Below are 72,089 nucleotides of genomic sequence, written 5' to 3'. Positions count from 1 at the left end.
TTTTCTGACTGAGAAATAGTCCTGTCTCCTGTCAGATTCATGAACCACTGTTTGGAGAAACAATTGATTACATTTTGGGCTTTTTTTTTTATGTTGTCATTACCATATTCTCAATTCTGAGAAGCCATGGGACTATATCTATTCAGTAAACATCTATTGGTAACTCCTGAAGAGTATTATTTGAGAAAACACCAGAACACTGAAGAAAATTCCCTAAGAACTTTACTAAAGACCAAAATATCTGGACTGTGTCAAATGATCTCCATCTTCACTGCCAGCTCCTGTCCAGGGTAGGCACAGCCTTTCCCCTGAACTAAAACAGTAGGCTCCTAACTGGTATCCACTTGTGACCCACGCTAATCTATTCTGCACGTAGCAGCCAAAGCGCTCACCTTAAAGTGTTACTTGTGTACCACTTCCTGTTCAAAGGGGTGTGAACATGGCTTACGATACAAACAGGTTGTCATACAGACTCCTTATCAAGGTCCCAGAGACCCTGTGTGACCGGGCCCCAAGCTACCCCTGCCCTTGGCTCGCTGTGCTCTAGTTACACCAGTCATCTTTCAGCTCCAGCGAGGATCTCCTCAGAGTCAGGACCCTCGCACATGCTACTGCCTCCACCAGATAATAAGTTAGAGCAGCCCATGCAAATTATAACTCGAAATTGTGGAGTCAGCGAAGCCGTTTTTGAGACCCAAAGAGTGAGTAGGTCATCCTGTTTTACTGTCTTATAGCACATCCCCTTTAATATATTAAAGTCACAGTAGTTACATCATTATAACTATTTTTACTCTGCCTCCCTATTCGATTGTAAGCCCCAAGAGGGCAGGGGTATGTCTGTTTTCCCATTAAGGACATCTCCTTTGCTTGGAATCACCCAAATAAATAATTGCCTACTCAATAAATACTTGTTAAAGAATAAATTAATGTTATTTTCTCCTTCTAAAATATGGTCTGTCCCAGAATATTACTTTTTCTTTTTAATCTAGATTCGGTTTTGTTTTGTTTTTTAATGGGAAAGACTGTTTCTGAGAAACAGAAAGCTTTTTCTCAACTCCATTTGTTGCTATAAGAAATAAATCTTTGTTTTTGCACTATGTGTTTTTAGATTGATTCCTCACTCACATAAAACTCGATAGGAGTGTCCTTGGCCTGCAAGTAGCTTTTCTTCTCTAGAAGGACATCCAAGCTCCTGCATCTGGGAAGCAGCCGTGTTCATCTCACAGCTCTGAGGACCGTGCTTCCATTTGCATCAGGATGGGGGAGGAGGAGGACTGTGGAGGACTGGACGTGGGCAGTGGAACGACTGACTTATGCTCACATTCAACCAGATACACTCGGTCACTTGGCCACACCTAACTGCAGGAGAGACTGGGAAATATACTCTAGCCCAAAAGGAAGAAAACATGATTTAGTGCTCAGCTTAAAGACAATTCCAAGCTTATAAAAAAAAAGTATGTTTCAGGAATTCCTCTCTTTAAGCACTTGTTTATTATTTGAAATGCACTTTTTAGAAAATTATTTTATTGAGGTCATATTGGCTTACAACATTGTGTAAATTTCAGGTGTACACTATTATATTTCAGTTTCTGTATAGACTGCATTCTGTTAACCACCAACAGTCCAGTTTTTATCCGTCACCATACACATGTGCCCCTTTACTCCTTTCACCCTCCCCACCCATTCCCCTCTGGTAACTACTAATCTGTTCTCCTTGTCTATGTGTTTGTTTGTTTATCTTCTACATATGAGTGAAATCATAAAGGTTTGTCTTTCTCTGTGTGACTTATTTTTTTTAGCATAATACCCTCAAGGTCCATCCATGTTGTTGCAAATGGGACCGTTTTGTCTTCTTTATGGCTGAGTAGTATTCCATTGTATACATATACCACATCTTCTTTATCCATTCATCTATTGATGGGCACTTGGGCTGCTTCCACATCTTGGCTATTGTGAATAATGCTGCAATGAACATAGCAGTGTTTATGTCTTTTTGAATTACTGATTTCATGTTTTTTGGATAAATACCCAGTAGTGGAATAGCTGGATCATATGATATTTCTATTTTTAATTTTTTGAGGAATCTCCATACTGTTTTCCATAGTGGCTGCACCAATTTGCATTCCCACCAGCAGTGTACGAGGGTTCCCTTCTCTCCACATCCTCTCCAACACTTGTTATTTCTTTTCTTGTTAATTATACCCATTCTGATGGGTGTAAGGTGCTGTCTCATTATAGTTTTCATTTGCATTTCCCTGATAATTGGTGGTGTTGAACATCTTTTCATGTGCGTGTTGCGCATCCGTATATCTTCTTTGGAAAAATGTTTGTTCAGATCCTCTGCCCATTTTTTGATCCGGTTGTTCATTTTGTCATTGTTGAATTGTATAAGTTCTTTATATATTTTGAAAGTTAACCCCCGCTCCCGCCCCTAGATCACCCTGGTGTTGGGTCTTTAAGCCAGTGTACAGGAAATGACAAACCCGTAAGAATCACAGCTGAGCTGACTGCTCCCTCTTTGGCCAATATTCCCACCCTCTCCCCTGCAGACACACATCCCAACATGCAGGACTCGACCAGGTCTTTGGGTCTGGAGCCATCAGGGTTGAGGCAGGGCAGGGTAAAGGGAGACACCCAGGGACTTTGATGGGAGCAGACCCGGGAGTGGAGAGATGTGGAGGAGAAAGGCTAGCAGAAAAACAGCCTTAACCTCTTGTTACACACACAGTTCAGGAGTGGCTCAGCACCCAGGAACCCTTTCCTTCCTGCTCTCGCCACTTGCTTCTCCATTCTCCTCCTTCCCCTTCCAACGTCTGACTGATATACGGCTTGTTTTCCTCTGCTATGTGGGGACATATTTTATTTAAAATTAAATATTTGTGAAAAATTCTTTGAGTCTCAAGGGTCCTGAGCATGCCTTTGAGTTTCCCTTCAAGGACTCTGAAAAAAAGAGGGAGCAGATGTAGACATCTTTTAATTTATTGTCTTCTCTGAGATTGTCTATAGTTTGAAACAAAAGGAACATGCTTGCTCATGGCCATAAAATATAAAATGTTATTCCATAATGGCCCAAAAGTCAGAAATCTTGGTTGGAAGGAATAGGAGCAAGAAAAGACTGAAGTCATCCCCTGGGATCCTGGAAGTGAAATAAAGGCAATGGGCAGGGGAGTGTCCATAAAGGGTACATAGGCCACAGCACCTGCTCCCAAGTCTTAAGAGACAAATTATCCTGGGTCTGGAGGGCTTTTGCCACATGAGTGACACTGGAGGAAGCATGTGTCCTCCTAGTGACGGCTCCATTTCCTTTCTCAGAGGGAAGGAGGGCAAAGGCATTGTGGACAGGTTGAGAAAGTGAACAGACAGCCTATGTGCCTGGCATCCTTGTTCAGGGGCAAATCTAGGACTTTGATCTGCGGAGCATACATTTAATATCTCACCTGCCTAAACTGATCCATTTCTATACTTCAAAAGACTATATAAGAAAGCCATTACCAGTCTTAAGACGATTACATTTTTATTGACATATATTTGACATATAATATCGTGTAAGTTTAGGATGTACAACATATTGATTTGATACACTCATACATTGTAATATGATTGCCATTGTGGTGTTAGCCAGCACCTCTACACTGTCACATAGTAATCATTCCTTTTTTGTGGGGGGGAATAATTAAGATCTAGTCTCTTTGCAGGTTTGATGATTATAATACAATAATGTTGTCTATATTCACTATACTGTGCATTCGATCCCCAAGACTTATTTATCTACTAGTTGCTAGTTTGTCCCCTTAAACAACATCTCCCTGTTTCCCCCAGCCCCAGCCCCTGGTAACCACCACTTTACTCTCTGTTTTGATGAGTTTGGCTTTTTTAGGTTCCACGTGTAAGTGACATCATGCAGTATTTTCTAAGGCCTCGCGCTAGTTTCTATTAGTTGGCTCTGCCTTTTGTCTCTATTATATTAACTCTTTTTGATTAATCTTCTTCCACTTTCCCCTATTTCTCACTTCTTTGGTTCTCCATTGCTTCCATTTCCCTGTCTCCTCTTACAGTGTCAGCCTCAGGGCCTCTCTGATCTCTGAGGATCTAGTCCAGCTAATTTCCTTCTCTTGCTGGGCTGCAGATGCCACACTTCCACCCTCGTTGCGTTCGTGATGAATCAATCCAAAAATATGTAGCAAGGGCTAAGTATGTGCCAAGTACAGAAGTAGACTTGAGAGGCAGAGAGTTTCATTCCCAGGATGTGAGAGAGCTGACAAAACTAGTGAAAATCTTAGGCTGGTATAGGCTTTCGTGTGATCCTGGAACTATCCTTTATTAGCTCTGTGGCTTTAATCAAAGTATTTACCGTCTCCAAGCCTGAGTTTTCTCATCCTAAAAATGGGCATTATAAAGAGGGCCTACATTGGAAGGTGCCAGTGGAGATTAAACGAGGTGGTATATTATAGGAAGCATCTATTACAGAGTGAGCCGGCTGCATAGCCCTAATCCCTGACGCGTACTAAGATCTTATCACTTCCTCGAATTAATGCTGAATTAGCAAAATGACAATACTAATCTGCAGAACTCTTGACGGCTTTTGATCTCATCAGCCATTTTAAGGCTGTTGATGCCCAGAGCTATGACTGCTCCAACCTCCCTCCAATTCTCAGTCCCACAACTCCTGCTGCCATCTGGGTGAGAAAAACATAGGTTATAAGTACGAAGTAGCCAACAAGATGGTCCACGAACCCCACCCGCTAATAGAAAGTCTGTCTAGTTTAAAGCCACAGGGTCAGGGTGGGTACTCCTCTCAGCACCGGCGGGGTGCTTGGGAATTACCACGTGGGCTGGAAGCTTGGACACACAGTGGCGGCAGCAGAACACCTTGCCCCAGTAATCACACAGCCTGTGATGTTATCTAGAGTTTATGATTATTATGGCCAGTGGAAACTTCCTCCCCCAGCAGGGGGACTGAGGATAATGCTCATGTACCACATATTGTTACGCCTCAATTATGATTTTTATGAGAATGATGTCTTCAGAGACAAGCTCTTGGGGAGAGATTGCTCTTTTTTATTGTTTTGCCTGGAAATAGGAAATTCCCTTCCTGCAGTGATGCCAAGCAGTCTTTTGATCTCCCTCCAGAAGCACACATATGCTCTCGAGCTGTGCCTCCAAATCTCTGCAGCTAGGCAAGACTTGCAAAATATACGAGTCACAAGGATTCCAGTTGCTCAGTGATATTAATGAGGATAATGGCTTGAATGATATTTCTAACTTTTCCAAATGTCTTCTTCTAAATTCCTATTTCATTCTCAAGTAAATTTGAGAAGCAAGCCCTGATATTATTGTTGCTTCTCTCATCTGTGATTAAATGGTGGCCCAGAGAAGTCAGCTGGCTTTTGTAAGGTCACAGAACTGGCAGTTGGAGAAAAGTCATACCGGAACTCTGGTCTCCTGATCTCTGGTCACTCGTGTCTACCTTAGATCTCTGGTCACACGTGTCTACCTTAGCTTCTTGGCCCACATCAGTTATGCTTCCTATTCATTCATCTGTGTGTATTCAGTGAACAGCAATCTTACTCAAGCTTTCGCCGTGACATTTCTCTTATTTTCCCTTTCCGTTCTGTTGCTACTGTCACCAGTTAAATCTGGTCTTAAATACTCACAATAGTCCTCATGATTTCTTCATGTCTCATACTTCCCCCTGCTCCAACATGTATCCATTCCTACCACAGTTATCCCTCCTAAAAATAATCTTTGAGACACTATTATCTATAAAATAAAACCACACTCGGGCACAGGAGGTCCCTACCTACTTCTCTAAGCTTACTTCCAGGAAGCATCCTTCCCTACAGTCGGCTCCATGGACCCACTGTTCTCAGAGCGTGCCCTGTGTGCTCTGACCTGAGACCTTGTCCTGCCCCTCCCTTCCCCTGGAGCACCCTTCTGCTCCACCCAACCCCCCTCCCTCGAAGACCAGGGGCGTCCTGGGTGTCCATTAAGCCTTTCTGATCACTCCAGCCAGCAGTGACCTCTCACCCATCAAGTTTGACCTCTCACCTGCCACAGGGCAAATTCCGCCTTCACGTTCCTTAATCGTTATTTTGCTGGTTCACTCTCCCCACAGAACTCCAGGAAACTTGAGTGCACTGCTCTCTCTAGGCTCCAAACCCACGGTATGGTGCTCTGTACATAACAGACAGTGGGCACCTGGGCACTTACTGAGCTACTGAGGAGGATTCTAGAGCACTTGGGAGAAGACGGGCAAAAAGGATACAAAATAACCAGCCAAGAATTTGCAGTATGGACCCCAAATACCCACGGCAATGGCAGCTAAGAAGGCTTCTGTCGTGGATGTGAATAATTTAGTCTCCAAGCGGGTTGAGCCTTTGACGTAAGTAAAGAAAAGGCCATGAAGCCCTCTGAAACTTGAGGAGAGCAGAAGTTCCCCATGGATCCCTTTGAGGGGCGTTTTCCCAAGGCACTCAGTGTGGCTACCAGCTTACAGAGAGGTCTGCTTCAGGAGAGAAAGTCAGGGAGTCTCTATATCTAAATCATTTTTAATGAAAATTTATATTTCCTGTAGCTGGTTACTCTCAAAGACCTTGCTATGCCCTCTGACATACCCCAGGTGAGCTCAGTCATAAACCCAGTAAAAAAGGCAGAACAGCAGCCAGCTGCCTGGTGTCCCCTCATGACTAGATTGGGGTTCTGCATTATTGGGAAGAACAGCACAAAGGTGATGCCCTACTTGGGGTGCCACACCGGGGGTAATGATGTCTCTGTGTGTCACTGATGCTGTTAACCTTGATCGCTTGGCCAGAGTGTGGCCCACGCTGGCCATCTTCTCCCAGTCCAGTGTTTCACTCTCGGTGCTGGATCTTGGAACTTCCCTTTGCACAGCTCCTGGCGGAAATCTACTGTTCACTGTCTGCCTTGGACGTGCCTCTCCTCTGAGTTTTGAGCAAAGCCTGACAACTTGGTTTCTATAATCACTTAACCAGAATTTTCCCAGAATCCATCCAAGCTAAGAGTTTTCTCAGAAAGACAACTGGTCAAGACCAGGTCCAATATTACCTTCCAGTTCAGATTAGGTTACCTGGATGTCACCAGTGGCATTTGACTGACAACCTGACGGTCAATACAGCTCAATTTCTCTTCCAACTAGACCTGAACTATTTTGGAAAAATTAACATTTACAATAGGCAGAAGATACTGGCTAGACGTTGAGTCTGGAGATTCCTCAATAAACCCTAATTATTAATAGCTAATATTTGCAGGCTATTTACTATATGTCTGGCATTTTGTGAGCACTGTCTCTCTGAATCCTCACTACAACCCTGTGAGTTAGGTGTGATTCCCATCTTACAAATGAAGAAACATATCACCTCTCTTTCCCCAAACTTGCTAGTAAACGCCCACCCCCAACCCTCCTATGCTACACCACCCTTTTCAAAAGGATTTCTGTTCTGCAGTGGAAGATAGCTTACAAAACATTGCTTTAACAAATGAGGACTTTGGAGCTTAAGAGGGCTTTTGCTGTCCAGAATCCAAATGTTCCTAAAGGATGAAGCAGGCAATCTGAATTCTAAATTTGACTCAGCCATTAATCTTCAAGATCATTTTAGGGGCCGGCCCCATGGCTTAGCGGTTAAGTACACGTGCTCCGCTACTGGCAGCCCGGGGTTCGGATCCCGGGCGCGCACCGACGCACCGCTTGTCCAGCCATGCTGAGGCCGCGTCCCACGTACAGCAACTAGAAGGATGTGCAACTATGACATACAACTATCTACTGGGGGGCTTTGGGGAAAAAAAAGGAGGAGGATTGGCAATAGATGTTAGCTCAGAGCTGGTCTTCCTCAGCAAAAAAAAGGAGGAGGATTAACATGGATGTTAGCTCAGGGCTGATCTTCCTCACAAAATAAATAAATAAATATTAAAAAAAAAACAAGATCATCTTAGGAAGCCACTAATACATCTGACAAAAGGCAAGTGCAGCCACCACTGGTTAAGACAGTTACATCCTGAATGTCCAGTGTCTTTGAGCTCCAGACACATCACTGTGGGAAATCCAGAGTAGCATAAGACATCATCCCTGCTCTCAAGAAGCTTCAAACAGAGATACGGAAGCACAATTCACTCCTGAGATAATTATAAAATGCTTGAGCGGAAGTGACTGCTAGCTTAGAGTTCACGGGAGACTCAGGGAAGGGCTCATGTAGAAGACAGAATTAGAAGATTGAAGGATGGGGGGTTAGATCTGTGGGGAGAAGAGAGCGACGGACCTTCCTGGCAGGATGAATGGCTGGGGAGAAACGGAACATAGCATTTTAGGGGTGATGGGGAGAGGTGTGTTAGAGCTCTGGGTGAGTTCATGGGACAGGCGGCGGGGAGGGGCTCAGTCGTTGGAGGGTTTAAACTGTAGGGTCACATGATGGAAGGGATGCTCTCCCTGTCAGCCTGCTGGGGAAACTGAACCACCCAGGGGTTTCTGAATGTTCCTTGTCTTGCCTTGAAGCCTCTGTCTAAACAAGGACTGTTGGGTCTCTTCTTAATTTGCGGGTGATTTCCGTGTGATTTATCATTATATTGATTAGTTCTCAGGTGCGCTGATGAGATCATCAAAATGATTCAGCCCAAGACATCCCGTGACACCATCGGTAAGGAACAGCTTGAGAAGAAGGCCTGAAGTCTCCTCTCTGTCTGTGTCCTCGACTTTGCCTCCACAGCTTTTATTACTTTCCTTCTGGTCTCCTCATTCCATTTCTCGTCCTCTCTGTCCTCGACTCCCCTCCCACTCATTGGATTTCTTCTCCTGTTGTCAGGAAGGAACAAAGCTGAGTGGCGCCTCTCCTGTCAGCGCACACTTTACCTCCTTCATAAAGTCTCTCCTGGCTCTCCCACCCATGATGATCTTCCTCAACTCTGAAATTCAAGAGCACTGGAGATTCAGGACCCCTCCCACTGCCCTTAGTGGCAGCAGCAGCAGTCATGTGGAGCACCTACCACGTGTGGAGTACCGTGCAGAGAGGCCTGGGTGATAAACGCATGAAAGATACAGAGCCCACCTGGAGATGCCTGTTACCATCCAGGCTCCTCTCTGAGACCTGGCAGTGAGCTGTCTTTGTGCTTCATGGGGATGGAAATTACAGAAACTAATATACGGCCAGATCCTCCTACTGTCTCATTTCCACACTGTCGGTAGATGCATCTGCCTTCTGGAAGAAGGATCCAATGTTAAAATCCTTTCCCTACTTCGCACTCAGCATAGGGCCGGGGCATCCTGGATCCAGCTGCCTGCAGTTTTCGTTAATCAGCCATCCTTCCTAGTGGTTCATGCTGCAGCCCCAAGAAAGGAGCCCAGGCATCTCCAGGAAGCCTGCTTCCCTTCCTAATGGGGCATTTGCAAAAGGAGAGTCTCCTCAAAGGAAGCAAAGAAAGCTGAACAGGGTTGCCACTCTGGCCCGTGAGGGTTCTGGGGGCACAAGCCTTCACCAAGTCAGATGGAACCCAGAGTTCTTTCTTTGGGTGGCAAGGACTTCCTCTCTTGGGTGGTCCTTTTCTTTCACACCCCTTCCCCTGTCCCTGTTTACCCCCTCATGACCTGATCTCAGGGTGACTTGTGGTCTTGTAGACAAGAAGTGCCTCTTATTGATTCTCATGTTGAGTTCCTCTCTCCAGCAAGTCTAACTTCATCCACCAGTGTTCACTGAGTGGCCCATTGTGCCTAGCACCGGGCTGGGCCTTTAGAGCATTTATAAAATTCAGAAAAATGGGGCGTTTAAACCAGAGGGCTTATGGCATCATCTAATCCAGCCCTCCACTTACAGATGACGAGCACAAAGTCCAGTCTGCTGGGATTGTTTGCTCAGGTTCACACAGGCTTTTAGTGATGAAGCTGAGAAAAGGTACTTCCTCAATTCTCCATATATCTCTGACTCAGATTGGGAAACCCAGTAAGGAAGTTTATTAGAACTGCATCTAAACTGAGACCAAATGAGTGATCTGGTGAAGGTCTGAGAAACTGTTGTGATGAAGCATATGCCCCTGGGGGCAGCTAAAGCAGACGCAGCACACTCAGTCACCTGGATTCTTTAGGATCTCTTCACTGGTTCTGGGCAGGTGGGCCCGCATGATTATCCTGCCCACCTGACGGTCCCGAGATTTCTGTTCGCTGGCCTCGTCCCTCAGTGGAATGCACAGTCTCTTTCTAGGAGTTGTTGAGTGGCATGTAGGTGGCAGGAAGAGTAAATATTTTATGCCTCTCCAGGGGGGAGGCACAGATGAGCTACCTCCCCCGAGAGAGCAGCAGGAAGAGTCAACAGCAGCTTATCCTGTTCCCCACTTTAGAGGAGAGGGAAAGGATGAGCTGCACATCACAAACGCCAAAGCCCCTCTGATCCGCCTGCCTCGGCTCTTGTTACCAATCCAGAAAGGCGTGACAGAGCCCGGGGATTGCAATAAAATTCTCCAGCAGAGGTGTTCATCAATAAGCACCCTGGACACAAATACAGAGGGGGAGATAATCCCTCACAGATCATAATTAGGATAAACAAAAACCCCAGCAAAAAACAAAGCAGAATCACTCGGTGAATAAGTGACAAACTGACAGTATTAATCGAATGTGGAAATCTTCTGCTTTAGGATAACGTGTGGCCTAGATGAAGGCCTGAGTCCTCAGATACGAGAACAGGGTGCTTCCAGATGGCGCAACAGGAAACATGTGACCCACTGGGAGTGGAGATAACAAGATGGTGAGCTCCCACAGGTCCTTGTGGGAAGGTTCGGATTCTCAGAGCTGGAAAGAACCTCAGGGTTTTCCCATTTCAAATTTCAATTAAAAAATTGAATGCAAGTGTTGGCTTTTAGTGACTACTGGCTAATTTTCCAAATACTAACAAGTCATTAATTTGGAAGTTCATATTTTACTTCCCAATAACGTTTCTTTTAATCCTGTTTAATTATTGTGGCTACCATACTGCTGAATGTGCGTATATAGTGCAGGCATGGCTGTGGGTGTGGACATGTTTATGCAATTGCCCTCCAGAGTTTACAGTAAAACAAGGAACATAAAATACTTTGATATTCTTGAAGAGTTTATCATTTCCTCATGAATGACTTCTGGTTTTTGAAAGCCCCTCCTCCTATATAAATAACCAAAATAATATTTTCCCATAGACCTTGGCCCAACTGGAAATCAGGAGAAATTATAAACATTTTTCCAATGCTAAGTCATCACAAATTCCTTTAGATTTCCCTGTATTAAAAAGTCCCAGGGTCGTTCGGCTTCAAAACAGAAGTCTACCTGGCATGGGAGTGCAGAAAGTCTCCTAGAATCATCATTATGGGTTGAAACAAGTCCTGTGTGTTCACTACACGTTCTCTTTAAAAGAAATAGGAATCATGCAGGGAGAAGGCTGGATAAGAAAGTGAGGAATTTGGTTTTGGGGGAAAAAAGAAATGAGTTATGACTAGAAAAATGCAACAAAGGTATTTCCAAGAAGCGATGTCCACAAGAATGAACAGAGAACCCTTCCCCTGCCCCCCCGTCCAGAGACCAAGTGAAGACACTGACAAGAAGCATTCCTAAATGGGGTCAGCCTGACATACAGCGAGGCACACAGAGAAGCAGGACAAAGGAGCAAAACGAATGTTGGAAAACGAGGTGCAGAAGTAAATGATCAACTTGGAGATTATAATGTGAAAATATCTTGGAGACAGAAAGAAGCAAAGAAATAGACTTAGAAAAGATAAAGAATCCTTATAGGTTGCAAATGAAAGGAAAGTCTCATGGGTCAGGAATTCTGAAACTACTTTGCTTTGTGTTCTAGTGTTGAACAAACAAATATATTGTAGATAATGAGAACTAAGTTTCTCACTGTTGGAGAAACAATTTACAAATAGGGAAATGGAGAGGCTAGAAAAAAAGTCTGTGGTGCTGGATTGGAGTTGGAGGTATCAATATGGATTCATGGTTTTATTTTAATATATGTACTGAAATATAGACAGAGGCATAAACACAGACGTGTGTATGCCTGTGTTATATGGATACATACACTCTTAGCTGTATCCACTAAAGGTGGCTAGAAGCAGCAACGACACCCCAGTGTCCATGAGCACAATTATCACCCATTACTTGGTTCCTGAATGCCACTCTCAAAAAAATGAAACAAAAAAAAACAAAAATAGAACCAGGGCTCCTTAGTGAAGTGGTTGATTCCAGGACCAGAAAAAGAAAATACAAGATGAGCCTGGAGCATCTTGTGGAGCTAGAAAACAAGGAAGCACTGAATAAAAATGCACACAAATTGAACAGGGACAGAAACCAACCTGAAAGATCTCCCAGCAGCCAAAGTTAGAACAACTTGAGCAAATAATTAAATGAAACAACTATAGTATTGGAGTGGATTATAACTCAAAGAATAAAATAAATATCCATGAGTTCACACTGATAGAAATAAATAACCGAATAAATAAATCAATGGAAGAAGTGGTGGTTCTTTCTTACAGGAGAATTCCAATTAATAAATGTAAAAAGAGGGAGAGAAATGAGAATTCATCATTAGAACAACTCAGTAATATTGGTGCAGGCAAGATCCGCTGGTAAAAGCTAAAATTAGTGGGTGAAAGTTTAAGCAGAAACAGGACATCTGCATAGTCCCAAAGTATCTTCCCCAAAATATTTAGGAAAAGAAATTAGCTTACAGGGGAGAATCATGGCAGACACTTCAGCCAAGCCATCAAGGCTAACGTCCCCAATACCGCCTATGGACACATTGTCTCATCTGGTAAGATGACCTCAGAAAGACATGTCACCTGGGTGAATCCTTCCTAATAAGGGATAGTCTCAATCTGATCATGAGAAACATCAGACAAACTTAAATACCTATCAGTATTCTTCAAAAGTATCACAGCCATGAAAGTCAAGGAAAGAATGAGGAGCTGCCACAGAGCGGAGGAGACTGCAGAGACATGATGGCTAGGTGGAATGTGGGATCTCAGAACAGAAAAAGGACATTATTGAAAACACTGGTGAAATCCAGATAAGTTCTGTGCTGTATTTAATAGCATTACATGAAGGTTAATTTCCCAGTTTTGACAAATGTTCTATGATTACATAAGATGTTGACTAAAGGGGAAGGTGAGTGAAGAGAGCTCGCTGTACTATTTTTGGAACTCTGCTAGAAGTCTAAAATTATTTCCATATAAAAAGATTAAAAGAAAGGAAAGTCCCTCTGATAAAAATAATACAAAAATGCCAGTAGTTAGTAAATGAATAGCAGATACTAAATTAATTTCTTATACGTGGTAGAAACTATCTGTCCACAGGAAAAAAATGTCTTAATGAAGGACAATGAGAAAGGGCATTGTGTTATTGGCCGGACAGCTTCTTACGCTTAGTTAATCCTCCCTGCCTTGGACTACACTTCACAGCCTTTCCTACATGAGGCTCTACTGCCTGTCCTTCATCCGTGCGCAGGGCTCCATACAGAGTGAATCAGCACTCATGCCAAGTCCCTTCCTCTTCAGTTATTTCCAAAAGAGCAAAAATCAGAACATGGTCTAGTCTGAGGGACTTTCCTGATTCCTAGTTATAACACTATCTGAGCTGAGGCAGTCTCCTGAGGAGAACCCACTAACTCAGCCTGTGGTGAGCTCACACGGCAGATGGTGAGGGACCTTGTTGGGTCCTGAAATGATGGACAAAAGAGGATGATGTTCTCCCTCAAGCCCAGAAGGTGAGCAAGGAGGTGGCTGTCCCATGCTGTTGGCCAACCTCCCGAGTTGGGCTCTGGGCAGAGCAACAGCATCTCGGTTCTCACTCGCAGAGAACTCAAGCCCCACACCTCAGGGCCTTCTGGGGAGATGGACGAGAGAAGTGACAAGTTCTATTCTTTTGCCCGTGCTCCTTTGTCTTCTGCCTGGGAGTCAGAGTGGACATTGAGGCAAGGAGCAAGGACGCTTCTCGTCACGTCAACTCCCGAGCATCTGAGAATGTTAACATTGCTTCATATACTACTGCATGTTGAATACTTCAGAGCATTTTACATCGGTCCTCTGATTGCAGCCTCACAGCAACCCACTTACAGGTGAGGAAGTTGGCATTCATGTGCATAACATACAATTTATGGATTGCCTGCTGTGTGCCCTGTGCCAGGAAATACACATGTCAGTGAACAGCGTAGACCTGGCCTCTACCCTCACTGGTAAGCAGTGAGTGAAGTAGACACCGACCACATACTTACAGTTGTGGGGTTTACAACACCCCTTTGCAGCACTTGCCAACTCTCATTCTCCTTCATGAAGTGTGATGGTACGTGGGCCTGACGTGGATCCGGCAGTCGGAGCTGGTGTTTCAGAGGGTGTGACGTTTGCAGGGCTGGGAAGATGACTAAGAGTTGGCCAGCAGAATAGCAAAAGAGGAAGTGTCCAGGGAGAGGGGTCCTGGGAGGGGCTAAACAAAGCCCAAGATGCTGGAATGTAACCAAGCGAGTGAGTCACACAAGAGGAAACAGAAACAAACAAGCCAATCCACGTAGAGCCTCCAGGGCCACATGAAGGATTTGGGGTTTGAGCACAATGCGCTGGGAAGCTACAGATGGGCTTGTGCAGGAGAAGGACGTGAGCTCAGAGACGTAAGCGGCACCAGGGAAGTAGTGGCTTGAGGCAGATGTGACATTCACGTCATTCCTACCCAGGGTTCCAGGGCAAGGTAGGGAGGCGCTGGGGAGAGAGTCACAGCCTCCTGACATTTAGCCCATCTTCTTGGCCTGTTACCTCTCTCCTTGGCAGTTCAAGAGTTCACGAAACTCCAGGCAAACTTCTGCTGAAACATGTTGGATTGCCGTGTGTTTATTTTGCTCTGCCCCAAAAATGTAACTAAAAGAATAAAGCTGTAATAAATTCCGCGATAAGGGAGAACAGAGGAGGAAACAATAGAGGATAACAAATGGCAAAATAAGAAATTGTGGATAATGAAAAGTGGGTGGAAGAAGGGAGCCAGAGGAAGCCCGAGTGCCCACCGAGAGGAATGCTGAGTGAGAAGCCAAAGAGAAGCAAGCCAACTTCCCTATGGAATCCAGGAACTGCTCAGAAATGGAGATGGAGGCCTCAGGCTAAACAGAGAGGGGCAGTAACACTCTGTGCAAGGAAGAGTTGACCTCTGGGTGCCTTTCCTAGCTGATGTCTCGGCTCTCTGCCACTGGGATAAAAAGGTGCTTTTCCATTTTGTTCAGACAGCACAGTTGTTCCCCTAATTACCCAGTAGGAATAGCAAGGTCCCCTGTGATTCATGAAAGGGGTAGTTTTGTGGCCTAGACCAGAGAAAGACAGAAAATTAACTTAAACTTGCTCCCGTCAGGGTGAGGGTCTCTTTCTACCTCTTGTTCTCACTCACGTTCTTCCTTTTAAATTGGCATTTCATGCGCTCTTTACAATCCTCCAAAAAATGATATAAATGCAGTGGAAGGAATCTCCCCACTGCTGGTAGCACTGCTCACTGGCCCTGACTTTTTCAGCCCGTGAATCTCACCTGTAGTGGTTCCCCTACCTCTGACACTGAAGAGTCATGATTATCTCTTAGCAAATACGACAACCATCTTTTATCTGTGGGAAACCCACTCAATATATTTGTGTTAATTATCTATTCCTGCATGACAAATTGCCCCAAAACTTAGACTTCAACATTTATTATCTCACAGTTTGGCAGAGGTCATGGCACAAGGCCCATCATGAGATTACTGTCAGACATCAGCTGGAACGGTGTCATCTGAAGGCTGGACTGAAGCCAGAATATCCTCTTCCAAGATGGCTCACTCACACCCCTGGCAAGATGGTGCTGACTGTTGGCAAGAGGGCTCAGTTCTTCGCCATGTGGACCTCGCCAAAGGAATTCTTAACTGTCCTCACAATATTGTGGCCTTTTAAGATCCAACTTTGGCAATTACATTCCATCATTTCCACAATATCCTCTTGGTTGCACAGGTCATCTCTATCTATTGTGGCGGGTGGGGAGATGGATATCAGAAGATGAGGATCATTGGGGTCATTTTGGAGGCTAGCTACTCCAACTTTAGAAAAGCAAAATAAGATAAAGCCAGGATTTAGCGGCTCATAAGATACCCTCACTCTCTATTTTCAGCTGACATGTCCTAAGGATTTCATCATCAATCCACAGTAAGACAGTCCTACTTGTACTCCTTACTTTCCCGCCTGCAATGCCATGACAATTTTTCCCCAGCCCCTATCCTTCTCTTTTGCCTATGGTTCAGAGATTACAATCCATTGATTGGGAGCTGATCTTGATTGACAGGTGGGGAGAGACAATGGATGGCATTGTTAACGAAGAATTTGAATCATTGCTAAGTAAATTTCTCTAACCTCCAAATTTCTTCTAATACTCAGGGTGATGGGACCACCTCATCAGATTTTCTGAAAGAGTAACAGAATTCATATGTGATTCACACAAAACAGACTTCAGCTTTGCAGACAAGTTGAAGGCCTCCCACAATTTGATTTGGTGAGTCACTTCAACTCTATTGCCAAGTTCATTCATCTGTTGAACAAGAGTGGAATAGATCAGTGGTTCTTAAATTTGACTGATTAGCTCATTCTTCTGTGTTAAAATCAGATTCTCAAGCCGTATCCATGAATCTTATGAATTAGTGGGTATATGGTGAGGGCCCACAATCTGTATTTTATATAAGCTACTTCAGATGATCCAACGGTTTAGGGATCGTTGAACTAGCTTAGATTTTCTCAACTGGAGATGGCAGACCCTCTTACTATGAGAAGAGAAAAATAGTGAGTTTTTTTTTTTTTTAAAGGGTGTCTGCGTTATTGAGAATGTACTAAATGACTTAGCAGATGGTCTTCTAGCTGTAAATATCTACAATTTATGCTTCCAGGTAAAAAAAAAAAAAGATTGTGTATGGTGGTGCAAAATCTTATTACAGTATATTTGGTCTAGTGTTGACTTATCTGTAAGTTTGTAGCCGTTATCACTTTCCTCTCGGGCAGGAATTCTGGAACTCTAGTGTCAAAAAGAATCACCTGGACCACGTGCTTACCATGTGAGTTCCTGGGCTCCATCTCCAGATTATAAGTCACTAGGTGGGATAGACACTGGACTGAAGGCTATACAATAGCAGCACTGTGGTCCCACAAGTGACCACGAAGAGGGACAGCACTCCCTTAAAAAATAAACACACCTGAATTACACATTACAAGTCTAGTAACTCCTGGTCATGCTTGGGAGCTCCATGGCCCTGTTTCACATTTCTGAATATGAGCCTAGAACCATCCTTCTAGACCAGGGTTTCCACAATTTCCCTGATGATGAGAACTACCCTGTGGTGTTTGTTAAATGCGATACATAGAAACTAGATGTCTTCCCTGATTCTACTTTGGAATATCTAGGTTGTTTTGTAAACAAGTTTTCTATGCAAATTTGGGAGATTCTGTTAAGCTGTAGGTGGAGGGCATCTAGAGATAATATACCCCCTCTTATCCTTGTACACATGAGGTGACAGAGCTTACACAGCTGGCTAACTTCCACTGAACTTCATATTATCTTAAAGGTTTTTTGAATACTGGGTCTTTAGAAGCAGTGTGGGCTTGACAAATTTGGTTTGTCTCATCGGAGACAAATTAAAGCAATAAGATAATGCAACTCAGGAAGAGAAAACTAATTAGCAAATTCATTTTATGCCCTGTCAAAATAAAAAAAGAAAGCCAATAAAAGCTCTAAGAAAGTTGTTATTTAACCCTCTGAAGCACAGAGCCCCTGGAGTCCAGGAACTGACAGTTCCAGTGGTAATTAGGGGAAGACGAATAAGCTCTTCAGATTATAAGTAGGAAACATGTTTTCTAACCACTGGCTACTTTCTCCGTATTATGTCAAGGGTGACCAATTTCAGTAACAATCACAGGAATACCTAAGTTGGAGGAGATCCCAAATGGATTGTAAATTATGGTTTCTTATGACAAGAGAAACAGGCACTCAGTAGATAGTTCCATGGAGACCATAACTACAAAACAAGAAGATATGGAAAAGTGTTTATGATGATCAATCAGGAAATTAGCCCCCTTGATTGTGAACCACTCTAGGGGCTTCATGTCAAGAGGTTGCTAAACCTGGAGCCCCTGCCCAGCCCTGGGAGGCTAACAATCTCCTGGGCTCCGGATTAGAACTGACATTCAGCAGCCTAATGTAAGAATTCCTGGCAGATTTCCTACTACTGAGGCTTCCTCCGTGGGCCGAAGAGGGCCCCATGAGTCTAGAAAACAGTCCAGGCCAGGTAGGAGAAAGTAGACAAACAAACTGCCTTATAGTTTCTTCCTTGGTTTCTGCTGGAGGGCCCGAGGAGCTCAGGTCTGCTACATTTCCTCTACTTGTGCTGCAGCGTTAGCCTCTTGGAAGGGAACATTCCACTCCTCTTCTCACTTTTCTGCCTTCTCTCCAGCCCCTCCCTTAGTTTCCCCAGGGAAGAGAGAGTGGCTAGTGTGTTGGCCAGCACTTGACATTTCCTCAACCATACTTTTAATATAGGTGATGTCATTGTGTTATAAGTCGGTGCTTGTGCACAGAACGCTCCCCTACACTTACACCCTTTCTGTTCCATTGTCTGCCTTCAGGCCAGTGGGCAGCATCCTCTGACCCTCTCCACGGGGTGAGGAAGCAGGAACGCCTTGCTCTGACCACCACTCCCCCCTGTTTTCTCTCGTTTCTGTCTCTTCAAATGAACTAAAGAGTTCCAACTTCATCTCCATGAACCTGATTGAGAAAATGGACTTGGAATTCACTAACCTGGGTTCTCTTTTACCAATTGTTGTAAGCCTAAGTTTGGGTAATTACAGGATTCTTGCTCAGTAGTTCTATTCTCATATGATTTATAAAATTTAGGTATATCCTCCATTGCTCAGAGCCCTGAAGGGCAGAAAGAGCGAGACATTCCTTGAGTCCTTAATAAGTAACAGCACTTATTAAGGACCCATACGGGTTGTGGGCTCTGTAGACAAACCTCCTCGGTTTGAATTTTGACATTGCTCCTTACTGGTGTGTGACCTTGAACACACACATTTCCCTTCCCTGGTCTCAGTTTCCTCATCTGTGTATTAGGGGAAATGATGGTAGCTAACTCAAAAGATTATTGTGACGATTAAGTGAGTTAATACATATGAAGCATAATGTGTAAAGTGTCTGGAACACAGTAAACAAAAATTCTTAATTTTTATTACTATTACTATTACTTAATTTATTCCTATCAAGATAGGAAGCTATCATTTTAAGAATCAACGTTGAAGTTGATGGTGAATCTCTAGGATTTTAAAGGCATAAAGTAGACACATAGGACTTGGTTGACATTAAGCTCACTGTTAATCAACAACCACAAAAGTTAATCTGTCCTTAGATGGCATCAATAGAAGTACATCATCCAGATTGAAGAGCAAGCATCCTAGATTCCTCTCAGTAAGTTGCAGTGTGTCTGACGCAGTGCCTCTCCGTGATGCAACAAAATTAAGGAGCGTTAGCAAATAGGAGCGTGATTGAAGGACAGTACTCAGGATGCTAAACACTAGAGGATAAGATAAAAAAAGTTGGAAAATCTGGACATTTTTAACCCAGAGGAAAAAGCAGAGCAATGGCATATGGTCCAGAGTCACAGGCAGCATGACCTAGGAAAAGACCATTAAACTGTGCCACATCCTGAGTGCTACTTGTGCCTCTTGCTGACACACTGTGTGACCTTGGGTAATTTACTTCATCCAGCTGGCTTTAATTTCTCTCATCACTATAACGACTCTCAATTCCTTCCAGCTTTAATATTCCAGAACGCTGAAAGTAACGTTGGATTTGGATCTCAAATCCTCCCATTCACCAATCTCCGCACCCCACCCCCCCAACCCCAGAGCTTTGGCTGCTAAAATATAAATACAAACAACTGAGCCAAATGGGAAATATGATAGTAGCTAACCTGATGGCTAAGTAGTTTGGAGAACAAAGCTTGGAACTGAATCAAGGGGTGGAACAACTTTTTTGCCCCCTGAATTGAAGCCAAGGTCACAAATCAGAACTGATCTGCTCTACTGACCTATCCACAGGCTGACAAGTTTGAACTGGGAGAGTCCAAGCTTTGTACAAAGGCCCAACAAGATAAAGCAGGGACATTTGTAACTTTCGTCTTAACAGGTTACAAATGAACAGGTGTGTGTTCTCACAAGAAGGAAGACAATCTCCTTCCATTCCCTGGAACATTACTGTCTGACATTTTTTTGAGTCTTTTTGCTGGGATGATGTAATGGTATTTTGACTTTTATTTCTGAGATTCAGCACCACACTTGCCAAAGACTCCATCATTGCTTTATTAACTTCTTGATTATTTCTTGTACACAGTGACGTCAATATGATCAGGTCCAGCGCATTAATTACACAAACTTCATTCATGGGTGCAATGTAATTTGAAGAAATGATATGAAATGATAATTGGAAGGAAATGATAACTGACTAGCCCTCTTCTCTAGAACAGGAAGACTCTGAGAACAACCAAGTGAGTTATCAAACCTTTAAATAGATACTCTTTTCTCTTCCACCTTCTTTATAGAAGCACTTCCTAACTATTTAAAATTCTCCATCCCAGGTAAGTTTATTGTGGTGCAGTAAAAGAAATAAAAATCTTGGAATGAGAAATGAAGAATTATTGATTGCCTACTTATGCTAGGTATTTTAATAGAAGTTCTCCATCAACTCTTCCAACAATCTCACGATGTAAATAGCATTTGTCACATTTACAATTGAAAGAATCAAAGCTCTCCCCTGGCCAGTAAGTCAAAGAGTTACATTTGAACACGGGTCTGTCTGATTCTAAAACCTACATGCCATTTCACCACCATTTCCCTGACTGCATCAACACTTATGTCACCACTCTCAGCATAGACATGAAAGAAAGGTTGCGACTCAGGATAAAAGAATCTGTGATGCACCAGAATATCTCAAAACACACATAAAAAACGCTGCTTTGAAAGTACATCTAAAAGGTAATGTAGCACTGTGGTGCGTGCCGCTCACTGGCTGAGCTGACAGAGGTAACTGATTTGTGCTCCAATCCCCAGCTCTTAACCTAGTGCCTGGCATGCTATAAGTCCTCCAAAAAGAGTTTGCAGGGTAAAATTGTTAGACAGCCTTGATCCCAGCAAGTGTCACTGTGAGCTTCTCACCCTGCCTGCTGCTGTTTCCCATGATCAATCAAAATAAATCTACTTTCCAGAAGAAAAACGGAATCTGGAGATCATTTTGTCAAAATACAAACAAAATGTCTGTATTGTATTACATGACATGATTATCCAATAAATTCAGAAAACTTATAGCACCGTTATAATACCATAAATATGGGTAATCATAAGCCAGTCTGAACAGCCTTGGATGCATCTGTGCACAGATGGTGAAGTCTTCTTGTGAAGTCCTGTGTCTATCCACGATCCAAGCAAGAATTTAAGAGGTCTTCACTACTTTCTCTATTTCAGTTCTGTGTACATGCCCCTGATTCACAGTATCATAAGTGGTAAGAAATTCTGGGCGTGAAGGAGAATTCAAGAGAAAGTGCCAGGGACTTCCTTTCAAATTTTACAGACTTAGAGTCTTCACTGCCTTTTCCATTGCTGATGGGGATTTAGGGTCATTTCCCAAAAGAGTGAGTTTCATCCCTCCTCTTCCCTGCCTCCATGACTTAGTGGAATCCCTTTTCCCTTCATAATAGGAATCAAATTACCCAACCAACACTTTAACTCTCTTTTGTTCCTTTTGCCTAGTGACATGAGGATTCCAAAACTGCCAGGTATTAGTCTCAGGCTCCAAATAAAAGGAATCATTACTTTCTCTTTCGTTGAAAATGTCTCTCTTAGTTTCTAAAACCCCTAATTCAGCAAAGCCCATAGTTAGTGGAGCAGGAAATAAAAACTCATTGCAAATGGGTCTTCAGATGTAATCGTGTCAGGACCCACCCCCAATGTTTACCATTTGCTTCCTAGACCAACGTATTCGGGCTACAAAAGAAAAGTCACTACATAGTGTTCACTGTTCCACTGTATCAGAGTTTATGTGACATTCTGAAGGACAGTACCTCAGATTTATAAGGTAAAATCTCCTTGGCATCATACTTGTCTTTAATGGTCATTCTATTACTATCAAGTCGGCAACTTCTGGATGACAGGGTATTTGATAAGATCAGGGAAACCCATGAGCATCTGCTCATTGCCTTCTTCTGCTATAAAGAAAATCTCTTAATAAAGACCGAAAAGTTTGGAATTTGATGCTAAGTGTATGATATTAGGCTTACGAATGATGGAGGAGGCCAAAATTCCCTTCCTCTCTATTCTTCAGAGAGTTACAAGACCAAAGCAGTCCCCATCTGACTGATGCCAGCATGTTGTGCAGAACCATCCCAAACTGGGCTTTTATCCTTTACAGTCAACGTCCACGAGTAACTCCTCATAGGTTTGGTGGTTGTTGAGGGAGGAATAGCAGTGCATCAGGACCAGACACCTGTCTGTGAGAGAGGTATTCTTGAAGACATCTTCTACCTTTAAGTTCTCCTCCCACAGGTGCCACAGGTACCACAAATGCCACTTCCATTTGATGATGGAAAGCTGTTGGCCAGTTTGTCTAGATGGCTCAGATGTTACTGGGTTCTTGAAGAGCAGCTCCTTACGCATAGGGGCTTGTCACAGGCTCCATACAGCACCCCAAATGTCTCAGACTCTTTAAGTACCATGGCATCAGCCTCCATAATGCTGAAGGCAGAACTCCTTACGCTGCAGCTGGGACTAATTGGAGGACACCCCCACACACACACTTACTCTGGACTCTACTCAAGGTTAATAGCTTTTCCAGTTACCTGTGAAATTAGTTGGACTAGTACATTTCAATTTAACAAATATTTCCTTTTTCTTAGTGATGGAAGGAGCAAAAGATATAACTCTTCATCCTTAATTTTTTGAGATGATCCCAACAAGCATCAGATCAGTAGAATACCACTCAGAGGTCAAGCTCCTGTATTTTCCTAGAAATGATATTCAACTCTGTACTTACATACATACCATGTATCAGAAATATCCATATTTATAGAGTTGTTCAGTTAACATATAAAGAATGTAATTTTCCTTTACATATTCCTGAATTAATAAAATGTATGGACAACATATTAATATGTAACATATTAAACACTCAAACTCATCATCCAGGTGAAGAAATAAAAACTCTTCTCAAATTACCTTTCCCTCCTCTACTTCACCCTGGCATCACCCCAAAGGAAATCACCACCCTGATTTTAGTGCTCCTTTATTCCATGTGGTTCTTCATACAGAACCATATCTGGTTTGTCACTCTATCCCCAGCTTGGTGCTCAGTGACACATTTATTGAATGGCTCAACTCCCTGTGTTTTTCAGAAACTATCTCATAAATTATAACCAGTATTTCGAGGTGGTGGAGGTTTTCCACGTTCAGTTATTCTACCATATTCCCCAAGCACTCACTTTGCTTATATCCAAACCTTGAATTCACTCCCCTGATCCTAATTACAAGTCAAGCCTGCATCACTAAGAATAGATTTCTCAATGGCCCTCATTAATACCATGGGTGACAATCAGATAATGGATCATCAACTCCATTATTTCATTTATCACAATAAAATGAAAGCCACTTACCGTCCTCCTTGTTTTTGATAATTAGCCTCTCAACAAATATTTATTAGAAACATAGTCTTTGCCCAAAACTATATATCGTGCTTTCAGACTGGATGACAAAACTAGCAGTAAGAAAAATAGTACTCCCTGTCTTGTTCACCAAACAGTTTAGAGAAAGAGGAGAATAAAAAGGATGAGTTATTAAGGAAGCTTTCATAGAGGAAGTGAGATTCTAACTGAACTCACAGAAGCTGTAGATTTGAGGACAGACCCTCAAAAGCACCATCCCCAGGCCAGTCAAGTGGAAGAGAGAAAAACAGAAAGCAACCCTAGAAATTATGAGATTGTGTCAGTTTACTCTAGCAAGTGTATGTGGGTATTTTAATTTGGGGGAAATGTTGACTGGGGATTGGGCCCTTCGCTCATTCTGTCTCCGGTGTATTACATTCCCTGTCTTCTGCCAACCTCACACTTTATTGCTCTGCAGCTACAGGGCTTAATGGATTCTGCCAGACCCACACATCAGCCTTCATTTCTTCCATCCTAAGGTTCTTGAACACTGTTCAAAACATCCAAGGAACACCACATAATGTTGGCACAGTCCATCCCATCCCATTCCGAATAATGAAACACACACACAAACAAAAATTAAAACCATCATATCTACAAGCTCGACTAAGGGAACAATGTTTATCTTAACTAGAAAGAGCCTTCTTTCTCCGTATACATTTTATATTTGCAGATCTCAAACACCTGCCACAGACTTCTATCAGAATGCCGGCGTAAGGGCCGGCCCCATGGCTTAGCGGTTAAGTGCGCGCGCTCCGCTACTGGCGGCCCGGGTTCGGATCCTGGGCTCACACCGACGCACCGCTTCTCTGGCCATACTGAGGCCGCGTCCAACATACAGCAACTAGAAGGCTGTGCAGCTATGACATACAACTATCTACTGGGGCTTTGGGGAAAAAAAAAAAGGAGGAGGATTGGCGATAGATGTTAGCTCAGAGCCGGTCTTCCTCAGCAAAAAGAGGAGGATTAGCATGGATGTTAGCTCAGGGCTGATCTCCCTCACAAAAAAATAAATAAATAAATAAATAACTGTTTAAAAAAAAAAAAAGAATGCTGGCATGGAAACTAGCAGAGAGAATTGTTAAAACTACAGAATTTTAGACCCAGCAGGAAAAATCCTCTTTGTTTAGTAGATATGAGGTAATATCCAAGAATCTGGATTTAGATTGTGATGGTCTTTTGATGTGTCACTTAGGTTAGACAACAGTCCTCAGTTAATCAAACATTAATCCAGGTGTTTTCGTGAAGGTATTTTGTAGATGTGGTAAAGTTCATAATAATAATCACTGAGTGCTCAATCTGCTAGCAGCAGAGACCAACACTGAGCCCCTAATATGGCACCATTCCCTTGGGTGAGCAGCCAGCTACCTGCGTTGGACCACTTCCATCACGGAAGAGGTAGCATTTTGTCCTTACTAGAATAAACACTTACTCTAGATACACATTTGCCTTCCTTGTATGCAATGCTTTTGCCAAAACTACCATCTATGGACTTATAGAATGCCTTATCCACTGTCATGGCATTCCATGCAGCATTGCTTCTAGTCAGGGGACTCACTTCATGAAAATGAAGTTCATCAATGGGCCTATGCTGACGGAATTCACTGGTCTTACCATGTTCCCCACCATCCCGAAGCAGCTGGCTTCATAGAATGATGGAATAGCCTTTTTAAAACTCAGTTACAGCACCAAGCAGATGGCAACACCTTGCAGGGCTGGGGCAAGGTTCTCCAGAAGGTTGTATGCATGTGCTCTGAATCACGAGCTAATATATGGCGCTGTTTCTCCCAGAGCCAGGGTTCCATGCCCTGGAATACAGACAAGGAAATGCGAGTGGCTCCACTCATTATTAACAGTGATCCACTAGCAAAATTTTTGCCTCCCATCCTTGTGACCTTAGGCTCTGCTCATCCAGAAATCTTAGTCTCAAATAAAAGATTGCTTTCACCAGGGGAAAAACAATGATTCCACTGAACTAGAAGTTGAGATTGCCACCCAGACAATTTGGGCTCCACATCCCTCTGAATCAACAGGCAAAAAAAGGGTTTACTACACTGAGTGGGGTGATGACCTTGATTACCAAGCGGAAATCCGGTAGATACTACCCAGTGAAGGTAAAAAAGAGTCTATCTCAATACTGGATATCCCGTCATGCCTCTCTTAGTACCACGATGTCCTTTGATTAAAGTCAATGGAAAACCACAGCCATTCAATTCTGGGGGGACTACTAATAGCCCAGATGCTTCAGGAATGAAGATCTGGAATAGTTCACTAGGCAAAGAACCATGACCAGCTGAGGTGCTCAGTGGGGGAAAGGGAATGTGGAATGAGTAGTGGAAGAGGTAGTTATAAACACCAGCTACAACCATGTAGCCAATTGCAGATTGTAATAGTTAGAAGAATTTCCACCTTATTTTGTTGTGAGTATGTTTGTATATGTTGACCACATATTTTCTTTTTTTTCTCTGTCATCCCCATATCATCTAACATAAGATGTATTAATAGTAGTTAACTTTATATCATAGTATTTGTGCTACAGGATATCAAAGGAGAAGAGTGGACTACCCAAGAAGTCTGCATCCTCTTCTGGGGAAAGGTTAGCTTGTTTTGGTTGTGCACAGGATAGTTGTATCATGTTGGGTGGGAGTGGCTTTGTTATGGTCTTTAGTTAGAGATTAAGTATGGTTTAAGGAATTATGTATGGTGCCAAGTCCACAAGGGGGTGAACTGGACTGTGATGGTCTATTGACATCAGCTCAGCCACAGTCCCCAGTTATTCAATCAAACAGTAGTCTATCTAGGTGTTCTTGTGAAGGTATTTTGGCCACATGGCTTTAGCTGATATTTATAACTACCTTCTTCCATTGAAAGAACTTTTTTTCAAAATATTTTTCAAATCACTTTCATATTCATTATTGCACTGACCCTATAGCATAGATAAGTCCTGAGTTATCATCCTCAAATGACAGTAAGTAAACAGGAAGGAAAAATAAGTTTCTCAGAACCATTCAGACCTAGACTTATAAACAATAAATATATCTCTATTATTTTGTTCATTCTGTTTATTGCCAATTTTAGCTAAATTTGAGGGAAATGTGGTGGCTCTTTTTCCCTCTATGACCCCTCCACAACTCCAACAATCTCACCACAACGGGTTGTTTACCTTGACATTAACTATCCTCCAGGAAACATTTTTGGGTATTTAATAACCTTTAATGCTTAAATCTGTTGGCTCTAAAACCAAATGACTGTCATTCGTAACATTTACTCTCATCAATTCTGACCTTCTCTACGGATTTGATTTCTGTAAATGCCTGGTGACACAATGGTATTGGATAGAGAAAATTTATGTAACAAAGCACTCAAGCCTGGGACCATGTTAAAGCTGACAGTTCTAAAGATAAGAATGTGTAAAAACAGCCTACTGATCAAAGAGTAAAATTAAAAGAAAGCCAGTAGAAAGCGAGGAGAGTTGAACAGAAGATGGAGATGACTGGTGAAGAATGATAGTTGATTCCCCTTGGAGGAAAGATATTGACACAGTTATTCAGGAGATGACAGCAAGTCATTTTAAGAAGGTAATACTCATGTAAATGCAGGCTCCTGTGAGAAGAAGAAACTCAAAGTTCAAGCTGGTGCTCTTCCCACTGAAGAGACGGACTGGTGTGACAGCTCATCAACTCCACTCCTTTTGCCTGAGAAAGCTAAGTGAGCACTTAAAGTGCTCCCAGATGTATACTTGCACTTTCAGCCATGCTGAATGACAAGTACCTAATTATCTCCTCATCAAATTAACTAGAAAACAGGACAAATGTATATTAAATAATTTTCAGACTGGACATTGACAGCTCAGGGGTACGATTCCTGAAAAATAAAAAAATAAGATGAGCCCAACAATTATCCTGGGTTACAACAGGAAGCATTTTCCAGTTGACAGCATGGGAATTTAAAGAGAACCCTGATTGTGGTGGTGGTGACACTAATCTACAAAAGGGACACAATTTCATAGAATCATGTGTCTGCCCAAATGAGTGCATGTAAAAACTGGTTAAATCCAAATAAAATCTTTAGTTTAATTAGTAGTATTGTTGTAATGTCACTTTTCTGGTTTTGATAAATGTGCTGTGGTTATGTAAGATGTTGTCATCTTACACAGGGTGGGAAGCTGGGTAAAGGGCATATAAGAATTCTCTGTATTAAATTTGCAACTTCTGTGTGAGTTTAAAATTATCAACTATCAATACATTTAAGAGTAGGAGTCTGCAAGCTATAGCCCATTGACCAAATCTAGCCCACTGCCTGAGTTTGTAATTAAAATTTTTCTGGAACACAGACATGCTCATTGTTTATGTCTTATCCATGGTGCTTCTGTACTACAATGGCAAAGTTGAGTAGTAGCTACAGCAAGTATATACGGCCCCAGAAAACCTAAGCTTTTTACCATCTGGGCTTTTACAAAAAAGGTTTACTGACCCCTGTTCAAGAAGATGGAAATCATAAAGATCAAATTATCGGATAACAGAATTAAACTAGATATCAATAACAGAAGGATACCTGGAAAATCCCCAAATATTTGAAAATTAAATAACACATTTCTATACAATATGTGTGTCAAAAAAGAAATCACACATTAAATTAGAAAATATTTTGAACTGAATGAAAATGAAAATGCAATATATATAAATTTATAAAATGTAGATAAAGCAGTACTTAGAAGTAAATTTATAGCATTAAATGTTTATGTTAGAAAAAAGATCCCAAATCACTGATTCTACCTGAAGTAACTAGAAGACATAAGAAATCCAAAATAAGTGGAAAGAGGGAAATAATAACAAAGAATCAAAGAAATGAAAAACAGGAAAAACAACAGAGAAAATCAATGTAACCAAGAGTTGATTTTTATTGAACAGAAAAATAAAATAAAACTCAGACTCTTCAGAAAAAAGCAAGAAGAAACAAATTTACAAATTGTTTAGAAATGAAAGGGAGGTTGTCCCTATACATCCTACATTCTTTAAAAGGATAATAAAAGAAAGTATTATAAACAATTTTTTAAATAAACTCAAAAACTTAGGTAAAATAGACAAATGTCTTGCATGACCAGCCTTTTAAAGCTGGAGTGGATGTGGAGTGGATGTGGAGCAACTGAAACTCTCAGCGTTGTTGGTGAGGTTACAGAATTATACAACCACTTAGGAAAACCATTTGGCAATTACATAAAATAAATACTTGCTGAATTACACATTTGTCAAGCTCATCAAATTATACACTAAAATTGATTAACTTTATTGCATATATATTATGCCTCAATAAACCTGATTTAAAAAAAAAAGAAACTGCCAGGTGGTGTGGGAGAGAAAGCCTGGGGTGGGACAGCGACCCCAGCATGTGTGGGTCAGTGTATCTGAGTGAGGCTGCTGCCAGGGGCCACAGCCCTGAGGGGGCCCTTCCCCAGGCCAGCAGAGGGGAGGGGACATTGAGTGTTGGTGAGCAGAGGAAGCCACTAGGTTGGCAAGGCTTCATAAGAGAATGGAGGCTATCTTAGATGCATCAGATTTTAAACCCTGCTAGAAAAAGACAATACAATTCAGTTATTGATCAACAAATAAAAATTACAAATAAAGTGATTTTATTGTATCAAGAATATTTCTCCCTTGCGAGGACCTGTTATGTGGGGTCCTGTTTCAGAGACAAATGAGGGCACTTGACCACCCTCAATGCTACCAAACACACAGCATCTACTCTGAATGCAGATGCTCTTCTTAGAAAAACTGAACAGAGATTCTCAGAGGAGGAAGGGGTCAGTGCAGTCCCTTTGGAGGGCTTGTTTTTTTCAGTCTCCCTGAGAATAGCTGTTATGAGAAAGCACTGACACTTACGGGAATTAATCTTCTCCCTCAGCTATGCAAAGAAAAGAAGTGTGGAGAGCCCCTGTCCTACGGTTTGAGGAGTTCACCTCTATACCTTGTTATGTATTCGGTGGTACAAACGTCCAGGCATGTACACGTGGCCTGTGGGTAAAGAGCCAGGAGCTGGATGGTTGACAAAGAATAATTTGAGAGCCTGAGTGCAGCAGTGAAAAATCAAAATAGAAGAAAGAACTGAGGAAGTGAGTGAGCCAGGTGTAGAAGAACTAGGGAATTCCCAACGTGAATCAAAGGAGCCGAGTCACTGGATCGTAAAACCGAGGACCTCCAGAAGCCCCTACTCCAGCTTCCTATCCTCATTCATCTCTTCCTTATTCATCGTTCACCGAGTACTTACTGAGCACATTCCCCACACCAGGCACCGTGCGGAGTGTGGCACTGAGACGGAGAAGAGCAGTGTCCCTCCTCTCAGAGCAGACAGGGAAGGTAAATGCTAAAGAGATGGTCACAGTAGTAAGTCATGATGCTGTGATGGGGCACAGGCTGCCGAGAGCACAGAGCAGGGGTCCCGCCGGAGCCTCCTGGATAGAGGAGCCTCCCTGGAAAAGTGACGTCTAAGCTGAGACCTAAGTGGTGGGCATAGGGTGCTGGGTGAAGGCACACACCGGTGCCTTTGGGATCTGGTCCAGGAGCTGAAGGGCAGTCAGTGCGGCCAGAGCACACAGCATAGGAGAGAGGCAGTAGAGGAGGGGGGAGGGTGTAGGAGGCCTCCTTAACTCTCCAAGGGAGCCTGGATCTCATCCTCAGGAAAACGGGAAGCCCCTGAAGTGGTTCAAGAAATGGAGTGACATGACCACATTTGTAGTTTTCAAAGATTTCCTGAAAGGCTGGGAACTGTGATTAGTCCCATTTTACAGATAGAGCAACTGAGATACAAAACGCAGGTTCACATGGTGAGCGAGTCTTCTAACCCAAACAATGCAATCCACACTCCTAAGGACAAATTATGGCACTAACGGCTATGAGGGTCAACTCACATGTCCACTGCTGGGGTGAGGTGGGGATCACTTTACACAGTTTTCAGAAATAGTCAGAAACAATCACTGGGTTATTGCTATATTTGACAAGAGCATCATCTTGCACAGGAGACTTAGGCAATGCCCCCAGAGAGCGCTTTCTACCTCAGAAAGAGGTTGAGGGCTTCAGAAGATTTGAGGAAAGACATTTCAATCTGAACCTAAGCATCATCTTGAGTACCTTCCAGAATGGACCCTGTGTGTTCTAGAAATGGGTGCTGCAAAGCCAGCCTGCTGTTATGGGAGTGAAGTAAGAGTGCAGGAACCCAGCAGTGTGTGCACCGCTGTGCCACCAGGCCCTGCCAACGGTCGTATGTCACAACACCTGTGGGCCTCGGCACTGTGGCTGCGAGTGGGCACGGCTGACTCCCCATGAGTTCTCCAGGCCAGCCACTGGGTCAGGGACTCGGGATGCAGCAGCAACAAAGCTCCCACCTTGTCCACTTGGAGCTTACCTTCTCGTGGAAAAACGTGCAGTGATCAAGAAAAAGTGAATGAGCAAGATCATCGCAGATTATATAGTAAGTGCTCCGGAGGTTCTCAGAAAGGGTATTATGATTGAGAATAACCAGGAAAACCCAATGATAGGATGGTAGATAGGGTGTGCAGAGCAGACTTCTCCAAAGCGAGGTCTGAAGAGCAGAATAAGGCCCCGAGTGTACACATATCCCAGGCAGAGGCAACACGAGGCCTCTCCTCCATGAGCAGGAACCTTTCCTGCTCTTTCCGGACAGCAGAGCGCAGATTTCCTGTCACCGAGAATGTTGATTTTGCACAAAGTCAAGCTTACCTGGGTTTCAATTTGGCACCTCAGTGCCCATGAAAAGCCCCCTCTACTTCAAGATCCTGCTCAAATTCCAGTTTTTGTAGGAGAGCAGGACTAACAGGCCAAATGCAAGCTCACCTTTCCTTCCTCAAAACTCCAACACTGCAAATATTTGGGTCTACAATGTACTGTGTCCTAGCATCTCAAAAGATGCAGCTCTTTTTTCCGGAAGATCTCTAATCTCTCAGTTTGTGGTGGATGCAGGCCCTACACCGATTAACACAATGTCCCCGGTCAGATGAGGGCGATGCCACGGAGAAGGATGTGCTACCTGTCATTGAGGTACAAATAAAGCCACGTAAGTAATGTGGTCTCTGTTGTTTTTCTCAAACACAGAAATTGTGCTTTATGCCTGGTGGTGCCCACTTTCCAGAGCTTATAACCCAAATAAAAGGTACATAGTACGTAATAGGGACATCAAAAATAGCCTTCATCTGAAGCCATGTCTTTTGAGAAAGGAGGTGGGAGAGGCTTTTCTTTCTAGGGAAAAAAATGTGTAGTGAACAGCTCAAAATGTTTCAGAGAGAAAAGCACTGTGAAGGCCCTCTCTGCAGTCTGCGGTCCTGTTTCCTGTTGGAGGGAAGAACGAAGCTGCAGATATGGGAGATGAGGTGAGGAAGAGAGGTGAGCTGGAGGGAGGGGAGGAAGAGAGGTGAGCTGGAGGGAGCCGGGGCCACTTCATCTCTCCTGGAGCCGGTTTCACAAAGGCTGCTGAGGACTTTGTGTAGTGAACCTGCAGGCCCTGGAAAGTGCCTTTCATGAGCTGGGTGAGTGATGGGGAGCAGCCAGGGGTGACGGTGCTCTCCGCTGACTGTGGTCTTGGGCCACAAGGCCTGGGCTAGCTCAGATGAAGGGAAGTGGTACATACTTCAGTTGGCGCTCAGGGAGCCTCTACCATGTTGGTGTGGAAGCCCGGGCTAAGCCCTGGGAGGGGTGCAGGAGGCAGGAGGGAGTGCCGAAGACAGGAAGCAAGTTTAATGGAAAAGTAATGACGTCTCAACAGCACTTCACAGGTCAAAAGACCCCTTCTGAGTGTCAACCTGTCAAGGTTGCTGTAAAACCACACAAGGTCGTGAATCTTTTCTCCATGTTTCACATGAAAATCCAGAGCTCAGAGAGGTTGTGACTTAACCCAAGGACACACAGTCCAGTGAGAGAGAGACCAGAGTCTCAGTACCGTGCTGCCAAGCAAGGATGCGATTGTGAAAACAACAGAGCTGGACACAGGCTGAGACATGCACAACATACACAGCAAACACACACACAGCAAACACACAGGAAACACCCACAACACACACAGCAGACACACACAACACACACACACACAGGGTCAAGCATCAAGGTTAGATGGAGTGAAATCCCGTGAACAGCAGCCAGCATAGTTCTACAGGAGTTAGGGAAGCCCCGGTCTCTGAGGACAAACTGCCCAGTCAGTTATTTGTTGGAGATTAACTGAGCACCGTGATAGGTACAGGAAACACACAGATGACAACAAGCCTTACACTCCGCCCTCAGGTATGCTGGGTACCTTCCAGGCTCTGTGATAGCTTCTGGGCCTACAAATAGGAGGGGGAGAGACCCACAGACCCTCCTCTCAGGGTCTCCCAGCTTAGTAACACAAACTGTACAGTGCCCGGTGCAATATAATAACTCTGTGAGAGAGGTGGGGGCCAGGTGCCAGGGGGGCCAAGAGAGACTGACTCAGTGGGAGTGGAGGAAGGCGACCAGGAAGAGATGTGCCAGTCTCCTTCAATTTCTTTCAATAACGTCTTACAGTCTTCAGTGTAGAGGTCTCTCACCTCTTTGGTTAAATTTATTCCTAGATATTATAGTCTTTCATTGCGATTGTAACTGGGATTGCATTCTTGAGTTCTCTTTCTGCTAGCTCGTTATTAGTGTATAGAAATGCAACTGATTTTTATAAGTTGACTTTGTACCCTGCAACTTTGCTGTAGTTGTTGATTATTTCTAATAGTTTTCTGATGGAATCTTTAGGCTTCTCTATATATAGAATCATGTCATCTACAAATAGCAAGAGTTTCATATTTGACTTTCCAATTTGGATTCCTTTTATTTCTTTTTCTTGCCTAATTGCTCTGGCCAAAACCTCCAGTACTATGTTGAATAGGAGTGGCGAGAGTGGGCACCCTTGTCTCGTTCCTGTTCTCAGGGATGGTTTTTAGTTTTTCACCATTAAGTATGATGTGGGCTGTGGGTTTGTCATATATGGCCTTTATTATGTTGAGGTACTATCCTTCTATACCCATTTTAATGAGAGTTTTTATCATAAATAGATGTTGGATCTTGTCAAATGCTTTCTCTGTGTCTATTGAGGTGATCACATGGTTTTATTCCTCGTTTTCTTAATGGGGTGTATCACATTGATTGATTTGCGGATGTTGAATCATTCCCTGTGTCCCTGGTATAAATCCCACTTGATCATGGTGTATGATCCTTTTAATGTATTGCTGTATTCGGTTTGTCAATATTTTGTTGAGGGTTTTTGCATCTACGTTCATCAGCGATATTGGCCTGTAATTTTCCTTCTTTGTGTTGTCCTTGTCTGGCTTTGGGATCAGGGTGATGTTGGCCCTGTAAAATGAGTTAGGAAGTGTTCCATCTTCTTCAACTTTTTGGAACAGTTTGAGAAGGATAGGTACTAAATCTTCTTTGAATGTTTAGTAGAATTCTCCAGAGAAGCCATCTGGTCCTGGACTTTTGTTTTTTGGGAGGTTTTTGATTACTGTTTCCATCTCTTTACTTGTGATTGGTCTATGCAGATACTCTATTTCTTCTTGATTCAGTTTGGGGAGGTTGTATGAGTCTAAGAATTTATCCATTTCTTCTAGGTTATCCAATTTGTGGGCATATGGTTTTTCATTGTCTTCTCTTATAATCCTATGTATTTCTGCTGTATCCATTGTAATTTCTCCTCTTTCATTTCTAATTTTATTTATTTGAGCCTTCTCTCTTTTTTTCTTAATGAGTCTTACTAAGGGTTTGCCAATTTTATCTTCTCAAAAAACCAACTCTTAGTTTCATTGATCCTTTCTACAGTTTTTTTAGTCTCTATTTCATTTATTTCTGCTCGAATTTTTATTATTTCCCTCCTTCTGCTGACTTAAGGCTTTGTTTGTTCTTCTTTTTCTAGTTCTGTTAGGTGTAGTTTAAGATTACTTATTTGAGATTTTTCTTGTTTTGTTAAGCTAGGCCTGTATTGTTATGAATTTCCCTCTTATAACCACTTTTGCTGCATTCCATGCGAGTTGGTATGGTGTATATTCATTTTCATTTGTCTCCAAGTATTTTTGATTTCTCCTTTGGTTTCCTCATTGATCCAATGGTTGTTCAGTAGCATATTACTTAGTCTCCACATATTGGTCACTTTCCCAGCTTTCTTCTTGTTATTGATTTCCAGCTTCATAGCATTATGGTCAGAAAAGATGCTTAATATGGTTTCAATCTTCTTAAATTTATTGAGGCTTGCCTTATTTCCCCACATATGGTCTATCTTTAAGAACATTCCATGTGCACTTGAGAAGAATGTGTATTCTGCTGTTTTTGGATAGAATGTTCTATATATATTTATTAAGTCCATCTGATCAAGTGTCTCATTTAAATCCACTATTTCCTTGTTGACTTTCTGTCTGGATGATCTATCCATTGATGTAAGTGGGGTGTTGAGGTCCGCTACTATTACTGTGTTGCTATTAATTTCTCCCTTTAGGTTTGTTAGTAGTTGCTTTATATACTTTGGTGCTCCTGTGTTTGGTGGATACATATTCCACCTCTTGGTGGAATGCACCTTTTATCATTATATACTGCCCTTCTTTTCTCTCATTGTCTTTTTTTATCTTGAAGTCTGCTTTGTCTGATATAAGTATGGCAACACCTGCTTTCTTTCGTTTGCCATTTGCTTGGAGCATCATCTTCCATCCCTTCGCTCTGAGCCTATGTTTGTCTTTAGAGCTGATATGTGTTTTCTGGAGGCAGCATATTGTTAGGTCTTGTTTTTTGATCCATCTAGCTACTCTGTGTCTTTTGATTGAAGAATTAAATCCATTTACATTTAGAGCAATTATTGATACATGAGGGCTTAATTCTGCCATATATCTCTTGTTTTCCTGTTGTTCTATATTTCCATTGTTTCTCTTCCTTCGTATTTCTGACGGTCATTTCATTGTGGTGGTTTTCTGTGGTGGTTTTCTCGGTTTTCTCTTTTTTTATGAATTGTGGCTCTACTCTGATTTTTCACTTAGTGGTTACCAGGAGGTTTGTGTAAAAGATCTCGTAGATGAGATAGTCCTTTTTCTGATAGCCTCTTGTCTCCATTAGCCTAAGCAGGTTCCATCTCTTTCCTCTTACCCTTCTGAGTTATTGTTGTCACAAATTATTCTGTTTTGTGTTGTGAGTTTGTGACTAAGTTGAAGTGTTTATAGTTACTTTTGATGCTTTCCTTCCCTTTATCTTTTAAGTTATATTTATTTATGTGCTACCCTGTTCTGATAGAGAGCTACAGTTTTCTGATTTTGTCTGTCTATTTATCTCCTTGCTCAAAGCTTTGTAGACCTTTGCCTTTTTGTTTCAGGTATGAGGGCATCCTTCATCATTTCTTGTAAGGCAGGTCTTGTGGCAATGAACTCCCTAAGCTTTTGTTTATCTGGGAAAGCTTTTATTTTCTTCTGCCTTGCTGCCCTTAATATTTTTTTCTTTGTTGTCAACTTTTACCAGTCTTACTATTATATGCTTTGGAGAAGATCTTTTAACATTGATGTTATTAGGAGTTCTATTGGATTCATGTATTTGTAAGTCCAGTTCCTTTGCCAGGTTTGAGAAGTTCTCAGCTATTATTTCTTTGAACAAGCTCTCTGCTCCTTTCTCTGTCTCTTGTCCCTCTGGAATACCTATAATCCTTACATTGCTTTTTGTAATTGAGTCAGATATTTCTTGAAGAATTCCTTCATTTTTTTTAAATCTTAATTTTCTCTCCTCCTCCACCTGAAACATTCCTATATTTTTATCCTGTAAATGACTGATTCTTTCCTCCATAATGTCAGCTCTATTTTTTAAGGATTCTAGGTTATTTTTTATCTCATTAATTGTGTTTTTCATATCCAGAATTTCTGCTTGGTTTTTTTTATAGTTTCAATCTCTTTGTTGAAGCATTCCTTCTTCTCATTAATTTTATTCCTGAGCTCATTGAACTGTCTTTCTGAGTTTTCTTGTAACTCATTGAGTTTCTTTATGACAGCTATTTTGAATTCTCTGTCATTTAGATTATAAATTTCTTTGACTTCAGAATTGGTTTCTGGAGACTTGTCATTTTCCTTCTGCTCAGAATTGTAGCTGTAGTTTCTCATGGTGTTTGATGAACTAATCCTTTGCTGGCTCATTTGTGGTAGTATCAGGTCACAGATTCCACCTGCTACTGCTGGGGGAAGCAGGAGCTGTGTTTCTGATCCCACTCTGTCTGCTGGAAGTTGTGGGGGTACAGTGGGAACTCCCACCAGTCAGGAAAGCATTCCCACATGGGCTCATGTCTGCCGCCACCTCTTCCTCAGTCATGCCAGCTGCTGTGCTTGCTGGATGGGGCTTCTTTGTGGGGTCTGAGCCTGGGCCACTCACTGGAACCACAGTGGCATGGTGGGCTCTCCTGCTGGCCAGGAAAGTGTTCACATGCAGGCTCAGGGCTGCCACCGCCTCTTCTTACAGTCACACTGAGGCGCATTCCCACTTGCGGGACCACAGTGGCACGATGGGTGCTCCCACTGGCTGGGAAACCATTCCTGCACATGCAGGGCTGCTGGGGAAGGGTAGGGGAGTGCTCACCTATCTCCACTACTTCCAAGGGGCCCAGTCCTCCCACCTTCAGTTGTATAGCTGTGTGGGTCCCTCAGGCATCCTGTTATGCTGCGTGGATATCCTCCATTGGTCAATGAACATCAACTTTGTTGTAGTTCAAAGGGGCAGAGATAAAGGGAACAGCTCACTCTGCCATGTTGCTGATGTCACCACCACACACTATGCAAATTTTAATAGGAAATATCCAGGACTTCAAACATTTTAAAAGGTTATGAGGTAGAGAGTCAGAGACAGAGAGGGAAGGATTTTAGAGAAGACTGCAGCTTCATTTGTGCATTCAACAAATATTGAGCATTGATGTCATTCATGGTTGTAATTACTTGGTTCTCAGCAGTGAGCAGAACAGACAAGCACGCCTGCCCTTTCATAGCTTCCATTCTGATGGGAGGACATGAATAAGCAACATAAATGTAATAAATCATAAATTCTCTAGTAGGTTAGAAAGTGGAAGTAATAAAGCAGATCATGGGGGAAGGACAGGCGTGGGGCTGGAGTAAGGGAAAGAGTGGTCAGTAGGACTTGCTCAAAGAACAAGGGCAGCAGGAAAGGAATGAACCTTGCATGCCCCTAAGGGAACTGCTTTTCCTGCAGAGGCCCTGAGACCAGAACCTGCAGTGTGCCCAGTGCACCCCGGACAGCCCTGAGGCCAGTGTAGCCAGAGCACAGGGGTGAGAGGGGAAGAGAGTGCTCGCTCGGCTTCAACAGGCAGTCCCAGACCCAGGAGGGAAGGAGGTCTGCTGTTTGATCCAGACCAAGACTTCACAGGACACCTCCTGGCCACCCGAACACTAAAGGCCAGCTGGGGGGCACGCAGAGCCCAGAGTGCCCTTGATGTGGGGACTGCCTATACCCCCCCCAGCTGGCTGACCCAGTGGTGAGTGTTTCCAGTGGGCAGGAGCTAGACTGCAGTCCTCTGGGGTCTGGGCCCCACACTAGATTGTGTGGAGGGCTGAAGGATCTCAGAAGGCCCAGCGTAAGGGGATGAGCAAGAAGGACTCAGTCAGCCTTAAACATCTCCAGTAGGGCCCTCCAGCCTCCTCCTTACACTTCCTCCTCGCCCCCACCCACAGGAGCTCAATACAGCCCATGACTGGAGGAGTGAGGGGGGAGGATCCGTGCTGGTGGTGAGGGTGGATGATCAAAATTTACCTTAATATCTTGGCACACACACTGGAATTTCTGAATCAAGACTGTTGCTATGAAAAATGACGACAGACTTGACTGTTGCCTGAGCTGAGTGGAGAGGGAGTCACGGCCTCCTAGGGCTTTTATTCAGAGCCAGGAAGCGAGCAGACAAGAGAAAGGAGAGTGTTGAGAAAGAGACAAAGAGGCCCAGGAAAGGAGTGAAGATGGAGCATGTAGACTGCGGTCAGTCTCAGGACCGGCCCTGGCCAGAGTGTGTCATGGCCATTATCCCTGCAAGTTTCTATTCTGCAGAGCAACCAGCAGAACACACGCAGACCTCAGTAAACACCATCACACAATACGACAGTGGTTAAACTCCCCTCACAGGGGTGAGGGGATAATGTCACCCAGGCTCACTTCCTTTCCATTTCTAGGGTGCAGAGGTAAACAGCCCTAAAGCCTTGCCTCAGGAGGGTGACACACACGACACCACTTTCTCCCTAAGTGGTATAATATCACGTACGTGGAATCCTGCCATTTGGGGGTGATTTTCGGTGTTGGCATGAATGGGTTTTATAGTTTCTGGAACAAGAATTCAGCCCCAAATGGAAGGAAAAATTGAAGGAAAATGCTCAAACCATAATTCTCCGGATGAAAGGAATGGTCCCAATCAACTATTTCTCATTGTTTGATTGGATTTCTTCTTGAAGAATGAGTGTGTTTTTGTGAGGAGGCAACAACAAGCAAACAATTTTTTTCCCCAAAGCCCCAGAGTCTAGTTGTGTATCCTAGTCGTACGTTGATTGGATTTTAGTAATGGAGGTAGACACTACTGCTACTTGTGGTGGCACAGCTGGACACCTGCCTCATTTTGCTGTGGAAACACCCACACAGAGAGCGGGGACAAGAGGCCCTGAGGACAGGCAAAAGCTCACTGAGTCTCTTCCCCAGACATTTCCCAGACCCAGTGAACTTCACTGGGCTCTGCAGGCAGAGACAGTCGAAACTCTCCTCCAGATGCTTCCATGGGCACAGTCCCCACTCTGAATGACCTTGCCTTCGAGGACCTCTGGCCAGGGGTCTCAATGTCCACCTGATGGCTTCTCGCCACTTCCCTCCGTGCCTTGTGCCCATTTCTCTGCTTCACCTCTCCCTCCACAGTGCCCCCGTCACAGGCACAGACACCGGCCCCGGCCGTCCCGGGCAGCATCCACCTCACAAGTCAGTCAGCGGGTCTCGTATAAACTGGCACTTGTTTTGGCAAAAAGTATCAGCAGCTTTAAAAACATTTATCCTTCTTCGTCCTGTAATGGCACTTACTGAGAATCTGCCCTGAGATTCTAAGGATATTGCCGGGGGTGGGGATGCACGGGGCAGTGTAATTACTAAATATATTTCTTAATAATGGAAAACTTGGAGGTAATTTAAATATACAACAGTAGGGTAGATGTTTTATAAACTATGATTCATCAATTCTATGGACTATTTTGCAGTCATAAAATGATAGGTATAATAATTTTTGCCAAGCTTTAATATTTTGATACATTTCCTTCTCATTATTTCTTCAGGCTTCTTTTTTTTTTTTAAGTAAATATAAAGTTAACTGTAATTAACAATGATTGCTTTTTCTACTTTTCTGTGTTTCCCTAATTTTTATGATTAACATGAATTTCTCCAATGAAGCAATAAACAAGCTCTTTTTTTAGGAGTTGGAACACATAAAGGGGATCTTTGCAACATGCCGCCATATCCTGCCCCCCAACTGAAAGAGAGGGATTTGGGTCAAGATTCAGCCTCTTCTTGGGAGACCCAAACTCATAGTTAATATCTGCGAGTGTTGTTTTGTTTTCAAATATTCCATTCAAGCTCAATCACAAAAAAATAACAAAAAACAGATGCCTATAACATACCTGGTCCTGTGTCAACAGCCTGCTGCAGACTGGGGAAGGGGAAGGAAGGAGGGGCCATGGCACAGAGTGGCTTAAAGATCATTCCGAATGACAGCAAAAAGCATCTTGCTTCATCTCTGTCTAAAGGGAAAATAGGACCCATTGCAGTCAGGAGTTTGGAGGTAAGAGGAGGTAGGTGGCAAGGATGAGCACAGGAGGATCCTGGAGCCCTGGTAGTGAGAACACAGCCAGTCAACACACCAGTGCCTCCCTCCCCGCACCCACAGCCCACATTCTGTAGCCCCTTGACTCCTGAGCTCCAGCCACAGTGGCCTTCTCTCTGTCCCTGAGCCCAGCCAGCTCCATCTCCCCGCCAGGGTTTGCCCCTGTGCTTCCCTGAAGAAACTTTCCCCAGACCTCTCCATCCCTGGGCCCCAAACGTCATGGAGGTCTTGGTTCAAAAGTCACATCCCCAGAAAGGCCTTCCTGAACTATCCTGTGAGACTGACCCAGCCCGTCTCCATATCTTCACCACAATGTATTTTCTCCAGGACATTTACCAGTGTCTTAAATTTTCTAATTTGTTTATTTTGAAACTTTCCCCTAAAACCTTAGTTCCATGAGGACGAGGGCTCTGTGGTGATGGCTGTAGCCATGGTGGGCACTGACCAGTTCTCTCTCTTGTTGGGGGAGTGAATTCCAGCAGCAGGACTTGTGCCCTGAGCCCATGCATCTCATCCAGTCCTTTAACCTCCCCTGTCTCAGTTCTTCCTCACTTTCCGAGAGGAATGAGACCCTCTTACTGCAGTGCAGCAAGATACTTTTCCTGAGAGCGCTTTTGTCTGACTTTAGTGTTATGATACTACACAGAGGCAAGGTGGGCTACGAAGTAGGAGACCTGAGATCTGGTTTTAGTTTTGCTATTTCTCATAAAAATCATGTAATAATTCTGCCTCTGTTTCCACATTTGTCAAACTGGGGGAAAAACACCATCTACTTCAGGAAAAGAAAATAGATCAGAAAACCCTTCCAGACGAAAAGTATCTGACTTCTCATAAGGAGAAGCCCAGGGAAACAGCCCCACCCCACACTGAAGACTGCTTCTATCTGGAGGACTTCCCATCTGAGCCACAAAGGGCATCTCTAGGTTTTGTTCTGTTTCCTAAGGAATCAGGCCCGGTTATTTTTATCCCATCCACTGGCTGGAGCTTACAGCCCATCTACCAGTGCCACCAAGGGACGCCCTTGTGGGAGGTATGCGCACCCCTCCCCCTTGCCGTGGGCTCACCTTTCACTAGCAAGTGGAGGTGGAGTCTGACTTCGCTCAGAAACAGAAGCACAGAACACTGATCTTTGTCCTCCATGATCCCTTGGTCTCTTCCAGGCCACTCCCGCTTGTCTGCACTGAGTCACCAGGCCATGGTTCTGAATCCACAGTGGTGGCCGGGAGGCTGCTGGGTGGTGGGGAGGTGGGGGCAGGAGGCACAAGGTGACAAAGCCGCCCTCCTACCTCTCCTGGGGGACTTGCCTGCCAGGGGCCCTCATAGAGCTCCTGAAAACAGCAGGGGCGGGCCGGCCCCATGGCTTAGCGGTTAAGCACACGCACTCCGCTACTGGTGGCCCGGGTTTGGATCCCGGGCGCGCACCGACACACTACTTCTCCGGCCATGCTGAGGCCGCGTCCCACATACAGCAACTGGAAGGATATGCAACTATGACATACAACTATCTACCGGGGCTTTGGGGGGAAAAAAAGGAGGAAGACTGGCAGTAGATGTTAGCTCAGAGCCGGTCTTCCTCAGCAAAAAGAGGAGGATTAGCATGGATGTTAGCTCAGAGCTGATCTTCCTCACAAAAAAAAAAAGAACAGCAGAGGCTTTAGAACCAGCCTGATTTGCATTCCAATTCTGGTTCTGACACTTGACACGCGACTTACTCACGAGCCTCTGTTTTCTCCTCTGCAAAATGAGACTCATCATATAATCCACATAGTATTATTACAAGAGTTTAAGTGTGCAGTAATTTTCTAGGATAATTTCTGGGACAAAGTAGACAGATGCTCATCAATTCCTACCATCCTCCATTGTGCAAGGAATGAAACTTTGAGGCCAGCCCCACCCCTACCTCCATTCTCTTCCTCCAGGCTCCAGGGGTCAACCCGGATCTTTCCTCCTTTCTTCTGCTGCCTCTTTCTCACAGAGCCATGCTGGATGACTAACCAGCATTACCATGACAAGTGCTATCGTGCCTTCCTACTCTCATGCCATCCTACTAGGATGCCATCCTACTGGAGAAGGTGCGTTTTAACCCAAAGCTCCTAGAGGTGTGATGAATATTTCAAGACAGAATTTCAGGCCCATGTAGAGGATGGTGGGGAGAGAAACCTGAGATAAATCCTGGAATCCAAGGATTGGCTAGAACTACTGTATCTGAATTTGAAGTGATGTTTACTCCAAACAACCCTCCTGTCCTCATCCTCTTACCACCCTTCCCTTTCAATGAAATCTCCTCTCTGAGACTGTTGACACAGATAATCCATAAACAATTTATAAATCAAAATTGGGGTGAGTTTACGATGAGCCAACCCTGAGGACCATATAGCCCGGGAGAGTCCTTTCACAAAGGAATGGAGCACTCCAAAGAAGTGGGGGTGTGCAGAGTGGTTATATACCATTAAAGAGCATGTATCACATATGATTGCAATGTCCCTTTTACAGTTGTCACGAGATTGCTTTGCTGGCACAGCAATTTGGTGAACACAGCAGGTCGGTGGTTGCAAGGTGGGTGGTCACAAGGTGAGTGCAGCAGGTCAGCAATCAATCCTTAGTTTAGGGAGAGATGCTTATCCTGAAGGAAATGCTGACATGGAGGGAGTTACATCCTTATCTTTAAGGGCATTGTTCTTGTCTTTGGGACATAGTAAGTACTTAAAGCAGATATACAATGTGTGCTCAACAGGCCACGTCAGGCCCTTTTGGAAAAACAAGTTCAGGTCAGATTAGTTTTAACCCAAATGGCTTCTGCATATACTCCAATACATCCTATTGCCTGTCATTTATTTATCAAGGTTTAGCAGCTAAGGGTCAACCAAGTTTCCCCCAGCACTTCACCCAGTCAGTGCCCGAGCCCTGTCACCAGTCACTTTTTCCTTTACATCAGCCCTTGTCCACTTTCAGTGCCACCAGGAAGGCCAGGAAAACTCCTGTGGAGGGCTCGCTCAGGGAAAGGCTGGTGAAGACAAGTGGACGGAGTGCGCAGGGCAGAAAGTGCTTCCATTCCAGGGCCAGCAGGATAGATGCCCCAGGTGGGGATACAGGGTGAGGAGGAGCCAGGATTTGTAGGAGAGAAACAAGAAAGGGAATCGAAAAGAGCAAGGACCGGAAGGGAGACACGAGACAAACAGACGAGGCCAGAGGCAGAGTAAGAAATCGCTTTCATGCTGTCAGATGTTCTTCACAAATGCTATGCTCACCCTCCAAAATCAAACAGATGCATCCAAACTTACCTTTGAAATTCAGGAGGGAGCTCATGCTGAGAGAGACAACTGGTCACTTAGTGGAATCGTCCATTAAATCTTAGCATTAACCCAAATGCTACGTTTTAAAAGGTCAAGATTCTCTTTTCTAAATGGTAGATTTAGAATTGTAGATACCTAAATTGTACCTTGGTGCTTCTTTTAATCAGAAATGTGAAAATAATTTTCTTCAGATTACTCTTTTCCTAATAACAGGCTTCAGCACCGGCAGGTAGAGGACGTGCTCTCCTCCTGTTCGGTAAGGGGAAGGCAGAGCCAACGGCATTCTTGAGGAGGGAAACGGACGCTTCGGAAAATTGCCTTAATAGCAGGCTGTGAGTTCAGAGGTGACCTGGCTTTCCTGCTACTACCCCCTGCCCCCACACTCCCCCAGCCCAGCTCCGATTTCACTGCGGCTCACCGCTCCCCAAGTACACCTGCTTCTGCCTGCCTCTTCTCCGGTTGCAGAGGGGGAAGGTCGTGAAGTAGAAGACACATACCCTTTCTCACGCTCCTTCCTCTGCATCTTCCAGGTCCTGTCCCAACTTCTCCGTGAATTTTCCCCAATGAAGGTTGTACATTCTACTTCCTGTTACAGAGGTTTGCGTGTCTGTCTCCTCGGCTAATGCAGTTACCTGAAACTGGGAGAGAACCCTGTCCTAACTCAGCAAAGTCGGGAAAGAATTTCAGATTTCAATTTTCTCTAATGCTGAGACACTCCGGAGTCAAATACATCCTTTGGGGAGGGTTTCTGATCTTAAATCAAAAGACGAAGAGTGATTTTAAAGTAGTGATCCCTTGAAGCTGGAAGAAAATGGAGTTAGTTTAGTCAATAATTTAAGACGATTAAGGAAAATCAGGACACCCGAATTATAACTTCATGCTTTTTCTCCTTTAAATCATGAGGTTTTTTTCAAAATAGTAACTTTTATTTTTCAATGCTTAGTTACTTAAATAGATTACAACACCAGTCAGGGGCCCAGCTGGAAACAGAAGGCACATACGATGGGATTCTGGAGAGGCCTGGCTGTAGGGACCGTGTACAGAGGACTGGGCAGGGTGAAGTGAATTGCTGAGAACATCGAAACCCCCAGAGACTAACTACAGTGGGGCGGGACTACCATTCCCAGACCCAAAGGGAAAGAAGAAACAGTGCATCCTGGTGAGAGCTGGAGCTGTGGAAGGGGGACTGCCCAACAGAGCTGAACTTGTGGAGGGACCAGCCACTGCCAGAACCAGGAGCAAGGTGCGGGGCAGGAGAACAAGCCCCCAGTCTGTCTCCCCCAGCCATGCCTGTGTCTGAACCAAGTGGTATAACCTCAGGGCAAGCAAGTACAGAGATGCATGCACACATCCTACCCAATATGCACACAGAGAAGATCAAGAAGGCAAAAAAATGGATGAGAGTGTCAGGGATGAAGAATAATCAGCACAAATATTTATTATATTTTTAGAAATAATAGGAAAGGAAAAGATAGGAAAGGCTGCTAATCTGCCTCCTGTTCTGTCTCTATCTGCCACACTTATCAGAAATGTAAATTCAGATTAAAGAAAAAAGTCAAATGCACTAATATTTACCTAATTGGAGTCAACACCTATGCCAAGAGCATAGTCAGGGCCAAGCACTGAGGAGAGAGGAAATGAAAGGAAGAGAAAGTACGTGATGGCCACATAGGTATAACCAACAATTTTCTCATGTCTGAACCTCTTTGCTGCAGTTTGCTTGGCAAAGCCCTGAGTTAGCACCAGAACTGTGTTTGAATACCCTCCTATGAGGAAAAAACCAAGTTGCATTTGGTTAAAGCTATTTAAATGAAGCAAGTTAGTTTTTTCTAATCAAAGTTTAAATAAATGCAGCAATTCTGATGATTTCCCCCTGAGAATAATGTAGTCCCAGAAGACTCAAGTCTAATTCCTGCCCTAGAAAGATAACTGCATGATCCTGCTTCACCAGTGTTCCCAGTCAATGGGAAATGAGCTGCGTCTCACAGCAAATCTCTATACAGTCTCCAATCACATTGCATCACACATGCCGGGTGTTGTTGTTGGCCGCCTTCCTCCCATAGAATGTAGGCTGCACTGGGGCAGAGATGTTTGTCTCTTCCATTCCCCACTGTATTCCTACACCTAGAACAGCGCCGGGCACATAGACGCAATTCAAAAACTATCAATTCAGGGAATGATGAAATGAATGAAAGATCAGTGAGACCCCCAGGTCTAACTAAGGCACATTGTTTACAATATGTGCTATAATAGGTGCAGAATCCATTTCCCAGACCTCTAATGTTGACTTACCCAGAATCCCATCTTTTGGTTCATGGTACCAGCAGCCAGTCTCCTCCCCACACAAGTTTGACCTTAGCTCTCCATCAGACGCAGCAAGCACCTAAAGAACCAACAGAATCAGGCAGTTCTGTAGATGGGACTTCCTACCCCACTAGACCGAGGACATATGTAATGTTCTCTACTTCTATACATGCCCATAACTTAGATTTAATAAAGAGGACGTCATGAACGTTTTAGAATAGGAAACATTTATTCAACAGTTATTGAGTATCCACTTCACATAAAGCCCTGTGCCCTCTGCTGTACTGGCTACTGGCCTAACTGGAAAGAAAAGGCAAATGCAAAAATAATTCTAACACAGTAGTGCTAAAAGACTGTGATAAGGATCATAATAGATGTGCAAACAGATTTCTGCAAGTTCTAATCTAATCTCCTGCAGTGCACACATGCACACAACAAGGCAGATTTTTACCCTTCTCCCTTCTAATTTGTTTAATATATTTCCCATCAATGTATCAACAAGAAAATAACGAGACACACCAATATGTTCCTTTGCAAATGTAATTGTGCAATCTGGCAAACAAATGAACTCCTAGCTAATGCAAAATTGGTTTTCAAAATGTTTTTTCTCTTTTTCTGCCTGGAGCAGACTTACAAATAAATATTGAGTGTGCCAGGAAGTTGCTCAATTATTCATGTACTAAACTTTTTAAGCGTAGCAAGGAGAGACAACCTCCTTGAATTTACCTACTTGCCCAAAAGCAATGTGTTATTCATCAGCAAGGAAGAGGTTTCTCCATATTCATTTTATTTACCTGTCAGTAGCATGTCTCCAGGTGAAGTATCTCAAAGTGCATTTTAAAGAACTTAATTTCATCCTAGTTAGTATCCGTCTTTCTTAAGCCCAAATTCAAAGGATTCTGCCCCATCAATTGTTGGAGCAGTGGTCAGAGATACACATTATAAGCATCCATGGGCAGGCATCCATCCATCATTCATTCCACCAGTCATGAGTATGAGGTACAATGAAGAAAGGGCAATGTAGTCAAAGCTGAGAGATCCTGTTTCTTTCTGAGCACTATGAGGCATTAGCTACATGACCGTGGCAATCACTTAACCCATCCGAGGCTCAATTTTCTCATCTTACAACTAAAGCCTTAGAAAAGTAATGTTTGCTCTGCCTGCCTCACAAGGCTGTGATTACATGTATTAAAATTTTATATGTATTTAAGAGATGACTCTACGGAAGCAAGTGCCTATGAAAATACCTACTTTCCCCAAAGTAGGCATTTGCATGCCTCTCCCAGAGATCAAAACAAACAAAAATGGACAAAATAAACATCCTTGACTGAGATGGTTTTCCTAGGATCCAGTCTTATTCTCAGCTGCAGAGCTTATGGGCCATTCCTTTACTAATTATTTTACCAACATTTATTTGAGTGCTCTATGTGGCCAGCTCAGTAAAGGACCCTGGGAATACAAAGATATTTCCTGCTCTCAGTGAGCTCAGAGAACACTGAAGGAGCTGGAAAAGTAAGAAGAGAGGATGGTAAAATGTCAAGTCACAAGCTATTGCAATATTCCAGACCAAAGAAAAAAGAAGAAAAGCCATCATTAAGGTAGTGGAATGGACAATGGAACAGAAAGGAGAATGGAGTCGAGAAGTACCAGCCGCATTTGGTGGTGTTTCTGGTGTGCGTGGGATGACTGGATAGATGGTGGCTCCTGGTGGGGATTATAAGAAAAGGAGCAGATTGAGGTGAAAGAGAAATACAGACCTGAGATCCACGTTTGGTGGTGCACATGCATGGGTTTTATTGAGTATGGAGAGATTACTGTGGTGTGCTTACCCGGAGGACACAACTCCGGATAATCAAAGAAGTCAGGTGGACAAGGAGTTTGTGGAGGAGATTGAACAAGAGCTCAGTTGGGATGGACGACACGTTGTTGCTACCCCCCAAGAATCTTACAATCTAGGATTCCAATGACCTGAGGGCTGTCAGGGAGAGTTGGGGAGGTTCAGCATGAACCCAGCCATGCCTTCCAATGGGTCAGCAGGGAAGCCTCCTCATGAAGCATGAAGGCAACTGTCCAGGGCATAAACTCCCTGGACAGGTTCTCCAGTCATTTTGCTTCCTCAGCTCAGACGATGGTTTGTTACGGTTTTAACCCACCTTTGAGGTTCATTGGGCAAATCCCTAAGAGCCCTCACATATAAAATTTACTTTACCCCATAAGGTCTAAAGTAATAAAAGAAGAAACTTGAACTTCTCATTTATAACCATTTTTTCCTTTCAAAAACGTACATCCATAGCTGTGTCCTGGCATTTTACGTCTATGAGTGATGCTACACATGGGGAGCTAAGGCCCAGACTGAAGAAGTTACTTCTCAAGGACACACAGCTAAGGGTGCAGGGTTGACGTGAAAACCTGGGTTCCGTGCCTCCACCTGTAGCATCTCAGGAAGGGTCTGATGCTTTATTAAATCACTCACTGGACAGCTTCTTGGAAGTTAGACACATGCTAATGCTAGGAGAAAGATCAAGAGGCAGTAGCCTTTATGGAACTCATTTAACTAAACCATTGAACCTCAGATGTTTTCTGGTATCAGCTTCTCGAGGGAGACTTTGTTCTCCATCCCCTGACAGGGGGCATCTAGTCTCTGCTTAAATTCTTAAGATCAGAACTCTCCAGTGTTGGAGATAGCCTATTTCATTACATCAGACTGCTTAAAGAAAGCCGTAATTTGTCTCCATCTCTCTCTCTCCTCACATTTCCCACACTTTACCCAGGCACTTACCTTGGATCCTGGCTCCCTAGTCTCTTCCTTTCTCTCTCTTAGTAATAATCTGAGATCCAGCCTTCCCTGGCAGGTCCCAGGTGGTACCCTCTAACCTCACCTATGAGAAGAGACAACACTGCCTCCTGGTGGCCAACTCGAGGCTCTACAGAGGGGCAAACCAGTCTGTCCCACTCTATCAATTCAGAAAGGGAAAGGACAGACAGTTCCCTCAGTTCTTTGGGAAATAAAGGTGGAGAGGAGAAGGATAAACTGTGAGTGTAGCTGAGATGTCTGCCAAGTTGGCTCTGGTGCCCGGCATCCTTGTTCTGATCCTCACCTCCACGTGGGGATGCTGCCCATCCCCCAGTTAGGGTCTCCCCCCATATACAAACCTTCTCCCAGTGAGGACCTGGAATCCACCACTTCTGGCTTCTATTGAAGCCATAACCCATGTGGTTCACGCCAGGAAAACTCCGTCACAGATATTTTTTAGAACATTGTGCAAACAGGAGGAAAATTAATTGAGGAAGAGTTAACTTCAGTCTTTACTGGCAACTCTCAAATGTTGTTAAAGGTAAACTAACTTCTGATTCTTCATAACGCCTCTCATATGTCTTTTTACCTCCTCCAAAATTCTCCCTCATCCTTTGCCCCCGATACTACTCTCTTTCATTCCACTCCCATGTCCCAAAACCAACAGGATAACACTCCCTCCCACTCTACTCACCCCCTGCCACCTCTCAGTCCTGACCTACCCTGGCCTTCCTCCCTCTCGGGTCTTGTTTGTGAAGATAACCCATTTCCTTCTGTCCTATCTTTCTTATCCCGGCTCCAGTCCTGTCCATCTCTTTCCTCATTCACCTGTGCTCACAGTGCCTAAGGCTCCTGCCTGGCCTGGAAGACACTCTCTGCAGTGTGGGGAGGGGGAAGAGCCCACCCGAAATGTCAGACCCTTTCATGGACTGGTAAGGGGCAAGTCTGGGAATACTCCCACGTGAGATGTTCAATCAAAGCCACATGCACTCCAGTGTGATGTGCGCTCTCTCTGTTGCCTCTCCTGGCCTCCTACATATGTGTGGTCACAGGAATATATAGAAAATTATCTCTGAGCCATGAAAGTGGGACTTGAAACACTTTTACAAGGATGGCTATTCACTGGCCCAAAAGCAAGACAGAGAGCCCTCTGAAAGTTATTAGATTCTGGCTCTGGGCTGATGCTAAGTATCAGATAAGCTAAAAAATGTTCCCCTAGGAGGATTTATGGAGGTCAGGCCATAGATATGCTTATCACGGGAGTCCAGTGGAATAACGGACACATTTTGTGTGTAGTTCCGCAGTCCTGGGAGATGTATCGAGAGTAAGTATGCCTTGTAACTGGCAGAATCCCCACTCTGATCCCCCAACCTACAGCGTGAAGACTATGACTATGACGGTAGCAAAAGCCATATGGTAGAGGAAGCCCCAGAACTGCCTCTCCTCTGCCAAAACAGTAAACCAAGAGCAGTACCACCTGCCCAGGGGAATTTAAGCATCAGAGCACCAGAGCCTGCAGGGTGAAAAAAACTACATCCCCATATGCCTTAGCTGTTTGAACGGTGCAAAAACCAGATGAGTCTTGGAGAATGACTGTAGGTTACCACACAGTTAATGAGGTGGTGACTTCCATCGTAGCTGTGATTCCACACGTGGTATCTTTACTGAAGCAAATCAACATTGCCCCACCACCAAGTACACAGCTGTGGACCAGGCATGTAATTTTCCCCATTTCTGTCAGTAAAGATGATCATAAACAATCTGCCTTCACACAGATGGAGCATCAGCACATCTTCATGATCCCACCTCATGGCTGTGCCAGCTCTCCTGCTTCTGTCATAAGACAGACCAGAGAATTGTGTGTCTTAGTATCTCATCAAGTATCACATTACATTGATGGCATTTTGCTAACTGGATCTGATGAGAGGAGGCAGCAAGCGTGAGAGAAGGTGAAAGGTAAACCTCACAAAAGTTTGGAGACCTACTATATTGGTAAAGTTTCTAGAGATGTAATAGCTGAGTCAGAATATCCCCTCTAAAGTGAGAGATATGTTGTTACACCTTGTAGCACCCATTTCAAAGAAATAGACATAACTCTCAAGGGACTTTTTGCACTTTGGAGGCTAGATATAGGCTATGTAGGCGTGCTCCTATAACACAGTTACTGAGTAACCTTTAAGACGGCCAGTGTGGGGGGTAGAGAGAGTGAAGAGAAAGAAGGTCTACTGCTTAGATCTCCATATCAGGTCCAGTCAGTAGTTCAAGCTGTGGTTACTTAGGGCTGTGCGTCAACATATGCCATGGTATTTCCTGTGTGTAAGACAGATAATATATTTTATAGAGACTCTGACAAATCTCATTGAGAGAATCACTGCATGGTCCCTTGGCTTTTGGAATGAAGCCATGCCCTCTTCTGCCAGCACCTATCCTCAACTTGGTAAGCAGTTTCTGGCCCCCTGTTGACCCTGGTAGAGACTTAATGCTTGACCATAAGCCATCAACTGAGTGATCAAGCCAAATTGCCCATCTTCAACTGCGTTTTTCTGATCTACCATCCCCGTGTGGAGCTGTGCTACATTTGGTTGGTTATGCACGTATTATGCAAATCCATCTGCAAACCAGACCAACCCTTTTTTGTTAACTTTTCATAGGGAACCCCCATGAGGCCACATCTGTGTGTTGAGGGCAAAGCAGTAGACACACCGACAGGGACAGGTACCAGGTGAGCGAACAACCCAGCTACTTGCACAGTTAACTTGTGCCTATTCTGTTATAGACCATTTCCAAGCAGTAATTCAATATTAGTGTTACTATCCGACCTCATGTTTTGGTAGATCAGAAAAAAATGCAGTTGATGGTGGGCAGTTCGGGTTAGCACATATTTTAGTTTTCAGTTATTGACATCACTCCTTAATGAAATGACAGTTCATGGAAGTTTGTTGTCCCCTGTGTTGGGAACACATTTATTTTATCTGAATGACAGATGTATAAGAGAAGGTTCTGAGGGAACAGAAGGAATGAACCGCACTGGACACTTTCATTATAGCATCCAAATCCATTCTCTGTCTTCCTTCCATTTGCCCTGTACCCTGGGAGGCTGAACTGTATGGACTTCATCTAAGGCTCCCTTGCCATCTGGCTTCTGGCTGATTTAGATTAATGGGAAATATTGGCAGGAGATTGAATTGGGGAACAGAGTGAAATCAGGGTTCTTATTCTCTGGATTCCTCCATAATGGGATGCTATAGGTTGAGTAAGTTTCTCTCCCAAGACCGCAGCCCCTCTCAGGAGACTCTCTCCCACAACAACAGCTGAGTTCTGGTCGACTTGCCCTCTTCTTAACCTTCAGTCTTGAGGGTGGTAATTCTTCCCATTGTCACTAGGTTTAGAGTGTCTCCATTGTCCCTTCTTGGTTTCCTGTAACCCCGCTTACACGTTTGTAACTAGCCTCTTCATTAAGCTTTCCTCAATTGCCCACTTGAGTGTGGAATCTGTTTCCTGTTAGGATTGTAACTGATACACGTTCAGATCAGATGTTCAGAGCAAAATGCAAGTAATTAGAAATCAGCAACAAACGTAGACTTAAAAATGGACTCTCTCAAATAACTCATGAGTTAAAAGTTATTCACATAGGAAACTATGAAATATTTAGAACTGAATGACAAGAAGCGTACCATATCATAGTCCTCTAAAGTAGGACCAAAAAAAGGGAAACCTGTGCATTAATCAAAGAAAGACTCTAAAAATAAATGTCTTAAGAAGTTAAAAATTTACGATAAGTTTTTAAAAATGGGGCAGACATAATAGGTAGTAAATTAATAAAATGGAAAAAGAAAGAAATAAAGGAGCTTCAAAAAAACAAAAATTTGCTTTTTTAAAACCTCTAGGAAGAAACATCAAGAAGAAACAAGAAATGGAACAAAAAACTTCTTACTAGGTATCAAGACTTAATTACAAAATTGTAGTGATGAAAACACTATGATATCAATGCCGATAAAGATAATGGAAAAGAAAAAAGTGTACAGACAATTCCCTATTAATATATAGAACGTTGATAAATGACATTACAATTCAGAGGGGAAATGCAGGAATGCTCTGAGACTAGTGAAGGATAGAGGCAGACATATGAACAGAAAAGTACAGTTTCGTGTGCTGGATATTACGGTGGTGGGAAGCTCATGGTGCTGTGGGGCATATTGAAGCACCTACCCCAGATCCTGGGGAAGGGGGTGAGGTGGCTCCCGGTGGTTCCCCAAAGCCCGGTAGTGAAGGCAAAGAAAATATTTTAATTCAGATAATTGGATGAATCTTAATTAAGTCAGAAATCTAAATTCACTCATTATTATAAAATTATAATCATGTGTTAGAGGCTGTCATCGCAATTTTTTCCCCCCAAAGCCCCAGTAGATAGTTGTATGTCACAGCTGCACATCCTTCTAGTTGCTGTATGTGGGATGCGGCCTCAGCATGGCTGGAGAAGTGGTGCGTCGGTGCGCAACCGGGATCCGACCCCGGGCCGCCAGTAGCGGAGCGTGCGCACTAACTGCTAAGCCACGGGGCCGGCCCTGTCATCGCAATTTTGAGCCAATACATTTCAGAGGTTCAGAATAAGACAGGTATTTCTGAGATGTCAACACAAAAGCTGCTACGGCAGGAGTTTTCTGAGGTAAAGGCAGTGCAACAGCTAAGTTTCTGTTGTTTCTTGGAAAAGCAAAAACTAAGAGGCAAGGAACTCGAGTTTCAGTCCTGATTTTGTCACATATTAACTGTCTAATGCCAAGAGCGAGCCATTTCTCCTCTCAGAGCTCGGGAATAACACCACAAATGCAACGCATTTACCTTAAGAATTAAATTAGAGCATGAATGTGACAGTGCTTAATAAAGCAGTTTACACATATTATTATTAAGTGCCATGTGCTTATGAAGACTCTACAAGAATTTCTCATTGTTGAAGATTACATCGTTTTCATAATTGCTTCATTTTGATTTTGTTGAGGTATAATTTTCATGTAAGAAAATACAGACATCTTAACTGCACCGTTCATTGAGTTTGGCAATTGTCTACCTCCACGTAACTCCCAAGAACATCGAAACATAGAACCTTACCACACCCAGAACATATCCTCTCTCCACGAATTAATCCTGCAAAAGAAACTGCTGTTCTGTTTATATCACCATGTTTATGAAGGATTGTGATCTGTACTTTTCTTTTTTAGTAATGTCTCTGTCAGGTTTCTGGTCTCATAAAAATATTGGGAAATGCTTCCTCCTCCTCCCTTTTCTGGAAGAAAAATGTGCAATAATGGTAATATTTCTCTTTAAATCTTTGATGGAATTCGTTAGTGAAGCCAACTAGACCTCAAACTGTCTTTGTTTATAGGTCTCTTTTTAAAATGTAAATATATATGTTCTATGTGTTTTCAGATTTGCTATTTCTTCTTGTGTTCATTTTCATTGAAATTTTAACATTTCACTTATGTTGTTGACTTTATTGGCATATGTTATTCATAATATCTCATTTTCATCTTAATGTTATCTGTAAGATATTTATTGATGTGTCCATTTAAATTTTCTCGCACTGATTATTTATGCTTTATTTCTTTTTTGTCGATTAATCTAGCTGGGGGTTTATCAATTTTGCAAATGTTTTTAACATATCCATTTTGTGTGTGTGTGAGGAAGATCAGCCCTGAGCTAACATCCATGCCAATCCTCCTCTTTTCGCTGAGGAAGACTGGCCCTGAGCTAACATCTATGGCCAATCCTCCTCCTTTTTCCCCCCAAAGCCCCAGTAGATAGTTGTATGTCATATTTGCACATCCTTCTTGTTGCTGTATGTGGGATGCGGCCTCAGCATGGCTGGACAAGTGGTGTGTCGGTGCGCGCCCGGATCCCAACCCAGGCCACCAGTAGCGGAGCGCACACACTTAACCGCTACGCCATGGGGCTGGCCCCTAACATATCCATTTTTGATTTTTGTTGATTCTCTCTATTGTTTGCCTAGTTTTTATTTCATTGATTTCTGCTCTTATCTTAACTATTTTCTCTCTTCTACTTATTTTGGGTTTAAGATGCTCTTCTCTTCCTAGCTTCTAAACATGGAAGTTTGTTTTCTAAGGGGAAAAGTAAAAAATCAATGATTTGAGTATACAAAACTATAAATTTCCTTCTTAGCACTACTTTAGCTGCATATGAATTTTGATATGTTGAGTTTTAATTATCATTCAGCTATAAATATTCTCTAGTTTTCTTTGTGATATCCTCTTTGATTCGTGGATTTTTTGTTGCATAATTTGCTTTTTAAGTTTTTCTAGATATTGTATTATTGTTGATTTCTAACATTTGTGGTCAGAGAATATACTTTTTATGATGTCACTCCTTTAAAACTAATTGAGACTTATTTTATGGCCCAGTATATGGTTTGTTTTGGTGTATGTTTGTGGATACATCTGTTTTTGTGTGCAGTGTTGTATTAGTGTTAGTTAAGTTGGTTGATGGTCATGTTCAGATCTCCCTAGATCTTTATGACTTTTACCTAGTTGTTTCATCAGTTACTGAGAAGGATGTTAAAAATCTCCAGCTCTGATTATGGATTTATATATTTTTCCATTCTCCAACAAAGATTGACTTCTGTCGGTATTTGTTTCATGTATTTTGAAGCTCCATTATTATGTGCATACAAATATAAAACTGCTGTGTCTTATTTCAGTCTTAGAATTTCCATCATTTCTTTTCTTTTGCAGTTAATTTTATTTTATTTATTTATTTATTATTAATTTTTTGTTTATTGCAGTAACATTGGTTTATAACATTGTAAAAATTTCAGGTGTACATCATTATACTTCTATTTCTGCATAGATTACATCATGTTCACCACCAAAATACTAATTACAACCCATCACCACACACATGTGCCGAATTATCCCTTTCACCCTCCTCCCTCCCCCCTTCCCCTCTGGTAACCACCAATCCAATCTCTGTCCCTATGTGTTTGTTTATTGTTGTTATCTACTACTTAATGAAGGAAATCATACAGTATTTGACCTTCTCCCTCTGACTTATTTCACTTTGTATAATACCCTCAATGTCCCTCCATGTTGTCACAAATGGCTGGATTTCATCGTTTCTTATGGCTGAGTAGTATTCCATTGTGTATATATACCACAGCTTCTTTATCCATTCGTCCCTTGATGGGCACTTAGGTTGCTTCCAAGTCTTGGCTATTGTGAATAACGCTGCAGTGAACACAGGGGTGCATGTATCTTTACGCATTGGTGTTTTCAAGTTCTTTGGATAAATACCCAGCAGTGGAATTGCTGGATCATATGGTAGTTCTATCCTTGATTTTTTGAGGAATCTCCATACTGTTTTCCATAGTGGCTGCACCAGTTTGCACTCCCACCAGCAGTGTATGAGAGTTCCCTTCTCTGCACATCCTCTCCAACACATGTTGTTTTCTGTCTTGTTAATTATAGCCATTCTGACGGGCGTGAGGTGATAGCCATTGTAGTTTTGATTTGCATTTCCCTGATAGTTAATAATTTTGAACATCTTTTCATGTGTCTGTTGGCTATCTGTATATCTTCTTTGGAGAAATGTCTGTTCAGGTCTTTTGCCCATTTTTTAATTGGGTTGTTAGTTTTTTTGTTGTTGAGATGCATGTGTTCTTTATATATTTTGGAGATTAAGCCCTTATCAGATGTATGGTTTGCAAATATCTTCTCCCAATTGTTAGGTTGTCTTTTCATTTTGTTGATGGTTTCCTTTGCTGTGCAGAAGCTTTTTAGTTTGATGTAGTCCCATTTGTTTATTTTTTCTATTGTTTCTCTTGCCCGGTCAACACGGTGCTTGAAAATATGTTGCTAACACCAATGTCGAAGAGCGTGCTGCCTAGGTTTTCTTCTAGAAGTTTCACCGTTTCAGGTCTTACATTCAAGTCTTTAATCCATTTTGAGTTAATTTTTGTGTATGGTGTAAGGTAAGGGTCTACTTTCATTATTTTGCATGTGGCTATCCAGTTTTTCCAACACCATTTGTTGAAGAGACTTTCTTTTCTCCATTGTATGTTCTTGGCTCCTTTGTCAAAGATTAGCTGTCCATAGATGTGTGGGTTTATTTCTGGGCTTTCAATTCTATTCCATTGATCTCTGTGTCTGTTTTTGTGCCAGTACCATGCTGTTTTGGTTACTATAGCTTTGTAGTATATTTTGAAATCAGGGAGTGTGATACCTCCAGCTTTGTTCTTTTTTCTCGGGATTCCTTTACCTATTCGGGGTCTTTTGTTGTTCCATATAAATTTTAGGATTCTTTGTTCTATTTCTGTGAAAAGTGTTGTTGGAACTTTGATAGGGATTGCATTGAATCTATAGATGGCTTTAGGAAGTATGGACATCTTAACTATGTTAATTCTTCCAATCCAAGAGCACGGAATATCTTTCCATTTCTTTGTGTCTTCTTCAATTTCTTTCAGCAATGTTTTATAGTTTTCCGTGTACAGATCTTTCACCTCTTTGGTTATGTTTATTCCTAGGTATTTTGTTCTTTTTGTTGCAATTGTAAATGGGATGGTATTCTTAATTTCTCTTTCTGCTACTTCGTTGTTAGTGTACAGAAATGCAACTGATTTTTGTATGTTGATTTTGTATCCTACGACTTTACTGTATTCGTTTATTACTTCTAAAAGTTTTCTGGTGGATTCTTTAGGGCTTTCTATATATAAAATCATGTCATCTGCAAATAGTGACAGTTTCACATCTTCCTTTCCAATTAGGATCCCTTTTATTTCTTTCTCTTGCCTGATTGCTCTGGCTAGGACTTCCAGTACTATGTTAAATAGGAGTGGTGACAGTGGGCATCCTTGTCTGGTTCCTGTTCTTAGAGGGATAGGTTTCAGGTTTTCACCATTGAGGATGATATTAGCTATGGGTTTGTCATATATGGTCTTTATTATGTTGAGGTACTTTCCTTCTATACCCATTTTATTCAGAGTGTTTATCATAAATGGATGCTGTATCTTGTCAAATGCTTTCTCTGCATCTATTGAGATGATCATGTGATTTTTATTCTTTATTTTATTAATGTGGTGTATTATGTTGATTGATTTGCGAATGTTAAACCATCCCTGCATACCTGGAATAAACCCCACTTGATCATGGTGTATAATCTTTTTAACGTATTGTTGTATGCGATTTGCTAGTATTTTGTTGAGGATTTTTGCATCGATGTTCATCAGTGATATTGGCCTGTAATTTTCTTTTTTTTGTGTTGTCCTTGTCTGGTTTTGGTATCAGGGTAATGTCTGTTTCATAGAATGAGTTAGGGAGCTTCCCCCCTTCCTCAATTTTTTGGAAGAGTTTGAGAAGGATAGGTATTAAGTCTTCTTTGAATGTTTGGTAGAATTCACCAGGGAAGCCGTCTGGTCCTGGAATTTTATTTTGGGGGAGGTTTTTGATTACTGTTTCGATTTTCTTATTGGTGATTGGTCTATTAAAATTCTCTGCTGCTTCTTGATCCAGTTTTGGAAGGTTGTATGATTCTAAGAATTTATCCATTTCTCCCAGATTGTCAAATTGGTTGGCATATAGCTTTTCATAGTATTCTCTTATAATCTTTTGTATTTCTGAGGTGTCTGTTGTAACCTCTCCTCTTTCATTTCTGATTTTACTTATTTGTGCCTTCTCTCTTTTTTTCTTGGTGAGTCTAGCTAAAGGTTTGTCAATTTTGTTGATCTTTTCAAAGAACCAGCTCTTGGTTTTATTAATTTTTTCTATTGTTTTTTTGGTCTCTATTTCGTTTATTTCTGCTCTTATTTTTATTATTTCCCTTCTTCTACTGATTTTGTGCTTTGTTTGTTCTTCTTTTTCCAGTTCCTTTAGGTGCATTGTTAAATTGTTTATTTGAGATTTTCTTGTTTGTTGAGATAGGCCTGTATTGCTATAAACTTCCCTCTTAGAACCGCTTTTGCTGTATCCCATAAATTCTGGCATGTCGTATTTTCATTTTCATTTGTCTCTAGGTATTTTTTGATTTCTTCTTTGATTTCTTCATTGACCCAGTCGTTGTTCAGTAGCATTTTGTTTAATCTCCACATATTTGTGACTTTTCTGATTTTCTTCCTATAGTTGATTTCCAGTTTCATACCGTTGTGGTCAGAAAAGATGCTAGGCATTATTTCAATCTTCTTAAATTTATGGAGACTTGTTTTGTGGCCTAGTATGTGATCAATCCTGGAGAATGTTCCATGAGCATTTGAAAAGAACGTGTGTTCTTTGGTTTTTGGATGGAATGCTCTGTATATATCTACTAGGTCCATCTGTTCTAGTGTATCATTTAAGGCCAATGTTTCCTTATTGATCTTCTGTTTGGATGATCTATCTGTTGGTGTAAGTGGAGTGTTAAAATCCCATACTATTATTGTGTTACTCTCTATTTCTGTTTTTACGTCTGTTAATAATTGCTTTATATATTTAGGTGCACCTACGTTGGGTGCATAGATATTTAAAAGTGTTATATCCTCTTGTTGGATTGTTCCCTTGATCATTATGTAATGCCCTTCTTTGTCTCTTTTTACAGTTTTTGTTTTAAAGTCTATTCTGTCTGATATGAGTACTGCTACCCCGGCTTTTTTTTCATTGCCATTTGCTTGGAGTATCTTTTTCCATCCCTTCACATCCAGTTTGTGAGTGTCTTTAGGTCTGAAGTGTGTCTCTTGTATGCAGTCTTGTTTTTTAATCCAATCAGCAACCCTACGCCTTTTAATTGGAGCATTTAGTCCATTGACGTTTAAAGTAGCTATTGATAAGTATGTACTTACTGCCATTTTTAAACTTTTTTTCTCAGTGTTTTAGTAGTCCTTCTCTGTTCCTTTCTTCTTCTATATAGAATTGATGGTCTCCTTAGTTTGACCTCTGTCTGAAAGCTATACTCTTTAACTCCCCTCTTCCCTCCTTTTATGTTTTTGATATCATATCTAACCTCTTTTTGTGCATTTGTATCCATTACCCTCTTATCATGGGGATAGATAATTTTTCCTATTTGTGGTCTCCTCTTTTCCCCTTAAATCAGTCCCTTTAACATTTCTTGTAGCACTGGTTTCTTGGTGACAAACTCCTTTAATTTTTGCTTGTCTGGGAAATTTTTGATCTCTCCTTCCATTTTGAATGATAACCTTCCTGGGTAGAGTATTCTGGGCTGTAAGTTTTTTCCTTTTAGCACTTTAAATATATCGTGCCATTCTCTTCTAGACTGTAAGGTTTCTGCTAAGTCAGCTGATAGCCTCATGGGGTTTCCTTTGTATGTAACTTGACTTTCTCTTGCAGCTTTTAGGATTCTCTCTTTATCTTTAATTCTGGACATTTTGATTATGATGGTCTTGGTGTGGGCCTCTTTGGGTTTATCTTGTTTGGGGCTCTCTGTGCTTCCTGTACCTGCATGTCTGTTTCTTTCCTTAGGTTAGGGAAGTTTTCATCTATTATTTCTTGAAATAGATTCTCTGCCCCTTTGTCTTGCTCTTCTCCTTCCGGGACACCTATAACACGGATGTTAGTGCACTTGATGTTGTCCCAGAGGTCCCTTAGACTGTCCTCACTCTTTTTAATTCTTTTCTCTTTTACCTGTTCAGCTTGGGCAATTTCTTCTAGTCTTTCATCAAGCTCACAGATCCATTCTTCTGTATCCTCTACTCTGCTTTTGAGTCCCTTTAGTGAATTTTTCATTTCCAGTACTGTATTCTTCATTTCTGATTGGTTCTTTTTTATATCTTCCATTTCTTTGTTGACATTCTCACTGAGTTCATCTATTCTTCTCCCCATGTCAGTGAGCATCCTTAACACTCTTAGTTTGAACTCTCTGTCAGGTAGGTTGCTCATTTCTGTTTCACCTAGTTCTTTTTCTGGGGTTTTGTCCTGTTCCCTTACTTAGAATGTATTCCTTTGCCTCCTCATTTTGCCTCTTTCCCTGTGCTTGTGTCTACGTATTAGGTAGGTCAGTTACATCTCCTGCTCTTGGATAGGTGACCTTATGTAAGTGATGGCTTAGGAGGCCTGCAGTGTGCTTCCGTCAGTTCTCAGTGTTCCACGGGTGACCCCTATGTGGGCTATGTGTGTCCTTCTGTTGTTGCCTGTTTGCTCTCCCTGTAGGCACCCAGGGAGGCTGAGTTATGCTCCTGGCCAGCTGTTGTAATGCTCAGCTGCTTGTAGTTGTTGTGAGCCCTTCAGTCTCTTTATCATGTGTGGGGAGCCCCAGCACAGTTGGCTGCAAGTTCCAATACCACATTTGTGTTGCAGTATTTCTTTTAAGTGAGTAGGCCCGGAGTGTTAGGCTCAGGGCCTTACAATTGCTATAAGCCTCCAGCCTTTAGGTCTTTTGTCAGCTCTCTGAGGATTGCAGCTGGGTGGGGCTGGCCTCAGGCACAGGAACACCCAATTGTTTCAGGCTTTGGAAGGTGGGGCAAACCCCCTATGTGGGTCTTTGAGAAGCACAAGTCTTCTGCAGCTGACAAGCCCTGCCACCCACAGGTCCACACACACAATCAACACAGTCCTACCCCGTGTGAGCGCCCCGACCTCCCGAATCAGACCCAGTCTCTCCACGGCAGGAGCCCCACACACTCCACCACTGCCCCACACTCTCCACCCGCTCCTTGTGCATGCCCTGCCCCACTGAACTGGGCTCAGTTGTCAAGCTGCAGAGAATCCAGTCACCAATCTATGCAGGCCCACAAGTTGCCTGAGGGCTTGTTGTTGGGTGGGGCCAGTCTCTAGGGTGGGCTGCCTGCCCTGGCTGAGCTGGATTAAATCGGTGCTCTAGCAGGTGGGGCAGACCCTGGGCTAGCAGGCCTCAGGGAGAACTCCAATGGCGTCTGTGTCAGCACGCCCACACCGGGCCACAACAATGGCCGCCACCAATGTCCCAGTCCCTGGAGAGGTCTCACTTCTCACTGAGATGCACTCAGGGCCTATTAGGTGAGTCTCTTTTCACCAAAGCACTGTGCACCTTTCTTTCTCGTGATTTTAGGTTGCTTTCTGAAATGGGTGAGTTTGTGCATGGGCCCTTTAAGAGCCAGTTTTAATTTCTTTGTGAACCAGATTTTCTGGGGGTACTCCCCAATGCTTTAGTAGCAGGCAAAGTCAGATATTATGCCACTTGTCTCGATTGTGCTGGGTCCACAAAATGCCCACAGCGGGGGCGCTCCCCAGCTCAGGGCCCCGCGCCTCCAGGGTGGGCTGCGTACCTTTGGGCGGCTCCCGGGAGGCCGTGAGGCGCTGCAGCTTGTGAAGGCAGCATTTTTCCTCTCCAGAAGGGAGTTTCTGCCTCTTCTACCTCAGTTAGGATTGTCCGTTGTTGCAGGAGTTCTTCTTATCTGGTTTTCAGTTCTGACTCAGGGGTAATTTTTCCACAAGTAGTTGTAAATTGGCTGTGTCCATGGGAGGAGGTGAGTTCAGAGTCTGCCTATGCCACCATCTTGACTTCCTCTCCTCCATCATTTCTTTTTATGGTTTTCTTTTTTCTGCAGAAATTCTCCATCTGCTTATATGTGTTGTTCACCTTTTCTATTATATCCTTTAACACATTTGTTATCATTATGTTTTAGACTATGCCGGCTAATTCCATAATCTATGTCTTTGGATCTGATTCTATTGACAAATTTTTCTCTTGGTAATGGATCACATTTTCTTTGCTTATCTCTTTAATTTTTAAGATTTCATTCTGCACATTCTGTAAAAGAACAATTAAATAGATAACATTTGCTCCTGAAAAGGGTAGGAAGCTGAATCAAACATGTCTGTAATTGGGCTGAGTCTGGGCTTTGTTGCAGATTTAATTAAATTCAGTTCACCACTGGCTCTAAGTACTTTGACAGCAGGATCAAGACTTTCCCTTCAGTGAGGCTTAAAATCTGAGGATTGGTAAGATTCTAAGCATTTCTCTAGGCTTTATAAGTCAGCAGCCAGCTACCTGAGCCTCAGGAGATCTCTCTTCATCCTGCTACAATTGGAACAGGCTTTGATTTGCTGCTGCCCTGCATTCAATAAAAGCTTGTTATGCCTTAGGGAATCTCTCTCAGCTACCTGCACTACCCCAAGCCTTCAGTAGGGCCCTGCCATGTACTCAATAAATGTTCCATGCACATTGGGGGTACTTATTCAACCCTCCTGTTCTACCTCAGCCCTTGGTACTGCTACCATGCACTCAGGGAAGGTCTCAAGAGAAATATTTGTTAGGTAGATGTGGATTCACTCTGTGACTAGGAATCCTCAGAATTCCAAACCATCATGTCAGCCCACACAAGGGATGAAAGTTTAAAAGACATTTGGGTACAACATCTTACCATATACTGGGGTTAAGAGAAATGAGCCAGGGATAAAAGTAGCCATAGTCTCTTCTCTTCAAGGAAGGGCTTGACTCTTACTGGAATTTAGGTCTTTTAGGTTTCCTTGTGTTCTCAGTTCTAAATCGCTTTTAAAAATACCTATGATTATGTTACTTATCTGAACTGTTCTCACTTTTAGAGTGGGACAGTGGTCTCCTGCAACTTACTGCATCCCAACTGATGAAGTGCCCATTCGATGCTTTGTTGGTGTCTAGGATGTGGATGTGAATAAATCATCCTTGTGGTGGGAAAGAAATAAATGCATATTTCAATTGTTATCTGGGTAAATTTTAATTTCATTCAGTTTTACACACCATTGAAAATAAAATTGTCTTTGCTACCTAACATGTGTCCATTTCTAAGGGTTTCCACATAAAGTGATGCAGATGGTGTACTGTCCAAAGCTTCCTAGCCAAGGGGACAAGAGGGGGTTGAAACACAACTTCAGCTTTTTTTCCACTTTACCTTCTCAAAGGAGAATCTGTTCTTAATTCATACAATGACTCCATTTACAAAGGCTAGCAATGGCCCCAGTATTACTGCCCCCAGTGGATAAATAAATTCCTGCCCCTAAATAATAAAATAAATATGCACTACATTTCTCTCTCCTACATTTGTCTGTTTCTTATTAATACAAGAATGTAAATTGTGGTGCACAAATTAATGACAGTGTTCAGCCTACCTTTACTATCCCATTTCTTGCACCAATATAGACTTCCTCTCTCAAGTGATTAAAGTTCCCCAAACTCAAAAATGAAATGGAAAATGCCTGAAAGACTATGGCATAAATTTTTTAAAAACTGGAGACGTTTTTACTCGATGTTAATATTTATCTTTTCCTTCAGACAGAAATTTTCTGCTGATTTTCTTGATAGTGATGTATCTCATACACTTTGTTTACTAAAAAAGACACAAAAGTGGGCATTATTGCTATTTGCAAGAATATTGCCTAAATTACCTAGAATAACCTGTCATACACCAAGGCCAGATATTGAAAAGATAAAATTGGCAAAGGTACAGAGAGGACCTCAGCTACTAACAGACAAGTCACTGACCCCTTTAGGAAGTTTTATGCAACATAGTAGAAGCGGTCTTCTCAAAATGGTTCTTTTTTAATAAACTTTCTGACAACTGCTTTGCAATCTCATGCCTCTAAATGAATGTGAGTTTATCTGTATGTACATATTGTTTGGGGTATGAATCCAAATAGCTATGAAATAAAACTTGATCCAAAATTTTCACTTAAGTTCGTTTATGTGTCTGTGTACAAAAACACTATATGAAAGCCTGTAATTCATTTATTTAATTGGTTCTATCAAAAAAATGTGTATGGAGTTCTTACAATTTCTTTATTCACTGTTGTCTTCCCAGTACCTAAATAATTGCCTGGCACAATGTCTTCATTATTACATTCTAGTGAAGAGTATGGAAAAATAAATGAATATCATTTCTAGAAGGGATAAATGTGATAACTGTATAATTTAGTATTTAAATCAGAACATTTTTGAGAGTAATTAATAATTCCATCAGAAAAGCAGACATCAACCAGGACTTCCTGGGAATAAAGAAGACATAAGGTTAATTTAGTGAAAAGTTCTATGAAGAAAATAAGTCAAGGACCGGCCCTGTGGCTTAGCGGTTAGATGAACGCGCTCCGCTATTGGCGGCCCGGGTTCGGATCTCGGGCATGCACCGTCGCACCGCTTCTCCGGCCATGCTTAGGCCGTGTCCCACGTGCAGCAACTGGAAGGATGTGCAGCTATGACAGACAACTATCTACTGTGGCTTTGGGGGGGAAAATAAATAAATAAATAAAATTTTAAAAAAAAAGAAAATAAGTCAAGGTATGGCTTGGAATTGAGATTAAATGGGACAGAGTCTAAATGGGTAGGGGGATCAACATTCAATAGGGGCTCAGGGAAAGCCCTGCTGAAGGGTTGGCGTTTGATCCTAAATCAGAATGATGAGAAAGAGTCACTAATCAAAGAGTGGGGTAGAAGTAATTCAGATAGGAGAATTGCAGGTGCAAAGGTCCTGGAGAGGAAATGAATGTTCAAGAAATAGAAAGAAACAACATGGCTGCCACCAAATGAAAGAAATCGAAAGAAACAGGAGATGAAGTCAGAGAAGGAGGCGAGAGCAAGTCCATGCCACATTCTGCTGTCCTGTAGACCCTGGTGAGGAGTTGGCAATTTACTCCAAATGAAACGGGAACTCGTTGAGGTTCTAAATGACAGAAAAAGGTTCTCATCTAATTAAGGGAAATATTCATGAAAGGTGTGTGCTAATGTAGTGTTCTTAATCAGTCTAATCATATTAATACACTAACTTGCTGTTTCAAGAAATGTCAAGATGAGGAGATTTTGTTCCCTAAAATGAATTCTTTTACAAGGTGAGTAATGCCTTACCTTTTGCAAAAGTCTTCATATGGTGGTTATATGGAAGTACATTTTTATTTATTTTCTGTGTGTAAAGCATTGTGCTGGACAATTCTAAGGTTTTGGAAGGACTTCGAGGGGTTGTTTAGGCTTCTAGGTCCTGTATAAGTTCAGGGGAGAGTGGGGTGAATGACAGCAAGGGAGATGTTGTTGCATCTAAGTGGAATCAGAACCAGTAAAAATTTCACAGGTCCAAAAGCGTTTTGCTTGGTAATAGAAAGGCCTGCATTAAGTCCAAAAAATCAATTGCAGGACACAGTAGAATACACATGGCTTGACAACAGTTAGCATCAGTCAAAACCCTCAACTTTTCTGGCAGTAAGTTCAGTATGTGATAACATTCCTTAAATGTTAATGCCCTCTTAGAATGCAGGCATAGATGTGTCTTTCCCAAATAAGGAGAAAAGGTCACGCACTCTATTTTGCTCGGACCACATCTGAAGTAAAGACTAATTAGAAAACCAGAGTAGTGAGAAGACTGGAAATCATTCCACTGGGGAAAAGGTGAATGAAAGTGGCTCTGTTTTGAACTCAGGAAGAGAAGGTGATCAGAAATTGGATTGTTGGCTTCAAATTCAGACAGGGCAGCCATGATTGTTACGCTTTTCTGAATTGCCCTAAGCCAGTCTTGGCACACTTAACCGGAAGGTCACCTGTGAGTCTTCAGCTTCGTCATATGTCCTGCAATCTTATTTCAGGTTAAAATGCTATAAATGTGCTTCCATAAGGTAGCTTCTCAAAAGTGCATTACCTATAGATGGAAATGACTGGAAAAGGAAACTTAGGGAATGGAAGTACCTTTAGAAGGAGAGTCAATGGGCCAGTGCCCTACCTTTAGTCTGAGCAGTCATGTTATGACCAGCACTCTTCACTTCTAAAACGAAGTTAGTGGGACACAGGGTGTACAGTAAAAGAATAGTCCCATGAGGAAGCATCCAGGTTCATAGCAGCCACTAGGAATCTTCTCAGTATCTCCCTTATGAGCTGCTCCTTAAAGACGGTGCCCAAGAGAAACAGTGGGTCACCCAGCTATCAAGAATTCTGAGAGACACTGAGAAACATAAGGAAAATGATAATGAAATAAAACTAATAACAATAGCAGCTACCAAATAGTTTTTAATGTGAGGCATTGAGCTAAGAGCTTTATGCTATCACTTATCCTCACGAAAATCTGTAAGTGGCTGCTATGATTATACCATTTTACACATAAGGAATGTGAGGCGGTGGTTAATGACACACTGTTAAGTAGGGTGATGAAAATTTAGAATCTGGGCTGTCTGGCACCAAAGGCTGAACTCCTAACCAGTACAAAATGGAGCTTCCGCTGAGACTGAGGAGGGACAGCTGAGGACAGAAATCACGTGGACTAGAACAGCTGCTGAGAGCTTCACTTGGACTTCAATGACAGGCCACTGCGAACCTAAGCATCCAGGTGTCTTTTTCTGCCATTGCAATATCTTCACTCTAAGGCCAAAAGGGATTTTTAATCATTTCATATTTCACACTTCTTTCTAAGGAAGCAAATATAAGAATTTCCCACCAGAGAAATCCTCGTGGATTCAGAAGCCCAGAGATACTAGCTAGGACTTAATTCAATCACAACAGTCCTTAGATAATTGCACAGGACAGCTCAAAAGCAAAGCTCAAAATTCATTTTTATTAAAAAAATATTTTATTTATATTTGATAACTTATCTATCAAACTGGTAGTTTCTAAGATATAAAGCTCTATCTTTAATAATATGGTCTCAGCTGGATTTGAAATCAACATCGAAAATATAAGTAGACAGGGGCTGGCCCAGTGGCATAGTGGTTAAGTTCGTGCACTCCACTTCGGTGGCCCGGGGTTTGCAGGGTCGGATCCCAGGTGCAGACCTACACACCACTTATCAAGCCATGCTGTGGCGGGCGTTCCACATATAAAGTAGAGGAAGATGGGCACGGATGTTAGCCCAGGGCCAGTCTTTCTCAGCAAAAAAAAAGAGGAGGATTGGCACTGGATGTTAGCTCAGGGCTAATCTTCCTCTCACACACACACACACACACAAAAATATATATATATATGTAGACAAACTTCCAGTTATAAGATTAACAAGGGACCTGATGTATAGCATAGTGATTATACTATAGCTAATAATACTGTATCCTGTATTGCACTTTGCTAAGAGAGCAAATCTTAGACATTACACCACAAAAAATAAATGGTAATTATGTGATGGGATGGAGGTGTTAGCTAACACTATGGTCGTGCTCATTTTGCAATATATAGATGTATCAAATCGACACACTGCATGCCTTAAACTTACACAATGTTATGTGTCAATTATATCTCAATAAAGCTGGGGAATAAATAAATAAATAAAATATATATGGAGAGAAAAGAAAGCCTGCAAGAAGTTATAACCAAAAAATGTTTGAGTAGGTGCTAATTATGAAAAAATACAAAAAGGATAATAGGCATTCCATATTCTGGGGCAATGATTAAGCTTTAAAAATAGTACTTAGGTGGAAAGCGTGTATTTTCTAAAAATGTCTGAAAGGGCGTCTCCCGTTCTAGCGGCTCTTGGAGACCCTGGCTGCTCCCACACGGAGGGGTGTGGCCCGCCTTGCTCCCCTTGAACCTGGGTGGGCTTGCGACTCATTTGGCAGCGGTAGACCCACCCATAAGCCAACGATGCCATGGAAGCTTTGGTGGCTTTTCTGCAGTGACAGATAACTGGAACTGTGGGTGTTATTCTCATTCTACAGATGTTACCGAGGACACACAATTTTATTAGATGCCAGATTACAGATCAGATCTGTTGATACTTAATCCAACATTATTTCCATGACAGCCTCCACTGCCATCAGAAATCATGGCAACTGATTCCTCCCATGTTTACCACTGAATTAACTGGATTTTAAATTAAGCTGCCTGATTGTTTGGGCAATATATTCTCTTTTCACACTTTGTTGGCCGTATGTGAATTTTATGCAATGAAAATCCATTATAAAAAGGAGGATTAAAAAAACGTATCATTGCCTTAGTTCTTCCATACATTTTCCCCAAAAGATATCTATGTCAGCAGTTCATAATAATGTTCCATTTCGCCTTTATCATAGTTCCAATTAGTAGTTATTAATTTTTTAAAAGCAAGAAATTATCCTCTCACTTTTTGAAATGGAAGAAATGGGAAGGAACTTCAAGATTGAAAATGACCTTGATGGAAGACATTAAATAGGATATGAAAAGGCTAGACTTCAGCAAACGTAATTTAGAGAAAACTGCTGACCAAAATGTGCCATTTCTCTCTGTTGATTTCTTTCTTTCTTCATCCTCTGTTTAGGAAAAGGAGGAAAAACTGGAATAGGAGACACAGAGGTTTAAAAGGAGGGCTAGCTTTAAGCAAAGTTAAGCAGTGGTTTGTTATGACAGTTAGGTGAATATGCCAGCAGAGGAAAAGCAGAGAAAATGGCCAAAAAATGAGAAGAAAAGCAATAGGCCCAGAATAAAAGGTGAGAAACTTCAACCCTATGTTTTGTCTTTTTATTTATAATAATTACATAACAAAAAGTGTATATACATACATACATATATGTATACAGTCTGTATACATATATATACATATACAACTGTATATGCACTCACACAGACACACACACAGTAGGATTTTAGAGCTGAATTAGCTCTTTAAGTTTCCTTTGAATCCCTTCACTTGATGAATGAGGACACTGGGCCTGGAGGTAATTTTAATCACACTGCTGTTCAGGGGTAATAAGAGGAGAAGCCCTCATTCTCAGACTGATGGTCTTTCTGCTTCACCACTGTCTGGCCGAGTGCATTTTACTAGGAAATGCTCTAGCCCTGCTTCCCACTCTGGCAAGGGGCCGTGTGCGACCTGGGCACAGGATGCCATCTCCCGAGGTGAGGCTCTGGGCTGCCTTGGGTCCTGTTAATGACCTACTGTTGTTCTTACCACATCGGAGAGGGTCCTGTCTGTGTGTTTTTTTTTCTGCACCAGAACTGGCACAGTGTCCAGCACAGGAGGAGCTCCATAAGTGCTTGCTTAGTGAGTTAAGAAACGTAAGAAAGATCTGTCATCTATATTACTGGATATTGGACTGAATATTTGGCACCAAGTAATGGTGGAGGAACAAAGTTACAGCTGAGACTCAGCTGCTTCAGTTGCAGCCCATAAATATTACCCTCTACCCTGGTGGCCTCACTGTGTCTCTAGCTCTGAGCCTTTCCACGTGCATTTTGAGGGGAAGACTGAAACTTAGTGATAATAGAAATAAGAATGTTCAATGGGGCCGGCCCGGTGGCACAAGCAGTTAAGTGCGCGCACTCTGCTGCGGCGGCCCGGGGTTCGCCGGTTCGGATCCCAGGCGTGCCCTGACGCACTGCTTGGCAAGCCATGCTGTGGCGGCGTCCCATATAAAGTAGAGGAAGATGGGCATGGATGTTAGCCCAGGGCCAGTCTTCCTCAGCAAAAAGAGGAGGATTGGCAGATGTTAGCACAGGGCTGGTCTTCCTTACAAAAAAAAAAAAAGAATGTTCGGGTGCTGCAGCTCCCGCAGCAACAAGAAAACCTCACTCTTGAAAATTGCTAAAGGAATTTGTAGTTCCCTGAGGACACATAAACATAAGGAGAATATGTTTAGGTAGAGTATATTTTTTAAAACATAAGAAAACAGACATCCTGCTATTTCCTCCAGTTGGGTATGTGTCAAAAAGATGGATATTAGGCTAAAACCCAAATCTACCCTGTACGTCTCTCAGTTACTTATCCACGTCTTCATTACATACCCAAACAGACAGCTTGGAGGGAAAAGAGACATCACAGAAACTCCACACACACAGAAAAGCCACAAGGAGATTCTGAATTTTCTTTTAAAAGTCATTGCATTTTTTCCTGAATCCACTTTGCATTATATTTACACTTGTAATTAACATGTTATAATGTGCACTTTGTTGGAGAAGATGGGAAAATGGTTTTCCCAAATCCAATATATTAAATTTAACATTTTCTATCTAGTTATTGCAGGAAAAAAATATTACTTATAACAACCTGCATCATATCAAATTAATGGATCCTGCAACATCTCCAAGCAGGAGAAAAAAAATCCTTTAGGGAGAAAGCAGAGGTGTAAAAGTGTGATGGAATAGCCACCATGATTACATTTCCAGGAGAAAACATTTCATTTTCTTTAGGTCAATAGAAGCAAGATTATGCATTTCTAGGAGTAATGAATCTCTTTCCCACCTGCCAGATGCTTGTCTAAACAGGGTAAATTTTCTTTCCTACCTGAAGCTCACAGTCACGTGGCCATGTAATTAGGCCGGGAGAAATGCCCCAATGGATCAGAGACACTGCAGAGTGGGCCATTAGGCAGAAATTAGCAAGTCCCTGGGTCCGGAATGCCAGCGGCTCAGCTCCACTGTTTTGCCTTCACCCTAACTTGCCACAGTCCTCTTCTTGTCTGTTTCCAGCCCATCAATCTATTTTAGCATTTATTTTCCAAGTCTGGGGTTATTCCTTAGGGCCTTGGTCATGAGCCCATGGCTACCTACTCTTGCATCTCTGAAGATGGCTACAAGAGACCATTTGTACAAGATATCTTTTAATTAGATAATGTTCCACAATATCAATCTCATTCCTCAGCCTTGGCCATTCCTAGCTTCCCTTAAGGACAGTTAGCAAATCCTTTCTTCTCTTGAGTCAGACTTGCTCTCCGTGAACTTCTGACAACTCCAGCTACGTCATCATGTTGCTAAGGTGACTCATACAGTAGGAACTCCCTGTAACAGGAACTATTCAAGTTGAGGCTAAACTGCCATCTCCAGGGGTGCTTTAGAAAGCTTCTAAGAGTGGGAAATTCCTTGTATACACACTTCCAGAGATGGCCTACTTCTCATGCTGTGGTCCTGATTGTCTGTTATGAATCCATGTTTTATCTAAATCCTATTTCTATATTTCCTTCATAGCCACACTTAGGAGGCATAATATCCACATTGTTTTGTGGTCTGAGACAAAAAGTGACCCTTTAAGATGAAAAAGGAATTCAGAGTTTGGGGGACAGACGGTGTTCACCTCAGAGAATACCATGTGGAGAAGCTGACTCAAAGACTACACCCCAAATTTCCAGGGCCTCTCATGACCTCCCCAGCACACCCCACAGATTACCCTCACCTTCGAGCTTACAGTCCAGAGAAGTCAGGGAAGCTCTGAGAAGTTCAGGGAAGGCACATTATGGACCAGTGGAGATATCTAGCATCAAGCAAGCAGCCTCCCCTCGCTGG

This window comes from Diceros bicornis, chromosome 3 (genome assembly GCF_020826845.1).
Source record: "Diceros bicornis minor isolate mBicDic1 chromosome 3, mDicBic1.mat.cur, whole genome shotgun sequence".
In the NCBI taxonomy this organism is placed as follows: domain Eukaryota; kingdom Metazoa; phylum Chordata; class Mammalia; order Perissodactyla; family Rhinocerotidae; genus Diceros; species Diceros bicornis.
Note: the sequence above shows the minus strand (reverse complement) of the source record.